Genomic DNA, 69,140 nt, shown 5'->3' on the forward strand with positions numbered 1-69,140 from the left:
CACTTCATTTTCTCCACAGGCAGCCAGAGTGGTTATCTTATTCCTTGGCTTCAACTCCCTGGGGACTTCCCATCACTCTTACAATAAAAGCTAAACTCATCCTAATGACATTCATGGCCACACATACCAGCATCTCCAGCCTCATTTCTTGCTGTTGCTGTCCTCCTTGCCTCATTCCCGCCATGCCGGCCTGGTTGTGCCACTCCTGGAATGTACAGAGCGCATGCCTGGATGTTGGCTTTGGCTGGTCTCTGACTGCCTGCTCATTCCTGCCTCCAGGTCTTTGGACTAGCTCTTCCCTCTGTCTGGGATATTCTTCCCTTGACTTTTCACTGGTTGGCTTCTCCTTATCATCCAGGTCTCAGTTCAGATATCACTGAGTTGGGGGGCGGGGCGGGATTTCTCATCACCTAGAACACTAGGTGTTCTAGTAGGGGGGGAGTTTCTTGACGCTGCCCCCCACGCATTCCCATCATCTATCTTATTTGTTCATGATACGTGTCACTAGTTGAATTGTCCAGTTTGTTTACATGTATATTGTAGAATTGTCATTTTCTTATGTAGCCCTCTAACCTCAGCACCTAGAGTAGTGCCTAGCAGGCATCCGGTGTTAGTAGTTATTACTGTCATGTATTGAGTGTAGCTGCCAGACATTGTGCTAAGTACTATGTGCTATTTCATTTTCACCACAGTCTTTTGAGATAGATACTATTACCCATTTATAATGAGGAGCTGAGGCTCAGAGAGGGTAAGTGACCTTCCTGTTATCAAAAAGATAAATTAGCCGGGCGCGGTGGCTCACGCCTGTAATCCCAGCACTTTGGGAGGCCGAGGTGGGCGAATCACGAGGTCAGGAGATCGAGACCACGGTGAAACCCCGTCTCTACTAAAAATACAAAAAATTAGCCGGGCACGGTGGCGGGCGCCTGTAGTCCCAGCTACTACGGAGGCTGAGACAGGAGAATGGCGTGAACCCGGGAGGCGGAGCTTGCAGTGAGCTGAGATCGCGCCACTGCACTCCAGCCTGGGCGACAGAGCGAGACTCCGTCCCAAAAAAAAAAAAAAAAAAAAAAAACTAAAAGATAAATGGAGTCCAGGCGCAGTGACTCGCGCCTATAATCCCAGCACTTTGGGAGGCAGGGAGGAGGGCCGCTTGAGCCTAGGAGTTCGAAACCAGCCTGGACAACATAGTGAGACCCTATCTCTACAAAAAATAGTTTTAAAATATTAGCCAGGCATGGTGGCATGTGTCTGGAGTCCCAGCCACTCCAGAGGCCAAGGTGGGAGGATTGCTTGAGCCCAGGAGGTCAAGGCTGCAATGAGCTGTGTTTGCACCACTGCACTTCAGCCTGGGCAACAGAGAGACTCTGTCTGGGGAAAAAGAAAAAAGATAAATGGAGAAGTAGGACTTGATCCCAGGTCTGCATTTTTTTTTAACTCCTCAGTATTTAATAGTTAGTAGATTGTGTCTTCTTTACTTTTCTAACCCCCCAGTTCAAAAAATATTGGCGGAATTGAGCTGCAAAACTTCAGAAGGGAAGAAGGTTGAAGGTCAAGGGGGTATTTGCCTGGAGAGAGAACAGTGACAAGCTGGCCTGCAAACTGGAGTCATGTGACACACACTCATTTATTCCACAAACATACGATCCCATTGAGTTCCCACCTCTTGCCAGGCTCTGTTCTAGGTGATGAGAATCCAACTCCTATGAGAATTATTTGCCCCCATTCCCCTTTGCCCAGCAAAGGGCTTAGGAGAACTATCTGTGGGAGGTCTGTGCTATTTCGTGGATGGGGCATCCACGTCTTCTCTTAGGGAGTCAGGGACGTGCCAAAGCCAACAGCCAGGGCTGTGCCTCTGAGGACCCACACAGACCCAGGTATGTTTGTTTTGGAGGGGGCTGGATAAAAGAGAGATCAGGATCTTCCTAAGACTGAAAAACAATCAACTCACTTCCAAAACCTCAACTACCTGAGGCAGACAGAGGTGGGTGGAGAAGTTCCTGTTATTGTTTCACTTGTAGCCCAAGGGGAAAGCACGGATTCCAGCCTTTTTTTAGAACACAGAGCACTTTCCTGAGTTCGTGGAAGCCCTGCGGTTGACCCATTAGAGGTGAGGCAGAGCTTGGTAATGAAAGGCCCGTCCACTGGAAAATACTGCCTCCCCTGGAGACACAGCCTCCCAGGAGCCACTTGGCTCTGCACCAAGCTTCTGTAAGGCTTACTGAGAAGGAATACCAACACCCACCTAATTATTATGGAATTAATTCTCTTTGATTCCAACTAGATCCAGTTCTGAAATTTAAATTCCAGTTGGATGCTGTGGATCAGAGGATGATTTGCAACTTTCCACAGAAGCAACAGAGGAATGAGAACAGCAGACGTGGCAATTTGGCCACACTCCCCTTCCATTATGGGATCATAAGGAGAGTACATTGACATCGTCTATTCCCATAAACTGCTCAGGACAGCCACAAAAAAGATCTAGTCCTTTGGGATCTCCAGCACCACAAAAAAAAAAAAAAAAAAAAAAAAAAAAAATCCGTGGCCGGGCACGGTGGCTCACGTCTATAATCCCAGCACTTTGGGAGGCCGAGGCAGGCGGCTCACCTGAGGTCAGGCGTTCAAGACCCGCCTAGCCAACATGGTGAAACTCTGTCTCTGCTAAATATACAAAAATTAGCTGGGCATGGTGGCTCGTGCCTGTAGTCCCAGCTACTCCGGAGGCTGAGGCAGGAGAATCACTTGAACCTGGGAGGTGGAGGTTGAGTGAGTCGAGATGGCACCACTGCACTCCAGCCTGAGTGACAGACTGAGACTCCATCTCCCGACCTCCAAAAAAAAAAAAAAAAAATCTAGTCTTGTAAAGGGGTTAACAGACCCCAGATGAAGAAAGAGTCTAATTAGATTCTGTTGAATTCAAGCGACAGAGGAAAATATTATGACAAAAAAGGAAGATTTAAATTCCAGAAGCATCAAAGTTTAGATTTTTCTCTGCAGAATAAATACACAGCAGCCTTTTCTCCATCTTACTGAGCAGAGGGTTTCTCGAATTAAGGACCCTCCAGCCCCACCCTTCACACTGCCATCAGCTAGCTCCCCACTCAGCAAACCTGACTCGACACACCTTTGTGAGAAACCCACCGGGGGCTTCCGACTGTCTCCCCTGCTCATGCTGCAAAATCCAATCACACTATGCTGTCTCCCGTCACTCAGCCTGCTGCACCCAGTCGTTTCTGGGCCTTGGCACATGCTGTTCCCTCTGCCTGAATCCATCTCTTCATCTAGACACGGTTAGGTTCCCCAGCTGTGCACTCTCCTGTACCTGGCACTGCCCTATCATCCCACTGTACTGTAGGTGCTTGTTTAACTGTCTGCTCTCCCTGTGGATGCTGTGGGGGCAGGGACCATGTCTGTGTAGTTTGCCTTGGGATCCCCAGAGCCTAGTACAGTCCCTGGGACAAAGTAGGAAGAGGAATGCACTCATCAAGTTAGACTTTTCCAATCTGAATGATCTGTGTGCTGCCTCGAAAGCCTGGAGTAGGTTAAGAAATGAAGACAGAAGGATAATGGGGTTGTAACGCGCAAAGGCTGCCTAGGAGGGATGGACACATGCCCCTCCTTGCTTTCTCTTCAGCTTACCCAGCTCCTGAACTGATAAGCAAGATCCATGGATTTTTTTGCTGACCACAGTAACAGAAGAGACTATAAAATTCAGCTTTCCATCTGGTTCTTCATGGTCCAAGAAAATACAGCAATTTCAAACTCCGGGGAGACATGCATTCAAATCATGAAAGCTTAAACCTAGCCTGTCGTAGAATCCCTTAAGAGTAGCATGAATTTGACTCAGGAAGAAAAGTGAAGAAGGCATCATTTGCTCTATAAGGATCGATTCCCTGGTGACCCTTAAAGGAGATGAGTTTGATGTTTCCTCAGCAGCTTTTCCCCTCTGGCCTTCAAAGCCAACCTGCTCAATTCCACAGCTGGTCCTTGCGTCTCTTTCTTTCTGCCGGCACCAACGTGCTTCTCATCACAAGGCCTATCATCAGCTGGTACTCGGCAGACTAGGCTGAAAGAGGAAGCTGGCCTTCCAATGGGAGTGCTTTAACATCTGTCCTCTTCCACTGTCCAAAACCTGGCCGCTACTTCAATGCAAAAATGATGCCTTTGCTTTTTAATGTTTTATGTTAGAACCAGGGTTAACTGAGAATAGCTGGGGAGGGATGAAAAAAGAATCAGCTCCTCCTTTATCTAAAAACATCACATGAGATACTCGGGCACGCTCAGGAGTCCGATTTCATTCTTCTGGCCACCAGCACACCTTTGCTCCTGGCAGGAAAAAAAAAATAGGGCAAAGGTTCTGAAAAGCCATCAATAGGCTGGTCTCCTGGTATTTGGGACCCAACTAGAGAAGGGAATTTTCAGAAATGTGCTAGAAATACCAGCTCTGCAGAGATTTGACAGCCAGTTTGAAGGCTTCAGGCAGTTTGGATAAGCATCTAGACTTTGGGTACATTTCTGAGCCTGCTCTGTGAGTCCTTTGAAGTGTATCCAACTTGAATAAACCTTCCAGATAGCTGGGGCCAGCCCATCAGGACAAGCGATCTAAAAAGTGGAGAAGGAAGAAGCTCAAGAGAGAATGTTTCTATAATATTCAATTCACTGTCTTTTTTCCCCTTCCTAGCCTTTTTTACATAGGGAGAAGGAGACAACAGATGGATCACCAAACTCCCAGTGGACTTTGAGGACCATGAGCTTAGATCTGCTCGTGGCTTGCCCACGACCCCTTTGTACTGATACAACCTGGCTGTTTCTAAAGGCCTAGGCTAAGATGTGCAGGAAAAGTACCACATATATTAGAATAACGAAGAATAACAGGAGATGTTATTTGCCCTCCAGAAAGTCATTGCTGGAAGCACTTATGGAGAGCTAGTGACGGGGCCATGCATTGGTACAGGCAGAAGGTTCCATCTCATTTCCCAGAGAAGCATTCCCTGGCTGCCTAGGACAGAGCTGGAGCCTGTCTTCTCTCCTGTTTGCACAGGTTTTCTAATCATAGAATTACTGGAGCATCGAGAAGCGCCTTCATGCTTGGAAGGGCTTCCAGGCAGATGAACACAACTCAGCACCAGGTGGCATTTTCCCAGGGTGCAACCCGGACAGGCTCTGGGTCACACTGACAAGGTGAAGTGGATGGGCAAAGAGTGGGTGGGGCACCGAACACGGGTTGCTTTAGGGAATCAAATAGGGAGGGACCTTTAAAGCCGGAAGTGGGGCCTTCCAACGTGCTTCGGTTCACTCGCCAGGAGGGGCTGAATGATGCTCCTTCTCTAACTCAAGAGACGTAGGCATGAAGAACAGGGCACAAGATCCCGGGGAGCAAAAGATCATCAGCTGCCCCCCATCCAGCAGAATCCCACAGCGCCACTGGCTGACCACAGGCAAAGAGGGAAATACCCTTCATTTTTTATTTTTTGGAGACTGAGTCTTATTATGTTGCCTAGACTGGTCTCAAACTCCTGGGCTCAGGCGATCCTCCTACCTCAGCCCCTTGAATAGCTAGGATCACAGGTATATGCCCCTGTACCCGAAATGCCCTTTCTTGATCCTGGGACTAAATGAGAAAAGGAGGACAACAGGGAGCTCTGGCTGCAGCGCCAGAGGAACCCACTGGAAGGGAAAGGGCAGATAGTTTTGTTTCTTTATTATTTAAAAAATATTAACAGCAATTAAAAACAACAACAACAACAACAAAAACATTCACAACCTGTCACAGAGTCCTATAAGCTTTGGCCATTTATTCCCAACGGAGTCCTTCATCCAAAGGCAGGTGGGGAATTTCAGCCAAAAGGCCCCTTCATGGTTTTCATGGGTGGGTACTGCTGCTCCATCGGCATGGCCCCAAAGCAGTCAGAGGGGTTACAGTGGCCAGCCTTGCCTGGCTGGCCCATGGGACCCGGGGGCCCAGGGATGCCAGGGATGCCTTGCTGGCCCATTGGTCCTGTTGCACCCATCTTGCCATAGCCTGGAGGACCTTGAGGACCTAGGGAGGGAAGGGCCACAGAGGGAAAATCAGAAGACCCAGATCATAAGGGAAAAAAAGCCATAATGGCATCAGATAATACCTTACATTTGATGACTGTTTCTCAAGTTACCACATGTTTTCATGAAGACCTAGTCTGATCCTCACGTTGATTTAACAGTAACAATACTGCTGGCAAGTTTTATTTAGAACTTCCATGTGCCAGGCACAGGGCTCAGCGCTTTTGATGCATTATTCATTGAATCTGCACAATTTCCTGAGAAAGAAGCTATTGTCTAATTTTGTAGATGAGGACACAGGCTCAGAGAGGTTGCACCTCTGGTAAGTTGTGATGCTGGGTCTCAGAGCCAGGTCATCAGGCTTTGGCCATTCTCTTTCAGGCTGTATAGCCAAGCATCCATCTTAGAGAGGACTTCCAAAGGGCCTCAGTGGCCTCTTCAAGGTGTACAGCCAGTGAGGTGCTGAGTAGAACCTGAACTCGAGTTCCTCGGCCCCACCTCCATGCAGCTCTCTCCTACTGCGTCATGCTAGCCCAGTTTAGGACTTAAGGACAGGCACTGAGTCTTCCGCCCCCACATCCCCACAGGCCCTGGCAGAGTGTCTTGCACACAGTGGCATTCCTATAAATGTGGTTGACTGGCCTGTCGTTATTTGGAGTTTGACACAGCTGTGTCATAGAAGAAACAGAAAGAAAAGGGGTCTCTGCTGCTCTGGATTCATGGTCTCAAATGGTGGTACTTCCTACCTGGGGGGCCGGGAAGACCATTTTCTCCTGCAATGCCAATACCAATGTCCCCCTTTTCACCTTTGGTACCAGGCAGTCCTGGAACAAAAGAAATAAAATAAGTCCTGTCCCTGAGCAGAAAAATGACACAGCTAGTCAGATTACTTGAAACACACACACACACACACACACACACACACATCCCATATTCACAACAGACCTCATAGAATACTTAGGCCTGCCCCAAAGAACGACATGTGTCCCTTGGGAACTGTAGGGCAGAGCTACCTCTCACTCCTGGCAAGCCCTGCCGTCCTTCTCTGCCAATCTGACCAGGGAGCCCAGGTGACCCTGGAGCGCCTGGCCTGCCCGGAGCACCGTCCTTCCCTGGAGGCCCTGGTCGTCCCGGAGCCGCCGCCATCTCCATGGGGAACTGCATCCTGGAGGTGTAGTAAGCCATTCTCTCTGTAAAAAAAGGACAGGGACAGGTCAGAGGGTACCCCAGGGACTCAGAATGACCGCAGATGCTGCATATAGGTCACCAGCATGGAGTCCACAGCAGCCTTCCTTCACAGGGATGCAGGGCAAGGAGGATGGGGGTGGATCTCGCAAGGGGGTTCCCACATCCTGGCCTCCACATCGCCCCCCATGGAGATCCTTCCAAAGCACAGATCTGACTATGGCATCTGCTCCAACGCCCCTCATTAGTTCACCGCTGGCTTCAGAATAAAGTCCGGATTCCCTGCTTGGCATTCAAGGTCTGCTTCCCAAGCAAGACGTCCAGCCCCTTCAGGACAGGGCCTGTGTTTTCCCCAGTCCCTGGCACATCAATGTTGGATGAACAAATGAACAGAAAAAAACACTTCAAATAAACCACCCCAGCCATCTTACAGTGCCGCTCGCCCCTGTATTTAGAGCTCACTTCAGGCAGACTCGTTTGATACCAATTTTCTTGTCTGTCTCCTTTGCTCAAGTGGGGGCTTGGGGAATGCGGGAGGGAATCATTTTATCTCTGAACAGAGCAGGTGACAAGGAAGGTCTGAAGGATAATTGAACATCTGCCTGTCAACCCCAGGCCTGTGAGTGTGTGGAGGGTGAGAGCAGGAGGACATTGAGCTTTAAGGAAAAAGAGGCCAAGGCAGGGCAGAGAAGTCACAAGGAAGGGCAGGCAGCACCCACTGCCACCCAGCTGGCTGCCAGTTACCATCAAACATTTTAATGATCTCTTGTCTGATGAACCTCTTGATTTCATCATAATTCACCATGTCTCCCTGAAGAAAGAGAAGAAAACCTGCCTCAGTTATACTTCCAAGCCTGGCATTTTCCCCTATGGAAATAAAAGATGGGGAGGAAGGCAAAGGTCCGAGGAGTCTGCCACAGATTCTTTTTTTTTTTTTTTTTTTTTGAGACAGAGTCTCACTTTGTCACCCAGACTGGAGTGCAGTGGCACGATCTCGGCTCACAGCAACCTCCGTAGATTCTTAATCCAAAGTCCTAACCACCCAGATATGGTACAAAAACATTTTGTGCTTAAGTGCATTTTTCTGGGGAGAGGGTCCTGTCATCCCCACCCTTCCACACACAGTTAAGAGCTGCCCTCTCTGGGAGCCAGGCTCTTTCCCGCAGAATGTCAGCAGGAGCTTGGAAGATGGTCCGAGCTCCACCCCACATGCCTGCTCTATGGGACAGTGCCCACGGCTGCCAGCCTGCCCCCTTACCATGGAGCCAGGCACACCAGGCAAGCCAGGGCTCCCCGAAGGCCCTGGAGCTCCAGGGTGGCCTCTCTCTCCTGCAGGGCCCGGTGGCCCAACAGGCCCCATGGAACCACTCTTGCCAGGTCCACCAGGCATGCCGGCTCTCCCCTTCTCTCCTGCCTGGCCCTTCTGTCCTGCAGCTCCTGGATCACCCTACAAAGATAGATACTTAGTGCTGTCAAATTTACATCATGATGTCTCACCAATCTGCTCTTTTCTTTCCATCCTCCCACCGGGCCCCCAGCGTCTCCCTCTAGACTGTGACCACAGCATCCTGACAGGTCACTCCACCTCACTGCCCCAAAGTGGTCCTTCTAGAAGACAGTTCTCCTGGTGTTACTCCCTGCTTAGAAATTCTGATGGCTCCCAAATGTCTTCAGGATAAAGCACTCATTCATTGGCCGGGCATGCAAGGCCATTCATTATGTGGTCCTGGTCGTTCCTTCCTCAGCCTCCTCTCCCCACCCTCTGCCGCCCACCAGACCTCACTGGTGATGATTCTCTGATTCTGCCGTGTTGTTTTGGTCCTCCTGGCCTGAAATGCCCTTCCCCTCATCTCTCTCTACCCAGTGCACCCCTCCTGAGCTGAAGTGTTCCCGTTCTCTCCGCAGCGTCTCCGACTCCCCAGACTGGGTTGGGTGCTCCTCGCTCTCATCCCACAGCGCTATGTCTCATGTCTTCTGGAAAACTTGCCAATCCCTAGTGTAAGTGTGACTGGTCTATCGTGAGCACCTATGGTTCAGGGACCTCTGTTTACCTGAGGCCAGGACAAGGGCCGAGAATGTGAGCGGGAGCAAGGGAGTGCTCGGGAAACGGAAACAATGAATGAATCAATCAGCCAATCAGTGAGTGAATGAACTGGAGATTTCCTTCCCCCCAACCACAGCTAATGACCCCATGTGAGAAATTTTCAGACACTTTCCTGCTCCAAGTTCTGCATTTTTTTCCCCTGCCCACTGGCCTTCCTGTGTCTCCTCTCTGTGGCTAAAGCCGTAACTTGCAGCCGGGCTTCATCCACTCATGAGCTTCTCCTCTCAAGCCCAGCCAGTGCCCACTCACCTTGGGACCAGGAGGCCCATAGAATCCCTGCTTTCCAGGGGGTCCCTAGAGGAAAGCAAAAGTCAGAGGTGAAGTCCGGGCAGCATCTGTGAGGCTCCCTGAGGAGAGAGGAGCAGTGAAGAGGCCCCTTCCACAGCCTGAGGCCCCTGGGTGTGTCCAGCCAGGCTCTGCGTGAGACAGGAGCGCAGCCTCCCTGCCCACAGAGGGGCTGACAGCTAGAAGGGAAAATGATGTCCTCTGGGGCATGGCCTTGTTTAAGCATGTTGTTGGCCGGGCCCCCATCACAGATGAAGAGAGGCGAGCAGTCAGAATGAGAGGGCCAGTCTGTGGCATACTGGGGGGCCTGGAAAGACCTGGTACCCAGGAGATGTTTGTTGGGAATTTATTGTCATCATCATTATTATTGTTGTTGTTTCCTTTTGACCAGGTACAGGGTTTAAAAAAAAAAAAAAAGGTAAAACAAGTCTCACTCCCATCCTTGGCCTCAAGTCTCTAATTCCTCTCCCCAGGACAACAAGGGTTAACAATTTCCAGAGACAGCCCGTACATAGAGGGAATGTCTACCGAAAAAAATGAAGAGGGGTCAGGGCAAGGCGAGGAGCGAGAAGCATCCCCAAGGAAACAGAAAAGACCAAGTACAACTGTACCTCTTTGCCAGCTGCACCATCCGTACCAGGTTCGCCCTGGGGAGTAGAGAGCAATGGAGACGTGAGGGGCTCCAACCCCGTTTGGTGTCAGATGCCTCACTTTGTACACGGGGCAAGCCCAGACCCCTGTTCCACCCAGAGGCCACGATCCTCCAGCCCTCACCCTCTGACAATCTGGGCACAGGCCGTGGAAACTTAGACCCCCACCCCATACTCCAGCCTGATCCCAGAGCCCCAACAGCTCCCAGCCCCCGTCTACAAGAGCTTTACGAGGGAAGAACAGACTGTGCCTGCCTTGCTGTGTGCTTGGATCCTGGCACCTTGCACACTCCCTGGCTCTGAATCTATGTTAAACGTTTGCTGAATGAACACATGAATGGCCTGAGCCGGCCCCCTCCCCGAGACCAGCAAGGCAGCCTCCCTTCTGGTGGCTGCTGGGGAAGAGGACTCTGATTGCTAGGTAAGTAGGAGATTCATCCAGGGGCCATGGAGCCTCCTGAGCCTGCAAGGAGAGAGGCAGGGTCCTTGGCAGGAATCAGAGCGAATAGGCGTGGTGAGACCGGGCCCGCCTGGCAGATGGGCTGACTGGAGTCAAACACCCCAGCCCAGGCCACCAGCCCCACGGTCACTGCTGCTGCCCCCCAGAAAAAGTCTGCGTTGATGGAACGCATCCTGATGGGTCCCAGGAGACCTGGGTCCCTGCCTCTGCTCTCCCAGGAGACTTTTCATCCCTGACCCTGGCAATCAGCTGCACCTGATGGGGTTCCCCTGTCTGGAACTTTTGAGAGAGGTAGATTTGCAGCGTGGCTAAGGACATGAGTTCTGGAATCAGGCAGGCTGGGATCAAGTCAGAGCTCTTCCACTCACTAGCTATGTGACTCCCAGCAACCTGCCTAAACTTGCAGAGCCCCCGTTTCCTCATCTGTAAAATGGGGACAATCAGATCCACTAAATGGGGCTGCGGCACAGATTAAGATGAAATGCACAGCAAGCACTTAGTCCACCGTTCGGCACGCGTCGGTGACCGATACATCAGCGCTCTTAGTGTTAAACGTGAGCTGAGACCAAGTCCTGGTTTCTGAGGACCTCAGGAAGTTACAGTAACAGCACTTCATTTCTGGTTCCTGACATTTAGCAAGATTTTCTGTGGTTACCGACAAGCTCCCCTGGGGAAGGGGAAGAGGCAGAACAGGGACACGTAGCCGAGGGGTCTGCAGAAGCTTGATGCTGAGGCACCGTCATGGGCAGGACCTCGTGTGCAGCCTGGCACAGCACTACCTTGCAGGGCCTGTCCTTCCAAATTCAGCATGATCCTCAGGCCCGAACGCCACGCTGCCATCCTGCCATGCTGCCAGCCTCTCCTTCCTTGGAGACCCCAGATATGTTGCGCTGTGCTCAGTGGGCTTTGAACCAACTGACTCTTTCCCCCTGGGCTATGCTGTAGGATGTGGGATCTTACCGGGGGACCAGGGTGTCCAGGGGGGCCGGGCTGGCCTGGGAGGCCTGCAAGGCCCCTTTCTCCGGTGGCTCCTCGGTCTCCTTTCAGACCCTAGAGAATAGGAAGGGGGACGGTGAGAGGGGAGGAAGGCAGGCAAAGTGGACTCCCATGTAGCCAGAGACAGACACCCCATCGTGTGCCAGGGACTACAGGGAGAGGTGGCACTGCCTGAACTTGCAGCAGGACTCTGAGATGACCTCCAGCCCTCTCCAAAGCCCTCTGCCACATCCTGGAAGGCGAGATCTTTGGAGGCAGGAGAGGCTGACGCCAGGGAAGGAGGGGATGAGACAAACTGTTCTGCATCCCCCCAGCTTGCTCTGAATGGAGCCCACAGCCAAGCAGGGCAAAACTCCTGGGAGGGAGGAAGGAGCGGAGCGTGTTACTCACCACTGCAGAGATCCCAGCTGGTCCTGGCTGGCCTGGAGGCCCTGGTGGCCCCTAAAGAGAGATGAGTCAGTGGGATAGAAACAGGTTCTAATAGTAAGACCCCTGGGAGGCACAGGGCCTGACAGCAGAAACAAGCTCTAAACTTCAGCAGCTCCATTTCCTCTGGAAACCTTCCTTCGCTCTGGTCTTGCACTTGAGCTTCCGACAAGATTTGCGCCCAGAGCTGAGGCCTGGGGCTCCTGGGCACACAGGACCCTTCCTCCAACCCAGGCTGAGTGGAGCATCTGGGGCTGTGCTAAGGGGGATGACCTGAAAGCCGTGGCCAGAGGCCAAGTGCAGAGGACAAAGGCCTGGGGAGTTACTCCCTGCCCTAGGTGGCTACTGAGACCCTTGCTTCCCTAAAGGCAGCCCACTTCCTGCTGTTCTGTGGAGGAGGGAAGACCAGAAGCTGGGGGTCTGTGTAGCACGGGGCGAGGGGCAGGGGCTTGGCACTGACCCGGACATCCACAGTGACAAGGAGCCAACACTCGCTGGCCAACACTGGAGCACACGGGACTCCAACACCCAGACAGTCCCTGCTGCTGCACCAGGGCTGCGTCTGAAATGCCCTTCCCTAGCTCTGATACCTACATCCATGCCTCTGCGGTGCAAAAGGTCACCTCCCTGATCAGAGTGACACCTTCTCGGAACCCCCGGGGCACTTGGGTCTCTCTCATAGTGCTTCCCACAACACCCCCAGGTGGCACGTTCCAGAGGCCACAGCCTCTGTTCTATTCATCTCCAGTCTCCTGGGGTGGAAGTGTCTAGCACAGAGACTGCCACGCTGCAAGACGACGGGGCTGGATGGACGGAAGTGAGAGGCGGAACCCTGCACCCCCTCGGCCTCAGCCCCACTGAGTCTCCAATGGGGCCACACTTCTGAGTGCACCTCCCCCTGTCATCTGTAATGTGAGGGGGAACCAGGCTTGATATAGCATTCCCAATCCAGGGCCTCTGGACCCCTTGAGATGCATAAAAATAGCGATGGGGGCCTGAGAGTTCTTTTTTTTTGGTCATGAACTATTTTTAACATTTCCAAAAGCCTCCTGGAAATTATTATGCAGCCAGCCACAACAGGGCTGCAACAAAATGCCAGTATCTTCACTTTTCTCTGGAGTCCCATCAGCTCAGTGCCGTCACACTGATCAAAGGCACCGCCTGGCAGTCTGTCTATGTTAGTGATGAGTAAAGTAGACAGGAAATTCATTATTGCTTGATAAATGTCCTCTCCAAGTCACCCCATCTTGGGAAACACACCATCTATCTACCCAGTTGCCCAAGTCAAATGCAGGAGTCACCCCTAGTTCCTCTCTTTCTGTCACTGTGTCTCCCCAACCCCAGTCCAGCTCATCAGCAAGTCCCCCAAGCCTGGCATGGCGTGGGGGCCCCAAGATTATTTGTTGACTGAATGACCTCCATCTGATAAGTGAACTTGAATGTGCCCAGAAAATAAGAAAATAACAAAAAGCCTGGAAACCACAGAAGGAGTGGCCCCAGTGCTCCCACGGCTGGGGCAGCCCCTATGGCAAGTTCTCTCAGGTCATGACAGCCTACATGCCACCAACCACCCCACCAAAATGCTAACTCTTACGGAGACAGAGACAAAAGTGGTTCAACTCACAACGTGGCCAGGGGGACCGGGTCTTCCCTGGGGTCCCATGGCACCAGGTTCACCCTGCAGGAGCCAGAAAAAGGAAAAAATGACACTGAAACTGACTCACTTGCACCATGTGGCTGTCGGGTGGGAGGGGGCTGGGCAGGATAGGTGGTAACGCCAATGGCCAAAGGAGCTGGGCCAGTTCCCAGCCTCCAGACCCAAGTTTCCCAGAGAGTTAGGTAGAGAAGGCAGATCCTCAGCCTAAGCAGGCCAGGCCCTGCCTTTTTAGGTTGGTGACCCAGCAACCTCCAGGGAGCAGAGCCAGTCACACCCCTTCAGAGGAGGGAGAAAGTTCAAGACGTGCAGTGTTGGGTGACACCCCTCCCAGAAGGCTTAGGACAGAAAGCAGCCAATCTGCCAGGGAGCAGGAAGAAGCGGCTGCATTCCAGACTCCGCAGAGTCTGAAGGCAAACTGAAGGCAGCCGTGTGGATCCCTGGCCCTCACCTCTGCGCCAGGCCGGCCAGTGCTACCAGGGGGACCTGGTTTGCCACAGTCACCCTAGAAGAGAGAGGAGCAGCTGGAGCTTACCAGACCTTCACTTGACATCCCTACCCCAAGTCAACCTCACATCAGAGGGACCCTGCCACCTGCCCCAGCTTTGGCCAGAGGCCCTCTGACGCCCTCCAGCTGGTAGACAGAGAAGCCCTGACCCAGTCTGCCAGGCACCAGTGGCCCCAGGAGGCTCTGATGCTGGGATGGCCTCTCTGCCCAGGATAGGCTGCCATGTATGCCTGGGGGCAGGCCTTCAGGAGAGCAGACATAACCTGCTTGGCAGAGGTCACCAGCCCTTACCTTAGGTCCTGGGAGGCCAGGATGTCCTGTTTTCCCCTTAAAGCCCTGAAAGAAAAAGCAGGGAGTTCTCATGTCCCTCCTGTCTGCTGGGGGCCTCTTCCCACTTCTCCTTCCTCAGTTCAAACAATTCAAACAAATCCAAAGTCATAACACGGTCCACAGAGGATCTGGATTTAAGCTGTTGCAGCCACCCAGGCAGAAGCTGCAACTTTGCAGCTTCCAACTCCTTCCTGCAGCTCAACTTACTGGTGGTCCCATGAGTCCAGGGGGGCCAGCAGGACCAGGGTCCCCCTAGGGAAAGAGACGAGGAGGATTGAGACGAGAGTTTTGCCCAGCTTGTATCCAACTCATACCACTGTCCTCCCCTCTCTCCAGCCCTCCCCAGCTATCCCAAGATGGAGGGAAGAATCCAGGCCTGGCTCAGCCTCTGACTGGCTGTGGATCCTCAGTGACTTCCAGCCCCTCTCCGGGCCTTAGCTTTCCTTCTTTGGGATATATAAGGGGGTTGGCTTTGATGTTCTACCCTGTCCTGTGGCCCCAGCCCTTTCAGATTCCCCAGCAAAACCCAAGGAGCCAGGGCTTGCTCAAGTCCTTCCGTGTCCACACCCTGATTCTTCCTGAAGCCCAGCCTGCTTTCCTCAGCTGTCTGGAGTTTCTGCATACATAGTGCCTTCACCATCCTGCCTGTGGTGAGACCTGGCTCGCCTAACCTGCTTAAGGCCATTAGAACTGGGAAGCCAAGGGGCTGTGGTGCCATCGGGGAGCTGCGGTAGAGAGAGACAGACCGAGGGAGGGCATGGGTGCCCCCTGACAAAGACGGGGACCCTTCGGTTCTTTCCATCAGCGTTCCCTTGACTTTGCCTCCTCCGGCAAAAAGGAGAGGAAGGGGTGCCTGCCCTCCCGGCCCATCATCTCACCCTCAAGCCAGGCTTGCCGTCCTTCCCATCCAAACCATCCAGACCGGCGGGGCCCTGGAAACAGGAAAGAGGCATTTCTACATGCTGGTGTGGGAGCCCTAGGAGGTGGGAGACCTGGCCCAGCCACTCAATTCTCTCCACCCCTCCCCTGACTCCCACCCCAGCACACACACACAGGTGCACACACACATGCACCACACACATGCGCACACACCCCACATGCCTGCCACGCTAAGAGGGCACACACTCACCTGAATCCCAGGAGGTCCCGGTGGCCCAGGGGAACCAGGCAGGCCTGATGGGCCTCGAATCCCTTCGCTGCCCTGGAAACCAGCCCCCCCCCCGCCCCCACAATAAAGTCAGCAGGGCTTTGCCCCACCCTCGGAGACCAGGCCCTGGGTCAAGGGTCCTGGTGACTGCTGGAAACAGGACAGCTGGCTTCTGGGCCCAGTCTTTCCCTGTCTAACTGCATATGTGCCACATGGTCGCCTCCCCAGGAGGATCTGTCTTCATCTGCAAAGCATCCCCTTTCCTTGCTGCCCCATGAGGAAGGGACAGGGCATCTTCTCCAGTGCCGACCCAGGGGCTGGCATGGCAGGGGCTCAGTAGCATGTGCTGAACTGAAAGCACAGCTTCAATCCACTGTGAAAGCTGCCTGTCACATTCTACTCCTCCATCAGACCCCCTGCCTCCTCCCCACCTACCTCCCTACCTTTCCCCCCATCCCAGCAGACATGGGCCCGGGCTGCACAGAGGCCTCAACAGCGCACCCAGCGCCATGTGGGCTCTGATTCCCCAAGATGAAAAAGTGGGTGCCCCTGTCCTCAAGGAGCTCACAGTCCACTGAGGGTCACGGGCCCAACACAACCGGGGGGCAATACAACAGTCCAAGTGTTGTGTGTGGAAAGGGGCTGGGGGAGCTCAGAAGAGGGAGCAGTTCCCTCTGGCTGGGGATCAGGGAAAGTGTCACAGAAGTGTCACCAGATGCTAGACTCTGAGGATGTCTGGGATTGGGCAGGTGGAGGAGAAAAGTGCATGCCAGAGGGAACCTAAGAGAAGGCAAGTGGGCACATGCCTGGCCTGGCCAGGGTGTCTGGGGGAGCCTGTGGGATGGGCCAGCAGGCAGAAGAGGCTGGAAGAGTCACCATGATGAGTGGGGGCCCTGAATGCTGTGCTAAACTTTATGGAACAGTCAGCGGTTTTTAAGCTGTACTTCTCAGAGCGCTGGGGCTCCTGGGGGAGCCTCGAAGCTGGGGGCATGAAGTGGAGACTGAAGAGGGGGACTCTAGGACCCCCACCGTTGTCTTAGCCAGGGAATCTCCACTTGTATTTGTTTTATAGATGGAGGTTTTTACATTTGCTTTTATGTGATAAAAAGACTCTGGAACTACAAAATAAAGTCTGAAAACCCCTGTTACAGGCACTGGGGAGCCACTGAAGTTTCAAAGCAGAAGAGTGATGAGAACTGATGCATGGATTGGAATGTTTACCAGAAAAGGCGGGGGGAGGCAAGCAGCATAGCGGGGAAGGCAGCTGCATTCTCCCAGTGTGGAGAGGGTGGCTGCCCTGGATCAGTGGCTGTAGGGTGGTCAGGGGAAGGGATCCCACTAGAGAGACCCAGCAAAAGGGGAAAAAGAACTCGGGGGCACTGTAATGCCACCAGCCACCAGGAGGGGTCAGCAGAGCCCCAACCAATGTTGGCCCCCACTGGCAGTTGGGATGAAGAACCACTGGCCAGAGATTTGGGATTCTCTGCAATGACCAGCCTAAGGAGAGCAGGGGCTGCCACTCAGGTCCTGGGGAGGGGAGGGGGGAGGGGAGGAGGGGGAGGGGAGGGGAGGGGGGGGGGAGGGGGAAGGGAGCTAGCAACCACCACTGTCCCAAGCATGGCTAATCAGCATGGGCTCTGGGGAGGTAGTGAGGGGCCCGGGTCCGCCTGGAGCTGGGAAGGAAGTCTCAGCTCTGCTGCTAACACCACTGTGTGCCTCTGGGCTGCCCCAAGCCTTGTGGCTGTCAGTTTCCTCACCTGCACAGTGAGACGTTCATGCGTGTGCTCTCAGGGCAAAGAGGCTCTCCACAAGGCTGTAGGCTCCTGCCTGTCCCCTGAACCCAGGTCCCCCGACCCCAAGCTCAGAAGTCAATCTTGGGGCTTCTTACACCACCCACTCAGCACATCTAGGGAGCCCAGAGGTTGGGCCGAGACAGGGATGTCAGCCCCAAACCAAGGCAGAGCCATGTCTCCAGCATTTATCAAGCCAAAGTCAAGAGCAGCCAGCATAGGAGCTGCCCCAACCCTTGTCACCAGGCAGGACACGGGCCACCCCTGCCCTCTCTGGGCCCTTGGGGACAACTGGAGCACGGCTACCCAGGAGGAGCCCATTCCCCTTCCACGTTGGTGTCCTCCTTCAGGACGTGCTTCCCCCGTCTCTCAGCTCCTCGCTCATCCTCCCACCCAGGAGACGAAGGTGGCCTGGGCTGCCTGTCACATTCTATTCCCCCATCAGACCCCCTGCCTCCTCCCCACCTACCTCCCTGCCTTTCCCCCCATCGCAGCAGACAAGGGTCTGGGCTGCACAGAGACCGCAGGCATCCTGGGCCAAGCAGACATCCCGAGGAGCCCACTGGTCCACTGCAAGCCCTGTCGGCCTCCAGCAGTCACTGGGCCCATCCTGGAGGCCTCTTTTCCCAGCCTCAATGCAACTGGGTCATTCTTGGAATTTCCTGAAAGCCTGATGTTAGGGGTGGGACAGGGGCATGGGAGCTGCATGGCTCAGATCTGTGACTTTGCCAGCCCGGGGTCCTGCTCACCTTCTCTGCTTGAGGGCCAGGTGGGCCAGGTGCTCCAACTTTGCCTGGGAATCCAGGGGGACCCTGTATCAACAAAGGGGCAGGCAGGAATGAAAGTGGGGCTGGAGGGGGAGCTCCCCTTCTTTATTCTTCCTGTGCGTGATGCACTGTTGTTAATGCAATTCATTTTGACTTCCTAGAAGCACCACTTGGGAGCATTACGTCTGCCTGGCCTGCTGGGCTGGGGCCCACACAAGAGGCTGGGCTCTCCAGGTCCTGGTTCCTGGAATCAGGCCTGGCCACCCAGGCCGTTCTCCCCTGCCTCTCCCCTCTTCTCCCCAGGACCATCCTCCCCCAGCCTGGCCTGGTCAGGCCTGCCCCTCCCGATGAGACCACATCAGACAGAGCTGGCTTTGTGTCTTCTTCACTCACCGGTGGGCCTGGAAAGCCTGGCTGGCCTTGAAATCCCTAGGGTGAGAAGCAAGGGACAGTGTGCTGTGCCACTGCCTCTCTCCTGCCTGGCTGCCCAGGTGGAAGGAGTGACAGGTGGGGCACCCTCAAACCCATGGGCTTTGCCCTCCCCTCTGCCCACCATGGCTGGCAGGTGAGGCTCTGGGCATGAGGTAGGTCACAACCCAAGGACAGGTAGGGTGGGGAGACTAGAGCTGGTGATCACCAGGGACCCAGCTCCTTCCCTGCCTCCCTGCAACCGGGTCCCAGTCGCCACTCACCTGGTCGCCCTTCTCACCAGAGTTACCTTGGGGTCCTCGCTCTCCTCTGGGACCCTGTCACCCACAGAGAACAATGCAGCCGAAACCTAATCTTCCTGCCCTCAGGCCCCAGGACAAGACCAGGACCACGTCTCCCCATGCCCTCCTTCACTCACCGCTGGGCCTGGGGGGCCTGGGAGGCCTTCAGATCCTGGGGGGCCCTAAGGACACAAAGGAACAGAATCAGTCACTCCTCCTGGGGAGGTGAAGGATGAGGTAGGGGGATGTGACAGGGGACTGCCCAGAACAGAGGTGGCATGTTCTGGGAGGCCCCCTCTGCCTGGACTGCTCAGGCTTCCCTGCTCTTGCCTGAGCTACTGAGCCAGCCTCCTAACTCGTCCTGCCACCTCCTGGCTCACTCCAAGCCAGCCAGCAAATGGCTGCCCTCTTCTCCTGGAGCACAGCTCTGATTATGTCACTCTCTCGCTCAAACACCGTGTGCAGCTCCCTCTGCCTCTGAGTGGGGCACACACTTTCCACCAACGCTGGTCTTTGAGGCAGCCTGTGATCTGGCACCAGCCACCCTTTCCCACTTCTCCTCCCTCTCTCCTTCTCATCTTCCGCTTTGCTCAGCCAGACTGCTGTTCTCTGACACACTCTATACCCTCACACCCCCAGGCCTTTGCACCCTTAGCACAGCTTTCTCTTCTACCTGGAATGCCCCCTTTCCCCCTTCCTAGGTCCCCTGAACCCTTGCCAAATCATTTGATGGCTGGAAGCTGTTCCTGCAGTGCCCCTCCCAGCCTCTCCCTCTGGAATTCCCCAGTACAGACAGCCACAGGGATCCCTCCCTCCTGCTAGTCAGCTCTCAGCTCAAATGCCACCTGCTCAGAGAGGCCTTCCTGTCCCTCCGCTTCGATGGTGCCCAAACACCTCTCCAGCCCCTTCCCCTGTCCCTCTTCCTCCATGAGTCCCAGCCCTCATCGTTCCTAGGCACTTGTTTATTCATCTGGCAGCTGCCTCCCCCACGGCAGGGCAAGAGGGCAACTGTTCACGGAGACATCCTCAGAGAGGAGCCCGGCACCCCGCAGGCCCCTGAGAAATATCTGTTACTGAGTGAATGCCTGATGGGGTTTGCTGATCCCACTGGGGCCTCACTGAAAGTGGTGAATCTGTAAGGCTGCAGTCCCAGTTTGGCTGATCCTAGATCTGAGGTTTGTGAGGTTTGTCACCAGATAGATGTGTGTTCAAGTCCAGGTTCCACCACTAACTCACTCACTAGCTTCGGGACCCTGGGTGAGTCTCAGCTTTGTCACTCTGGGGGCCCCAGTGTCCTCCTCTGGTCACAGCCCAACTCCTGTGCTCAACGTGGGGCCTGTCAGGCCGTGGCTCTGCGGGGGCTGGGGTCCACTGGGGGTCTATAGTGCCAGGTCCTCCTTTGCAGGAGGCGGAGGATTGCTTCTGCGGCTGCCTCCTGGCCCCCTCCCCTTGGCAGCCCTGCGGGGATTCTCCTCACAGCCTCCACCTCCGCAGAGCCCAGCCTGTGCTGCAGGCTTGGGTGGGGGCGGGGGGCGGGGGGCAGCAGGGCAGCAGGGGTCACGAGCCTCCCCTTCACAGGCTGCTGCCAAGTCTCCAGCCCGAGGCTGTGCAGCTCCACGTGCAGCCCTGCACCCACCCCCACGCCGCTGGGACTCACCGGCTCTCCTTTCTCTCCCGCTGACCCGGTGTAGCCACGCTCCCCCTTGATGCCCTGACAAGTGGCAAAGAGACAGTGGAATTAACCCCGCAGAATTACCCTGTCACGGCGCTAATGCGAGGAGTGGAGACTGCAGCTGGCACCCAGACCGGCTCTAGGGGGATGGCACTGGGAGGACCACTGGGTGCTCCAAAGCTGCCATGCCTCCCATCCGCCCCCCGTGCCCCCCAAGCCCCCAGGGAGGACACACCCACCCAGCAGTTTCTGTGGGGGGGGGCACCTCTAAGCTGTCTCTCCAATCTCCCAAACCCCCCACCCGCAGGAGGCACATCTCAGTTCTTGCCGTGTCTGGGCCTGGCAGAGTGCTCTGAGAGTCGGGCCTGAGCAGAGTGGTGCCACGCTGCCAAGGGGGCCTACAATGGGGAGAGGGGGCTGCTTGGACTTTAGGCAAAGGAAGAGGCTGAAATGCCCGGGAATGGGGAGCCCGCCGAGGGTTGCCCAGCCTGGCTGTGTCCTGACCACCAGCCTAAGCCTCTGGTACCTGGCACCCGCTCCCCAGCAAGGGTCCCCTTACTCACAGGCAGTCCTGGGGGGCCCATGGCACCTGGGTAACCTGGTTGCCCTGGAGGACCCTGCAAAGAAAGGCAGACATGATGGATAGCCCCCCAACATTTCTGTTCTCCCCTCACTGGGTAAGAGGGTAGCCGAAGCTAAAACCTCTGGGGCTGCCATCTAGCAGGTGCTAGCCTGCCCCAGCACTGCACACTGGGCCATCTCCCCAAGCCCCAGGTCCCTTCGGTCGTGACCACCACCACAGACCTGGGCTGGCGAGGCAAACCCCAGCCTGGCCAGACCCTGAGAGCTGAGCCAGAGCAGGGTACCCAGAGCAGGCGTGAGGACCAGGGAAGAGGGGGTGGGCGGGGATGCTGAGTGACAACAGCCAAGGGAGGGAGGGGAGCCCCCAGGGATGCTGCTGGAGGACAGGGGCTGTGCGTGCTTCTGGCACGGAGTCAGGGCACATGGAGATCGGCCTCCTTTGCTCCTGGGGGAGTGTGGAAACCTCACACTGAGGGAATCCCGGCAGAAGGGCAGACAGTCTCAAGGAGTCCACCTCCCAGCTTCCACTCAGCAGCCACCCCTCGGAGCCCAAGCTCTGCCTCCCCAGCTCTTCCTCCCTTTCCAGCCCTTTCCAGCCCCTGCCAGCTTCCTCTTACCGGCTCCCCCTTGTCTCCAGTCAGGCCCGTGAGGCCTCGCTCTCCTTGAAGGCCCTTGGAGAGAAAAATCATGAGAAACTGCAGGAGTGGGCGGTCCCCACCCAGCCCCTGACTCCTTCCCCCTGCCCCACTGCCTTCTGTTCCCACTCCAGGCAAATGTGGGGGCCACAGTGGTTCTCCTAGTGTCCCCAGCAAGGTGACCCACAATGGGTGTTCCAGCAGGATGACTGGTAGAGGTGTGAACCCCACATATGGGTGCCTTTCAGGAGGATACCCTTCAAGATAGGTAACTGTAGAGATATGCCCTCCGGCGGGGGTGACTCTGGGAGGGGACCTCTCAGGTGCCCGTCGCTGGTATGCCCTGCCATGGTAACTGACTGGGGTACACCTTTAGGAAGGTGATGGATCAGATGTGTGCTTATTCTGAGGGGCAACTGTCAGGAGAGGTACCCCAGATGGATGCTGCCACCAAAGTGTATCATATCATCAGATACCCAACACTTACCTGTCCAAGTCCCCCACCCCAAGCAAAAATCAACACTTTCTTGGAGGGAGACAGGGGAGAGACACAGGAAGGCTGCCTCCAGAGCAGTCCCTGTCACTTTGTAGGGTAAGAGGGCATGTCACTTTCCACGAGAGCTACAGCCCCCACCCCAATTCCTTACCCCAGCCTTTGCAGGTGCCGTGCCATTAAGGGCACCTTTCCTGCCCCCTTCTCCCTCATCCCCTCAAGAGATGGCGCCCAAACCTTTCCACGACACAAGACAGATGGCTAGACGGACAGATGGCCCCTTCACCCAAGCAAGCAGAAACAGACAAGGCCTGGCCACAGATGAGGAGGTGGGGACAGATGGAACTGTGACGAGGAGGGGCCCTGCTCCCTGAGCCTCCATCACCAGGCCTGGGAGGAGAGGAGCCAGGCCCCAGGAACACAAAACCTGACAAACAGGAGGTTAGTTTCCATGACCCAGGAGGGAGCAACAATGAGGCTGGGGGTGATGTAAACACACCTGTGACGATGACGAAGGCAGAGCAATTAACGACACCTGGCAGAAGGAGCCGGCCAAGGTGCCGGGCACAGAGGGGCAGGGCCGCACGACACCCAGAAACCCAAGTGGCTGGTATCACATGCCCCGCCTTGGAGCAGACTGGGACTGGAGCCAAGGAAGAGGAAGGGAAGAGGAGGCAGCTGAGAGTTTCCTCTAGGACGATGGAAAAGGTGCAGGAAGGGCTGCCTTTAAATCCCTGGGTGCCTCTGGACAGCCCTGCCAAGCAGCAGGGCAGCAAACCTGTGCCAGCCTGCAATGTGAAGCCCTAAAGCTTTGGCATCTCTGCTGGGCTCTGAGCCAGGTGCCTGGCAGGGCCCCAAGAACTACTTTCAGCAAATCTTCAGGCAACACCGAAGGTGGTGAGAAGCAGGAGGCAGAGTGAGAAGGCAGGGATGGAGGGGCCCCCTGGAGGCACCAGCTTAAGAGGAAGGTTCACGAGCTCAGGAGGACTTGGGGGAGTGCTGCAGGATGGTGGGAGAAATGGAGAAGGAAGACAGAACGGGGTAAGAGAGAGAAGAGGAGAGAAAGAACGCAGGAGAGGAGGGAGAGGAGAAAACGGAAAGCAGTCAGAGACTGGGAGGATGTCCAAGCTGCCAGGACCTCAGAGAACCCGTGTCGTTAGCTACCGTGCCTGAAGGGGGACAACAAACACGGAGGACGGAGGTGAAGGCACGACAGGAGGGAGACAAGCAAAAGCCACAGAGACCTGGCTGACGGGGGGAGGGAGGTGGAGCAGTGCTAGGTTCTTACAGGCAATCCGGGGGAGCCAACAGCACCAGGAAAACCTGGGGGGCCCTGGTGGGAGAAACAGGCAGGTCATATCTCGCAGGCACGGTGACCCTGGGACAGCCTGGAGGGCACAGTCTGGGGCTTGGGGGTCATGGGGAGAGGAGGTCATGGGAGTATTTTCAAGGCAGCTGGAAAAGAGCCTCCTTGAAAGTCTTGGCTCAAAAGGCAACTGTTCCTCCCCTTGGCTCCGGGAAGAATGGCTCCTCCGTTGACGGAGATGCGGAACGGCTCCAGAGTCAAGTGCTTCCTGAGTCTTCCGGAGTCTCACTGAAGACCCGGTTGCAGTGGAAGCCCGTTTCTTTCGGCCTTGCCCACCATGCCTGCCACCCGACCTCCACCTGTCCCCCGAGTGGGGGGCTCCCTGGCTCTAAGACAGCTCCCACCAGCCATTTTCTTCTCCAAAGAAAGCATTTTCAGTTCTTTCAATCTTTCCCAGTCACTTCTATTTTCCTGCCATGTCAGCATCACAGAGGACTCCAGAGTAGATGCCCTGGTCTGGTTTTTGTAGATTTACCCTAGAGATGGCCCTACAGAGCAATGGAGGACAGCTACGCCTTAGCCCCAAGCCCTTGTGGGGACTGGAGTCACAGGCATTTGGAGAGGTCTGGCCAGCATGCCGCAGGCTTCCCTGGTTGGGAAGCTGTGAGCCTGAAGCCTAGGCCCCCCTGCCGAGGGCAGCCTGGGGCCACTGTGGAAAGCGCAGGAGGGGGTGGGGACAGGGAAGCAAAGATGTGCCTCTGAGGACCTCCCCTAAGCAGGACCATAGGCAGTGGGCAGAGCAGGGCGGTTCCAGGGCATTCAGTGGTGGGAGAGCACAGTCCCTGCAGATGCTCTGCGGAGGGACGGGGAGGGCAGTGGAAGTTCCCTCCTCCTGCCTTGCCCAGCCTTTTGGGGACAAGGCCGCGGGATGGTGTCTGAGTGTAATGACCCCTTTGAGAGCCTCTCAGGCAGGCCGGGGCACCACCGATACTTACGATAGGGCCTGGAGGACCCGGGGAGCCCCTCATGCCAGGCGGACCCTGCAAAGGAAGCCAAGGGAAATGGATGAAGAGGCCCAGGCCCCATAGAGCCCCCGGGGTTCTGGCAGCCCTCCTCCCAGCTTGCCAGGGCCAAGGTCAACAGAGGGCGGCTGCTGTCCAAGCAGGACCACTGAGCAACATTAGAACAATCTTTCATTTGGCTCATTCGGTCATCCTACAAACATTTATTGAGCAACTATTACGTACCAGGCATTAGTCCAGGGGCTAGGATCACAGCATAAACAAAATAAATAAAAACCCCTGCCCCAAAGCAGTTACATTCTAGTGGAGAGACGGACACTAACAAATAGAACAGGAGCTGGTACACAGTTGATGTTGAGTTGACACCTGTGGAATGTTCCTGAATGAAGTAAATAGGCAGGATGTTGGATGGTGATGAGTATGATGCAGGCCAAGGGGACTGGAGGCTCTGGGGTTGGTGTGGATTCAATTTTAAAGAGGGTGGTCGGGGAGGTCTCTCTGAGAAGGGCACATTAGAGCAAAGCTGAAGGAGTGCAGGAATGAGCCCCGGAGAAGAGCGTTGCGGGTAGAGGACGCAGCTGGGCACTGGGGAGGAAGAGTATGTCCCACCCTGGGTCCCGTGTATCCCAGAGGAGCCCAGAGTGGTAAAGGGCATCAGTCACGTGAGGCCTCGGAGGCCCCCAAAAGGCCTCAAAGGCAGACAGGGCCCCAGCTCCCTTGAGGATGAATCCTCATCCCTGGTCTTACCTCTTCTCCTCTCTGGCCTGGCAATCCCGGAGGACCAGGTAGGCCTGGGCTCCCAACACAGCCGGGATCTCCCTCACTGTTGTCGCCCTGGAGAAGGATGGAGACAGTGACAGTGAGCAGTCAGGGCCTGTCCCTGTGGGGCATGAGGCATGGTCGGGGGAGATAAGGTGAGGCACTCACCCGGGCCTCCTCGGCTCTTGGGCGCTCCAGTGACAAAAAGCACTGCAAGGGACAATGAGAGGCACGCTGTCTGACGAGGCAGCCAGGGAGCTCTCCTTCACGGGGCGGCCCCAGGCCCAGTCCCTACCTGGGCGCAGTTATCGAGGCCTGGCACACCGGGGATGCCCTGGTCTCCCTTCTCTCCCTTCTCCACGAGGTAGCCTGGGTGGGCCCTCTGCCCCTGGACACAGTCCCCGCAGATACTCTGAGCAGGGAGTGGGGAGAGGAGTGGGGTCTGGGTCAGAGACGGGCAGGATGGGCCCACTGGGGAGCCCCACTGAGAACCCAGAGCCGGGGTTCCCTGGCCCGCAGTCTTTCCTCCTCCCACACCCCCTCCCTCCCCAGCCGCATCCCTGCGGCAGCTTTGCTCCATCCTCGGGGGACCCACTCCCAACAATTGGCTTTGAGTTTCCTCCAGGAAGAAGCTCTGGTACAGCCAAGCCAAAGCCACTTTCCAGACAGGCGTGTGGGCGGAGGCGAGGGGCCCGCAGAGGGACCATCTGTCCCGGCTGTTCCTGCAACCTGCACCCACCGTGAGGACAAGCCACGAGGAGCGAGGCTGGAAAGGCTGGCTCCGAACGCCAGCTTCTCTGCCCAAGGGAGCAAAGGAACAGCTGCGGGAGGAGCCAGGCCCTTCCCAGGAGCCCCTGGGACAGATCTCGGATTGCTCACGGGCTCCTGGCTCGGATCGCGCCACCAGAATTGTCTTCCCCACAGGAAGGGGTTTAACCTTCTCTGGGTCACAGACCCCTCTGAGAGTTTGATGGAAGCTATGGGTCCTTTTCTCAGAACAATCAAACCCATTAGTGAAAAGCAGCCTGCAACTTCTGAGGACTCAGGAGTCCGGAGCCTGTCTGCGGCCAGTGTGGTGTCCACAGACGCCCAAGACAGGAGCCCCTGCTCGCCTTCACGGCTCACCACCAAGCCCAGTGCTAACGGCTGGCATTCACTCAGCACCCATGACGCTGGGCATTGTACCTAACAGGCCCTGCACATTATCACATGCCATCTTGACGGCGCAGTGAGGCAGGGAGTCTTATAAGCATTGTGGAGATGGAAAAGCCCACTCAAGAGAGGCAGTGTGACTTGTCTAAGGAAAGTGGGAGCCTGGATTGGCGTGGGCCTGTCCTAGGCCACAGCCAGCGCTCTCTCCCCAGGCTTCCTGGACTGTGGGTGCAGGTGGTGGCTGGGGCTCTGGGTCAGCATGCCCCTGGGTGCCATCTGACCCCTTCTCCACACTACGTGCAGTTTCTATTTGGGATCCTCTGAAGAGCACTTGATGAAGAAGCCAGCAGATGAAATGTTACAGGAGAAATGTCAAATTCTGGATTTGGAGTCACACGATCACTGCCCAGTCACTGACAGAAGCAGAGGGGAGAAGAGCTGGGGGTTTCGTTGCCACAACCCCACTGTGATCCAACATGTAACTGATGCCAAGAGGTTACCCCGACCTCCTCTGGCTGCTTCTGGAGAAATCTGCCGTTCAGAACGGGGAAGGGGTAGACAGCCCCCATGCGCTGCCCTGACCAAGGCCCATCGGGGTCACGGGATGTCCAGGGCACTAACTAGCCAGTGTCAGAAGAGAGTGGCCAGGATGAGGGGGAGCTCTGGAGGCCAACACATGGGAAGGACCCGAGGATGCTGAGCTAGAGGAGAGAAAGTCCAGGAACATAAGGGCCTCCTTCAAAAACCTGAAGGCAACCTGGGGAATTACTGTGCTCTCGTTTCTAGAGGTGACTAAGCAAAGATGGGCTATGTGACCCTTGATTCCAATAGGAACTTCTGCTCAGTTCGGGAAGCCGGACCAGGCCATAGCCCTCTGGTAGGGTATTAAGGCTGTATACGGGCCCTGGCACAGGCTGACCCTCTGACCAGGTCCGAAGTCCCCTTTCTTGGATTACCAGAAGTGCTTCTCAAATCCTTCTCCTCCCTGGATTCTTTCTGGATTGACTAGAGAATGGCTGAAGCTTTCTTCCAGGCCACACCCAATCTCACAGCCCCCCACCACTGCACTTTCACCCCCTCTGCTTTGCTTTGGAAGCTGCTGGGCTCTGCTGCAGTGTGACCCGGGTGCTACGGGGTCTCATTGCCAGCTGCCGCGAGCAGGCTTCAGGGCTGGGTTCTGCTGACAGCATCTGCCATGTGGGCACCTTCACAGGATTCCTTTAAGCACTCATTCAGCAAATGTTGCCTGGGGGCCTGTTACAAGCCAGGCATCAGCTAGGCCCTCTTAGACAGATGCTTGGAACGCGTATTCCCTGCAAACTGCTGCTCTCTCTGCGAGGTGCCACACAGCTGAGCACTTACTAGGAGAATCCCCTTAGGAGACACCCCCGCCAGCTCACACTTCCCTCCTGGGTACCCTCTTACCTTAAGGAGGTGCTGTTCAATTGGTAAGGATCCCTGCAAGAGACAGATGTGTGGGCTCAAGCAGGTGAGGGGAAGGAACATGGAGACTTATGGGATCAGGTAGAGTCTTGGGACATGTCATGCACCTTCCAGCCTCAGAAGTGGGAGAGAAGAGAGACCCCCACTGCAGCTACCGGGCCAGCTTCACAGCCTGAGCAGCCCTGGGAAGGGCAGGGAAGGGGCATGGACAGGGAGTCCTGGCCAGTACCCACCAGTTCCGCAGTGAGCCCGGGCTGTCCTGGCAAACCGTTGTTTCCAGGCACTCCCTGTAGCCAAGAAGAGACACGAGTGAGTGGGCTCCATCTCTCTAGCCTGCTGGTCAGCCTGTTTCCTTCTCATCATCCCCGCCTCCTCTTCCCCTTGTCCTGCAGAGCTGAGAGCCCTGGCTGGCACAAGGCTGACATCTATTCTTAGCTCAAAAGCCTCTCGACCCTTTATAGGGAAAGCCAAGGAGGCCCAGAAGAGCGACCCCACAAACCAGTCCAACAGCGAGGGTTTTCCCCACACATCAGAGGAAGGTCAGAAATTGAGCAGAGGGTCTTCCATGGAACTACTGTTTATTTCTGTGCTAAGTCGTTTTTCTATATTTTCTCTTTCTCTTTCTTTTTCCTTATCTTTTTTCTTTTTCTTTTTTTCTTTTTAGAGACAGGGTCTCACTCTGTCACCCAGGCTGGGGTGCAATGGCATAATTATAGCTCACTGTAGCCTCGAACTCAGCTCTAGCGATTCTCCCACCTCAGCCTCCTGAGTCGCTGGGACTAGAGGTACTCACCACCACGCCCGGCTAATTCTTTTGTATTTATTATAGAGACCAGGTCTCACTGGTAGGCTGGTCTCAAACTTCTGGGTTTAAATGATCCTCCCACCTCGGCCTCTCAAAATGTTGGAATTATAGGCATGAACCACCACACCCAGCCTACTTTCTCATTTAATCATCACAGTTATCTTGTTGAACTACGTGCTGTTATCTCCATCTTAAAAATAGCACAAAGAACCCAGAGGAGGCTGGGCACAGTGGCTCACGCCTGCAATCCTAGCACTTTGGGAGGCCGAGGTGGGTGGATCACCTGAGGCCGGGAGTTCGAGACCAGCCTGGCCAACATGGCGAAACCCCGTCTCTACTAAAAATACAAAAGTTAGCAGGGCGTGGTGGTGTGTGCTTGTGGTCCCAGATACATGGGAGGCTGAGGCAGGAGAATCACTTGAACCTGGGAGACGGAGGTTGCAGTGAGCCAAGATCACGCTACTACACTTTAATCTGGGCAACAGAGGGAGACTCCGTCTCAAAAAAAAAAAAAAAAAAAAAGAACTCAGAGGAGTAAGTAACTTGCCAAAGGTCACAAGTTGAGCAAGGCACAGAGCCGAGGTCCAGAGCGAGGATCCTGGCTTCTAACCCCTCTCTTAACCACAATTCCAGCATCATTCCTCAACAGACATCCCCAGAACATTCATGTACAAAGCAAGGGTGGGTGCTTGCCAGTCAGATTCATCTAGATACAAAATTCTGACTACCTGTATAACTTTTGGCAATTTATTTGGGGGGAAAAAAATTCTATGCCTCAGTTTCCTTATCTGTAAAACAGGGATAATTTATGGTGAGGCTTCAAGGAGACAATGGCTGCAAGGATGTTTATGTTAAATCCACGCCACCCGGACACTGTTCCCCTTGCAGAATCCTGAGGCACATTTGCATATTAAATACTCCATGGAGGCACGGAGTATGTTCCATTTCGAATCCCCAGTGCCTGACATGGAGGAGGCGTGCATTAAGTACGTGTTGAGTGAATGCACCGCTGCTCGGCCTGCTCCTCCCTGCACAGGACCTCCTTGGCGCGCTCTGAGATCTGGCCTGCCTTCAAGTCCCAGCTCCCAGCAATGGAACGTATCACCAGCCCCTGAGCAATTTCCAGGCAGGCTCTACCAGGCCTGGGTCAGACCTGGAGCCAGCCACCATCCAGCCCCCCCGGCACCTCCGTGCACCATCAGGGCTTAGAGCAGTGCCTGGCACAGGGAAAATACCTTGAACATGTCAATTATTACTATTTATTTATTTATTATTGTTATTATTTTTGAGATGTATCACTCTGTCGCCCAGGCTGGAGGGCAGCGGTGCAATCTCAGCTCATCGAAACCTCCGCTTCCTGGGTTCAAGAGATTCTCCTGCCTCAGCCTCCTGAGTAGCTGGGATTACAGGCGTGCACCACAAGACCCGGTTAATTCTTTTTGTATTTTTAGTAGAGATGGGGTTTCGCCATGCTGGCCAGGCTGGTCTGGAACTCCTGACCTCCAGTGATCCGCCGACCTCGGCCTCCGAAAGTGCTGGGATTACAGGCGTGAGCCACCACGCCTGGCCGGAACATGTTAATTATTATGCCTTAAATCATTATTCATCCCCTGCTCCCCTCTCCAGGGCCAGTGTGTTAGTTCAAGCCTAATACTTTGTAATTGTTTTCCTGACCTCTCAGAACTACACGTTCTACGTATTGTCCTACTGTGGAAGCGAAGTGCAGCCAGAGTTGAAACCTAGAGGCTCAATGACCTACCAGTTGCCTCAGGCGTCTTTCTTAACCTCGGTGCCTCAGCTTCCTCCTCTGTGAAATGGACTGAGATGAAATGAGATAACTAAGCACTGGGACAATACAGCCTTGGATGAGTAAGTGCCGTACATCCCTGAGCCTGTTTCTATACCTGAATAAAGGGGCCGCTCGGCCCTCCTGCATCCCACCTGGCGTGGGGCACGTACCTGTGAGCAGCAGCCTCAGCTTGGTCTCAAGCACTGGCACTAGGTGAGGACTCTGGTGCCTGGGACCAGACTCAGCAGTCACTCCTTTCTGCCTCATTCCCCAGCATGTCTTGGCAGGGTGTACATTACATCAGCTCTCGCTTATTAATGGGTCACTTTGAAACGACTCTTACGCTTCCCCAAGCAAACTGCAAGCCCTCTGCAGACAGATTCCTGTTTCCTGGCAGTGTGGCAGGAAGCCCCAGACACTCGGCAAATGTGCGGCTGCAAATATGTGGCGTGGGCTCTAGTTCAGCACTTCCAATGGGGTAGAGAGAATTGGGAACCTGGCAGAGACTCCCATCAGCAACAGTGGCTCACTAGAGCAGACTCCCAGCCCACGGTGGCAGGGGAGGCGTGCCAGGGTGGCGGGGGCAGGGAGGGAAGATACGAAATGTATCAAATAATTGGGGCAAGGAGGAGTAGCTTGTAAAAAGCTTCCATGTGATGCCGCCCTGTTTCTTCAGGTGAGAATCACTCCCTTAGGAGCTGGGAGCCAGACACACGGACAGTGGTGTCTATGCCACCCAGAACCTCTGGAAAACGTGGCTTGCTATACAAACCACTGGGAACTGAAAGGCATCAGAAGAAGGCAAAAAGTGCTTTGCATGGGGAAGCCCCAGTCTAGCATCATCAATTCCTAGTCGGGTGGCCTTACACAAGATACTCCATCTCTCAGAGCCTCAGCTTGTCCAGCTGTGACTTAGGAATAACAATACTGCCTTCCTTTTGGGGCTTTTATGTAAGGCTCAAATGAATAAAAGAAAGGATATAAAATAATAATAGTACTCATCATCACAATAATGATACCTAATGCCTTCTAAGCATTTGTCATATAAATAATATATAATAGTCATGGGTACAATTCTATACCCTTCACACGCATTAACTTGTTTAATACTCACAAAAGCCCTATGAGTTAGGTGCACTTAGCAGAAGAGGGCAGTGAGACACAGAGAGGTTAAGGAACTTGCCTACCGTCACACAGCTAGCACATGGCAGAGCCGGGATTCAAGTTCAGGCTGCCTGGCTCTGGAATGTACCCTTTATTCACAGTGTCACACAGATCTTGGCTCCTGATGCTCTCCCCTCAGTATCTCTGGCTTCCTCGCGATTCCCCAAACACATCCCACCTCTGGACCTTTGCACCGGCTGCTTTCTCCGCCACAAAGGCTCTCCCTCACAGCTTCTCATCTCTCTTAAGTTTTGATTCAAACATCACCTTCTTTTCAGTACATTTTGCAAATACTTCTCCTGCCCTCATCCCATTTTCTATCCTCACTCTCTGCTTTACCATTCTCCTTAGTACGTATCACTTTCTAACACACTATATTTTATTTATTTATCTTGCTTATTGTCTGTCTCTCCTGCCAGAATATAAGCTCCAAGAGGGCAGGGACTTTTATTTTTAGCCACTACTGTATTCACAGCACTTAAAGCAGTGCCGGAAAATAGCAAACGTGCAAAAACACCTGTTGCGTGAATGAGTGTTGAATGCTGCTCCGAAACAGTGGGCCGGGCTCTGTACCAGGGTAATGGATTTTTATCTGACCCAGATTGTGGGTTCCTGACAGCTGATGCAACAGTGCGTTCCTTGAAACAGTGCTGGGAGCACAGAGCCTGGCCTAGAGGCTCAGTGGGCCCTCCTTGCCACCCTGGGAGGCAGGTAAACAGAGGAGTGAGAAATGGCATGTCTGTGTTTTTGGGGTGGGGGAGCAGCGTCCTTGGGGTCCAGCCTGCAGCAGCCACCCTGACCGCATGAGCTCTGCCACCCACGCTCCTCATTCTCTTCTCCCCCTTTACCTGCAGCCCAGGTACTCCAGGGGGGCCTGGTGGTCCGGGAATACCTGGTGGACCCTGAGGGAGAGAAGAAAGAGTCAGAGCCAGCAGAGAGCTCTGCCCCATGGCCGAGAGCAGCTGTTTAGGGTGGACAAGCCGCGGGGCGCTGGCGGACAAGAGGAGACAAGCGACACACCTGCGGGCCCGGCTGCCAGGAACTGCCCATCCAAAGTCCTGGAGCACCCTGGGTGGGAGTGGGGGTCGCAAAAGGGGAGAGGTTATAGGCAACATCTACACCAAGCGCGGGGCTGCGTGGGGAGGCGGCTGGCTGGGGTGCGTGGGCACCCAGACGAGGCTGAAGCTGGTCCTCTCCCCCGGGCTGGGGGAGGCTCTCACAGCGCCACTTACCGGCAGGCCAGAGAAGACGAGGTCTCCTCGAGACGGGCAGGAGCACTCCCCTGGCTCACCCTGAAAAGACAAGAGCCTTTGTGAGACACGGACGAAGACGAAGGGCTCTCTTGAGATGGACATCTGAGAGGCACGGGGGCTCTAGAGATGGAGAGGCCAGGGTTTCAGTCCAGGATCTGCCCCTTCTCATGTGCCCTTAGGCAACCTGTTCAACCTCTCGGCACCTCAGCCTCCTCGCCTGTAAAATGGGAACGATAATTCCAAGCACATGGAGTCTCAGGAGGACAAAATGGATTCGTGTATACAGGGGTCCTGTCGCATGGGATTATGCAGCAAACGATGGTCCTGCTGTTACAGTCGTCAGTTATAAACTTGTCTGCTGCCACGCAGGTAATCTTGCCTTCAGTACAACTGCAGCCCCACGCCTCTGGGCCCAGCCTGGCTTCCATGCCCTTCGCTCAGGGGCCCCTCACCCCTCTGCCCTCTCACCACTAGTCCTTCCCAGCTCACTTCCTGCCCCATCCTCTGACTCAGGCCCCATTTGAAAATGCAGCTGCCCTCCTAAGGGGGCCTTGGAGTTTTCCAGTCTCCCGTAATCCTGGTTGAGTCCCAGACCAGCAACCAGGTGAAGTCAGGCATATGTGGAGCCCCTGAAACGGGGGTAGCAAGGAGCCCAGGATGTCTCCTCCACCCCCATCCTCCAGTCCAAGGCAGCTTCAGGTGCACAGGCTCCCCTGGTTCATGGTGGGAAGGCTGGAGGGGCTGCTAATCCCCCAGAGTATGGGTCACAGGTGGGAAGGCTGGAGGGGCTGCTAATCGCCCAGAGTATGGGTCACAGGTGGGAAGGCTGGAGGGGCTGCTAATCCGCTAGAATATGGTTCACAGGTGGGAAGGCTGGAGGGGCTGCTAATCCCCAGAGTATGGGTCACAGTGGAGGTGGAGGGCTGCTAATCCCCCAGAGTATGGGTCACAGGTGGGAAGGCTGGAGGGGCTGCTAATCCCCTAGAATATGGTTCACAGGCCCTTGGAACTCACCTTCTCTCCTCGTGGTCCTTTTTCACCCTGCAGGGAAGAAACACAGGAAGGTGAGCAGATAGGGGTGCCGAGGCAGGGCCGGCCATCGCTTCCTGCTGCCCCAAGACACTGTACTCACTGGCGTCCCTCTGGGTCCCGTCTGTCCTTGCTGCCCATCACGGCCCTGAAGGGAGAGAGCCCAGAGTCAGAGGGTGAGACTGGGCAGCGGCCAGCCATCTGGCCTGCTGCAGAAAAGGGCTGTAGGACAAACAGAAGCAGCGCCAGGCTCCGCTGGAGCCCAGGGCCCAGGGCCCATGTTCCAGAGGAGGAGACTGAGGTGCCGGACAAGGAAGAAGCCTGGCATTGCCTGAGCATGTCTGGGTGCCAGCCACTGGGCCAAGTACCCATCAGGGAACACTGAATGGAATCCCCTCTCCCAGCCCGGCAGGACGGTACTGTTCTGGTTTCCAGGTGAGGAAACTGAGCCTTGAAGAAACTTCGTGATAGACCCAACAGCCAGCTGCAGCCAGGCGTGTGTAGCCTGAAGTCTCTGCTCTCTCCTCTCTCCCTTTAGTGCTTGATACACTTTCTTCCTATCACAAAAGTTACATCTGTTGACCTAACTGGGAGAAGGGGATTTCGGCCCCTATTTTATCCACAAGAAATTGGAGACTTTGAGAAGCTGTCACTTGCCTAAGGTCACACCCCTAGCGAGTGTGGGGCTGAGGAAGGGAAGGCTGCTGGATGGAATTCAGCATGAGGAGAGGTCTGGAATGTTCTCCTGAAAAGGAAAGCAGCTTGGGCAACGGCATGGAGTCTGCTCAAGCCAGGAGAAGCCAGCCTGGCCACACAGAGGCTCATAGCTCTGTGCTCATGGCTCCTTCATGTGGGCTCCGCCACCTTCACACCTGGGACTTGAAGCTCCCTGAGGACCAGGCCCACGTCTCCTTTTGCCTGGGGCTCCCTTTTGCTCCTCCTCCCTGGGACAGGCAGGAACGCTGGCTGTCCAGCTCTAAGGGGCAATAGAGACTGGCTGTGTGGGCTTGGGTGAGTCCCTGCCCGCTTTGGATGTTGGTGCACCCTCCTATCAGTGAATCCCAAACTGGAACTAGAATTTCTCCAGGGATCCGCAAAGATAGAAGAGGATACAGTTCACTGGGCTATTTTTAACATTACCGAAAGCCCAAGACAAATTACACATTTGCCCACCGCCTGGCATGGAACAGACTGGCTGAAAGGTAGCATGCCTTTGATTTTGGCTGCAATTAGATTATCTGGTAAAATTCTCGCGGGTTCATGTGGAGTAGAAGCTGACGACTATACAGGTCTTTGATGACTAAAAATGAGAGAATGCACTTATGATTACTTAATCCATGCAATTTGTTCAATAGACATGTCTTTTAAAACCTGGGAGCCACTGGGTGAATAGTACAAAGGGAAGGTCTTTCCAATTACACTGGAAGTCGTTGCTGGTCTGGATCTGTGCTGTCTGATACAGTAGTCCATGGCCACGTGGGGCTATTTAAATTTAAATTAATTAAACTTAAATGTCACTTAAAACTGATTTCCTCGGTCCCACTAGCCACATTTCAGGTGCACTCAACAGCCACCTGTGGTTGTGCAGAACGCAGCTTCCATCCTCAAAGACAGTTGTACCGGGCAGCACCGGTTCACATGTCCCTAATGACTGGGGATGGGCTTTGAGTCAGGCAGGCCTAGGTTGAAGTCCCTGGCTCTGCCTCCTCACCCTCTGGCCTTCAACTTCCTGATCTATGAAGTGAGTTCCCTTACAGGGCTGATGTGAGGATGACATGAATTTCTGTGTTTACAACTTAGGACAGGGCCTCAGCATGATCACTGCTCAAAAAATGGTGGGGATCATTCTTGTATTATTCAAGCATTTCCCTAAAAGAGTGAGGTCTTCCTTGTCTGAGGCCGGGCTGAGGCCTCTCTCCTCCCATCCCCGGTGCCGCTGGGATGGGCAGGGTCAGCCCCGTGCCCTCTTCCCAGCAGAAACATCCTTGGTTCCAGCAACACCACCAGCACGGAGCACAGAGAAGACTTACTGGAGGCCCAGAGACACTGGCCCCAGGAGGTCCCACGGGTCCGGTGGCTCCTTTCACCCCTGGAGATCCCTGTGTAAGACGGGGTACAAAGGTCACAGGGGCAGAATTGGAAGCCAGCTACAACCCAGCAGGTAAGACACATCCCAACAGGTCTTGGGCAGCCCTCTGATAGGCATCATTTGGCCCCCATGTCCCCTGTGCCTGCTGCTGGGACACTCTGGAATACTGCAGGCCCAATACCCATGGAGGCAGAGGCTCACCTGGGCACCCTTCTCTCCGGTGGGGCCAGGTGGTCCCCGAGGTCCTGGAAGTCCCTGCAGATGGAAGCACAGTTAGTTAACCCATATCCTAGAATGGCCCCCTCCTCTGCTATCCTCCTTGAGGACTCAGGCAGACGTACCTGAATGCCAGGCAAACCAGGGGCTCCAGGCTCCCCCTGCAAGTCAGAGAGGGCAGACTAGGGCACAGCAGCCACAGCCAACCTGCCCCACTGGCCCTGCTGCACCAGCAGACCTGGTCTGGGTGGGGCATCTGCCCGCCCAAATTCAGAAGAGCTCCCCAAGGAGACCCTGAGGGTCAGAGAGGCTGGGGTCAAAGGCAAGTCCCCGACAGAAGCAACAGCAGGCCAGGGCTGCGACCTGATCCCTGGTCCCAGAAGTAAGTCCTACGCATCGGGGGGCAGGCAGAGCCCTGCGGTTTGGGAGTAGATGGAAGTAGGTAGTTGGCTAATGGAAGTGTTGAGGGGACAGGCAAAAGCAAGGCTAGAGACTCACCTGGGGTCCCTGGACTCCCCTTCCTGGAGGCCCTGGCTCTCCCTGAAGAGGCAGAAGGACAGTCCCTGGCTCAAGGTTCCCCAGTCACCCTTTGCCCTTCTCCCCAGCCCCTTCTCCTCCAGCTTCTCCCTGCCCTACACCCTGCCTCCATTTCCCACTCCAGGCTCACGGCTCCATGGATCTCCCTATCCCACCTCTGCCCTCACATAGCTACAGCCCAGGGCCCCAAGACTCACACATACCTGCACGCCCTTCAGTCCTGGGGGCCCTTGAACTCCTGGTAGGCCGGGTTGGCCCTAAAAGGCACAAGGTGGCCCATGGAGTCCCCACAAGAGAAAGGGGGACAGGAGGGAGAGGAGGCAAAGCCCAGGCAGGGAAGGGCTGGAGGGCAGGCAACTCACGGGTTTACCGGGTCGGCCCACGCCTTCAGGGCCCTGCTCTCCTTTGGGGCCAGGCTGCCCAGGCCGTCCTGCCATGTCGGTCACTGTCCCCTGCAGACTGGGGCAGGCAGTGCAGCCATCACCCTGGTCAGAGATGGGTATAGCTGGGAGCCCATGAGCCGGGGCTGGCACCCAGGCCAGGACGCCCTGCACCCCTCTGAACACTCTGCCCCTTGAATGCTCCTACCTCAGCCTGGGAAATCAAAACAGGCCCCTGACACTCCTAGCGGAGGAGAGGCCCCAAGGAGCCTCCACTCAGTGACTCTGACAGCCATGAAGGCCCCAGCTGACCCTGCAGTCCTTCCCTCACTGGTGCAACACCTGATTTTTTTATGCAACAAACTCTCCCGACCCCAACCACCCCGCCTGACTAACCTTTTCTCCTTTTGGCCCCACGGGGCCCCGAACTCCAGGCTCTCCTGACAGTCCTGGCCGCCCTGTGGTGCCCGGCATTCCAGGGTCTCCAGGATTCCCAGCATCACCCTGTAAGGAGTGGGGTTCAAGGAAGGCAAGGATGGCCCAGCCGGGGGCAGGTTGCCCCCTGGGACTCGCAGGCACTCACAGTCCTTTGCTGGGGCTGAGGGTTGGGGGCTAGGGAGGGATGAAAAGGAGGCAAGGAGGGGATCTGAGAGGATGCCCTGCCCACCCCCATGCCCACGGAGGCCCTCTCACCTTCTGCCCCTTCAGTCCACGCTCTCCAGCCCTGCCCTGAGGAGAAAGCATTTCCAGCACCCGCTCACTCATACCGGCCACCCTGAAGTGCCCGGCACCACATCAGGCCGGGGCATACAATAGTACACAAACAAAATTTCTGCTTTCATGCTAGTGAAGCAATCTTGCCCGGGTTCAGAGGAGAGATTTGTGCCAGACTCCTTGCCTGGCTGACATGGGCAAATTAGCTCATCTATCTCTGTACCTCAGTTTCTTCAGCTGTCAAATGGGGATGATAAAAATAGTATAGGCTTCTGCCCTGTAGGGATCCTGTGAGGTTAGACAAGCTAATATGTCGTGTGCAGCAGTGCCTGGCACATAACGTCCACTGTGGCAGTGCTGGCCATTACTACGAAAGCAGTAACAGTGATAATAACCACAGTGGTGACTGCCATTTCCCCAGTGCCCATAGTGTGCCACTAAAGCACTTCACACGCACCATTACTAGGCTTTACTCTGTGCAGGAAACAGAGGTGGAGGGAAGGTGACTTGCTCAAGTCAAAGACTAGTAAGAGGCAAAGCTAAGATTGGAACCCAGGTCTCTCTGGTCCTAGGATGGCGCTCTTTCTGCCCACTCTGCCATACTCTGTCCCAGGATAAAGGGCAGAGACCTGTGAGGGCAGCTCCTGCTGGAGACAGAGGCTCTGACCCCGCCACACCCTCCCCACTACCCCCAATTGCCCAGGGAGTCAAGAGACCCAGGAAGGACCCCTCCCCTCTCCTTAGCCCCACCTGCATCCCCCCTCCAGAGGCCCCTGCCTATATCCCACCTCACCTGTTTTCCTGGCAAGCCAAAGCCTGGAGGCCCAGGTTCCCCCTTCTCTCCGGATGGGCCAGGCAAGGCCAACACACGGACATCCCCATCCTGAAGGTTGGACAGGGCCGGGCATGGCTCACAGGGCTCCCCCTGCCAAGCAAGGACATTGAGTTAGGGGGTCCCCCAGGCCCTAGTGCACTTGAGCCAGGTTTGGAATCTAGGGCTGGGGAATGTCACTGGGTCTGACACTGCACCTCTGCTGGGTGAGGGGTTATCTTGGGAAAGATGAAGGGAGAACAGGAAACAAAGGTGGAGCTGAGTCATCAGGGGTCTCCGTGCCTTGCTAAGGGGTCAGACTCTGCCCGACGGACAGCAAGGAGCCCCGGAGTGTTTGAAGTCGAGCAAGACGAGTGTCTATCTAGGAAGCTCACCCAGGCTGCAGCACGGAGAATGTCCCCAGACTCACCTTTGCCCCTTTGATGCCTGCTGGCCCCACTGGTCCTGGTGGCCCCTGCATGTTAAGACGCTACAGGTAATGCCCAGCATCTGCCAGGGCCATGCCTATCAGCGCCCCCACCTTGTCCTCTCCCAAGCTGATGCCATCCACAGCATACTTACTGGACTGCCAGCTGGCCCTGCCTCCCCGAAGTTACCCTGAGAGAAAGCACAGAAGTCATGATGAAAGAGGGGATGGACTCCAGGTGCTAGAGCAATCCCAAACCCAAAACCATAAAAGCAGCCCCTTCAGATGTCCAGACTACCCTCTCATGTCCACAGAGGAAGAGGGCTTTCTCCAAGGTCCCCAAGGGAGTCTGTGACCAGCCAGGGGCTAGAAGCCCTATTTCTGCCCCCAGCCTCACCTCATGGAATCCAGCCCACCCTCAGCCCTGGCTCAGCACACAAAAATCATGAAGGCATTTTTCCAACAGCCTTTCATTGGACACCTTTACACGCGGAGCACTGGGCTGAGGCACTGGGTAGACAGCAGTGAGCAGCACAAACAGCAGTGCCTGTTGAGCTTGCACAAGCAGAACTTTCTAAATCATCATTTTAAACAGTGGTGAGTACTATGAAGGAAATCAACAAGGTGATGAGACAGAGTAAGTGGAGGTGGTCAGAGAGGTGTTAACCCTGATTATTACCAGAAGAATGAGAATAAGGTCATCCAATGAAAGAATAGGGGGAGGGTAGAGAAGAAAAACATTCTGGATGCTTCTAGTGGGAACCACAAGTACAAAATCTGACAGGTGGGAGTAGTCCGGACATATTCCATAATGGAAAGAAGATCTGCATGGCTAAAGCACAGTAAACCAGAAGAGAAGGGGAAGAAGCGGATGAATTTGGGAAGGATGGGGGCTGGGGCATCCGGGGTCCTGTGAGATACAGCGGAGCTGTGTTAGAAAGTAAGTCACAGAGGGACTCTAAGGAGGGAAATACTGATTCTTCTACAAAGCCACATTAAACTACCAGGTGAAGGCCAGGCACGATGACTCACGCCTGTAATCCCAGCACTTTGGGAGGCTGAGGCAGGTGGATCACCTGAGGTCAGGAGTTTGAGACCAGCCTGGCCAACATGGCAAAACCCCGTCTCTATTAAAACTACAAAAATTAGCTGAGTGTGGTGGTGCATGCCTGTAATCCCAGCTAAGTGGGGGGCTGAGGCAGGAGAATCACTTGAACCTGGGAGGTGGAGGTTGCAGTGAGCAGAGATCATGCCACTGCACTCCAGCCTGGGCAACAGAGGGAGACTCAGTCTCAAAAAAAAAAAAAAAAAAAAAAAAAAACCACACACGAAAAACTAGCGGGTGAAAACTGGACTGCTGCAGGGCTACAGGGGCCACGGGCAGACCAGAGGAGGTTCCACCACGCAGGAGAGAGGCCACGGGGACACAGATTACCATGGCAGTGGCGGGTGTGGAGAGAAGTGGAGGGGGTGAGAGAGCCGTCATGGGCAGAACTGTCAGGACTCGCTGGGGGCTAGAGGGAGGGGGCAGTGTCAAGAGTGAAGGACCTGAGGACGACTGCAAGGCTGGGCTTTGAGGGGCTGGCTGTGAGCTGATGACTGAGATGGGGAAGCTGAGAAGAGGTGGCAGGCGGCGTGGGGGTGCAAAGGCCCCACATGTGATGTGACATGTGGGCTTCCCCTGTTAGGGTTGAGTCTGCACACATACTTCAGTGTTTCTCACACTTGAGCACTCGTACACCCACAGAATTTGGGTAACATTTGGGTAACACTGCATTAGAAGTTCAAACCTGTCATTTGTCTCCAGTGCAATCATAAATAGATACGTTAACACAGGCACTGAAATTGAGTGACCCACAGGCGTAGTGAAGATTACAGTCTCTGGAGCCAGGCTTCCTGGGCTCAGTCCCAGCTCTGCATCCAATCACCTGTGTGACTTTGGGCAATTTACTTGGCCTTTCTGTGCCTCCATTTCCTCATCTGTGAAATGGGAATAATGGAGCACATACCCCATAAACTCTGGGAGGACAAAACAAGTGAATACACTTACAAGATTTGGAATAGTGCCCGGCACATAATAAGCAATAAAGAAGTGTTACATATTATAAATATTATAAGGTAATCTTGAATGCGCTTAATAGTTTTAGAATATCATCACACCTACACTAAGGAATTCTCTTGCAGAACATGAGGGCTCTCAGAAATAAACTCTTTGACTCAAGTCTGCAAAACACTAGTAAATTAATTTCACCGTGAATTTACCATCTGAATCTCTTGTTTATATTACCCTCATTCCCCGCCCGCACCGCTCCTCCCCTGCCTGCCTGCCAAGAAACTCCAGTGTCCCTAACATCTAACCCAGGTCTCACCTTCTCTCCTTTCAGCCCTGGCACCCCAGCTCTCCCCTGAAAAACAACCAAGACAGAGTCTCAGCATCTCCCCATTCCCACCTCTCCAAGGCTCCCCAGGTCCCAGTGTCCAACTAGAAACAGAAAGGTAAGATAGGAATTATGTCCTTCAGGTAGCTGGACAGTTTCATCAGTTAGACAACTGAAGCTAGAGGTGCTAAGAGGAAGTTCCAGGGCAAGGAGCCTGGGGCAGCACAGGGACGGAGGGAGGGACCAGGAGACAGGCCTGGGACACCTGCCTCTTCCCCTCCCTCCTGATCCCTGCCCTGAGACTTGGGATCTGAAAAGCCAGGGAGATCACCAGTATGGCAAGGATGGGCTGAACTGGGCTGGGCTGGGAGAAAGCAGTCACTCACCGGAAGGCCAGGCAGACCAAAGCCAGGGGAGCCCACATCTCCACTGGCCCCTGTGGAGGACACAAGATGCTGGACCCCTGCAACCGAGCTGCAGGACAAGCAGGGCTCTCCCTGGGGAAAGAAGAGGAAGGATCAGAAGTGCTCCCAGGTAGGCAGAGGAGGGCAGCCAGGAGAGCAGGGTTCCCTCACCTTCTCTCCTTTGATGCCTTGGATGCCAGGGTCTCCCTGCAGGGTAAAAAGGTTTGTGGGCTGAGGCAGGGCACGATGGAGCACCCCCAAACTCCCTGGCAATATGCGAGGACAGCAATATCACACACGCAAACCATCCAAACATCTAGGGGTCCCATGGGGTCCAAGGCCAGCACCCCAGAGGCAGGGTTCATCAACCCACATAGCAAGCAGGAGCGTGGCAGGGGGGATGAGGCTGGGTTAAGCTACCCCAGTGGAAAGTTCCTGCACGTACCCGATTGCCTTTTTGTCTGACAGCTCCCAGGTGCTCCTGAAAGAGGGGGTCTGTGAGAGGGGACTGACCCAGTCCTGCTCACTCCTTTCCTCCAGCCCCAAAACATACCCAATCCTAGGACACAGCCTCACTCACAGTAAGGGTGGGCTCCAGCCCAGCTTGCCCAAAAGGCATCCTAGAGTCTCCTGGAAAGCCCTGGGAGGTTGCCATGGAGACCGGAGGTGGCACTCTAGCCCAGCCCTGAGTTCTATGGTTCAGACCCCTTACCACCGTAAGAGCCCAGACTCTCTGCCCATAATCTCTCTGTGGACACGAGAAGTACCCAGCCCCTCTGCCCAATTCCTCTCTATGATCATGCCCCCAGGTTTCTTTGTGTGTTGGGGGAGGTGTCTCTATGGTCACCCTGGGCACTCACCCTGGCTGGTACAGGATCACCAGGCTCCCCTTTGGGCCCTGGTTTTCCAGGGAGTCCAACAAAGTTCTGGAACCCTTCAGGCAGTGTTGGGCACACTTCACAGGGGTCACCCTAGCAGAAGGGAGAGGCAATATGTGGACAGGGTGGGGCTGAGACCCCGGGGAAGGCAACGGGCCTCTTGCACATACCAGCCCTAGATGTTGGGTCCGCCAGAGCCCCACCCCCAACAGCAAAGTGGACAGCAGGAATGCCTCTGGGGCTTCCTGTTCAACTGACTCATTCATTCACCACAAGATTCCAGGGCGGCACAAAACTACATCCTCACCGTAAGCCTTAAAACATGACTGTCCCACTGACAGACATGGAAACTTGGGCTAAGAGAGAAGCTAATTGATTCGGCACATTCATAACCATGTGTGTGGTGGAGGGAGGGTTTGAACCCAGCTCACCCCCAAGCCAGGTTCTTTATGTACTCATTGCACATGGACATCAGAGGAAGAACGGGTGGGGGTCCCCTGAGGAAGGTCCGGCACCCCTAGGCCTAGGGCCCTTGATGCTCACTGTCATTTGCAGAGAGGGGGTCCCATTCCCACCCCGATCTGGGCAGCCAGGCCTGGGACTCACCTTCTCTCCCTTCACACCTGGCTTCCCCTGTTAGAAAAGAGGCAGTGGGCATCAGTGCCAGGGCAGAGGGCTGGTGTGCCAGCTGAGGGCCCGAGGACCTAGCCCCTCCCTCCAGAGGCCTTGGAAGAGCAGACCCTCCCCTGCTGGACTGGGGTCACTCACAGGTTTCCCACCAGGGCCTTCCTTTCCTGGGATCCCGGAGCTGCCCTGTGGTCAGAAGAAAGGATAAGGGGGGAGCCTCCTGGCCAACGTGACCTCGGCACGTTCCCCTTCCCCACCCGTGCCCCTCTGTGATGGCAGAACAATCTTTGCCAAATCTCTTGTTGCCATTTGTTCCATTCGGTAGGTTCCTGTTGCCTACCCTCCATGTCTAACCCAAGCCATTCTAGGTTTCAAAGGAAGGGAGAAAATGAAGCCTCTGTGTGCCCCTTCACTGGTGCACAGGACCCCAGCAGTCACAGACAGAAATTTCCAGAGCTTTCTCCACATCCAGGCACAAAGCTCTAAAATGAGCTTGGACCCTCCAGCAAAGCCCACTTTGGTCTTTACAACACTTAGGCCTGCCCATCCCTATACCTGGCACGCAGGCCAAGGTTCCCACCTCGGTGAGCACTGGGATGGGGACAGGACACTCCCCGCCAAGGGGCCTGGCCAAGCCGAGCCCAGCCTCCTCCTCCAAAGGCCCAGCCTCCTCCCTGGGACTTGCTTCCCCTGTGGGAAGCGGCCCCGGCCCCTTCTCTTCTCTCCTCCTGTCAAGCTTGGAGCTCCCCATGTGACCACACTCCCACCTATGCTTACCTTGTCTCCCTTAGGGCCTGGTGGGCCACCTGGATCCCCCTGAGGGCAGAAACAGTCAGGTTGAAGTTTCCAGGGACCTCTCACTACAGTGAGATCTTCTACCTTCACCCTCTCCTCCAGCCAGGGCCCCTGGGACAGAGCCTTATCTTCCCCCCTTCATTCCCTGGCCAGGGTGGGAGAGGGGTCTCTGAGAAAAGCACAGCAGGAGAAGCAAGGGGGTACTCACCGGGGTCCCAGGCAGTCCTATCCCAGGGGGTCCAGGGAGGCCGGGGGGCCCAGGCTCTCCTGCCAGCCCCTCAGGCCCAACAAAGCCAGGGTCTCCCTGGCACAGACATAAGGTGGGCATCAGACAGCTGCTACCCCAGCCCTGCCACCCCATCTCCACCCCACAAACATCCACAACTCACCTTCTGCCCTTTGGGCCCAATGACACAGATCTCTCCTGGCCGGCCCTGTGGGGAGATAAGGGGGAGGGTGTACAAACAGCCCTGAGGCCTGGCACCTCCCCACTGGGAGAGGTGAATGCCAACCTGTCCCACCCTCCCTGCCCCTCCCCCAAACCAGAGCCCACCCTGGCGTCCCAAGGTCAGCACGTGTCAACCTTATGGTGTTAGAGGTTCGGGGTTCTGAGGCTGGGAGTGAGGAGGCCTGGGCTGAGGTCCTTTTCTGTCCCCTTCTTGCTGTGCTTCCTGGGGCACAGCCCCTCCCCACCCTGTCTGAGCAAGGGGAGGGGGCTGGATTCTGAAGGTTAAATCCCAGCATTCTCAGACCCCGTGCTGCGGGTTGTGGTGGGGAAGGGTCCCAGGCACCTACGTCCCGGCCTGGCTTTCCCGGCACGCCCTTGATGCCTCCGTCGCCCTTCTCGCCTTTCTGGCCCTGGGGAAGGAAGAAGCAGAGTGACCAGGATGAGGAAAGGGCCTGGGACAGCTGCGCAGCTCCATCTGGGGCAGGGACAACTGCCTTCTAGACCCCTGGTCTCTGTCTCCCCTGAGGGTGAATGGCTTCAATCACCATGGGAGGGTAGACAACAGGGAGAACTTCCAGACCAGCCAAGCCACTCACTGGGGGAATCTGTGGCATTTCCCTCTAGGTCAGCTGTGTATTTGGATGAGGCAGGATGACTGGGTGGGGAGGGAGGGTCCTGCCAGCTCTGTGCCCACTGACACCCTCTCCTCAGAGAACCCTGACTCCTCCTTCCTCACAGCTCTACAGCCTGCAGACCTCCCTGGAACCCGCCCCTCCAAATCCAGGCTTGTTACCTTCTCGCCTGTTGAGCCTGGGAGTCCTGAGGATCCCTGAGATGAGAAGGGGAGACAAAGGAAGGGAGGGGAGGAAAGGGGGGTAAGGCTGGGCCCTGGACCCACCACCCCTGCCCTATCCCTGGTCCCACACTCACCAGAGCTCCTGACTCCCCCTTCTCTCCCTTCGGGCCTTCTGCACACTGAACAGGGGAACACGGTGTTGAGGGGGGCAGAGGGTCACCTGATGGGCTGCCAAGCACACAGCCTTTCCCCAGGGGCCGGCCCCATATTGACCCTGAAGCAGGCGTCACCTCCACGTCTTACCTGAAGCGGGGCATCCGGGGAGATTCTAACACAGTCATTGCCCTGGGGGTAGGGAACAAGGGATCAGGGGTGGGAACTCCTGGGGAAGTCTCCGAGATGTGTTGTGAGGAGGATCAGCCCGGGAACCCCACAGTCCTAAGTATCCCTAGAAAAGAGGGGCTTCCACACCCGAACCCCTAGAAAGACCCCGGCCCTCACCCCCCTCCCGTGATCTGGGCCAAGCTGCAGGCTTTCTGCTGGGATAACGGGATGATGGCTCACATCCCACCTCACCCCAGGGCACAGCTGGCAAAGGTTCTGCCACGGGCAGGGCTGGGACACTTACCCGTGCTCCCTTCTCTCCCTTGGAGCCTGGTGGACCAGGCAGGCCCCGCTCACCTTTCCCTCCCTGAGAGTGAAACCAGAATGGAAGCTAGGACCGGAGAGGGCACATGGGAGCCTCGAGGAAGCTCTCCCCACCTCTGGCCCCCTCCACCCATCCCCCAACACATGGGTAGGCAAATACGCACACACGTGAGCAGTGTCCCGCCCCGCGCCTCCCCCCACCACACACAAGCATATGGACTCCACACCCATTCATCCACATGCCCTCCCACCCCAAGATGCTATATTTGGCAAATCCACGGTCTCAAGCAGGGGGGTATCCCATCCCCCATACCTGTACCCAAGCACATCAGCTCACACACAGCACAGCTGGAGGCATGTGGACACACACATGCACGGTGACAGAAACCCATGCTGGCTGAGTGTCAGGCTGCCTGACTTCAAATCCTGTACTTGCTAGCATGTCACTCAGAGCAGGTCATGTTGCCTTTCTGAGCCACAGTTTCTTCATCAATAAAACGGTATTGACGAGCACACACAAGCACAACTCACAGTTGCATAGCTTCCCTCCCCATCACTCGCAAGCTCTGCAGCCTCGTTAGCCCCACAGGTATGTGGGTTCAACTCCAGCCTTCGTGTGCCACACATATGCAAACATGTGTCCCCGAGATGCATGTAGCCACACCCACACGTAATCATTCTAACACACCCAGTCAGACATATGTGGGCACAGCTGGGCCTCAGTTTCCCCTGAAGTAAAATGATAGCACCCACCCTGCAGGCTGACTATTAAGAGGGTTCAAAAGGGTAACAAGTGTGCACAGGTGTGGCCTAGGGCCTGGTTGCACAGAAGGGCCTCAGAAAAGGGCAGCTCTTAGCATCTTTGTACACACACAACCCCCTGCTTTCTCTAGCACGCATACACCTAATCACCCTACACACATACAGGCTCAGGTGGCCCTGATATAAACACACAGCCACAGGGCCACATGCTGTGGGAATGGCTGGGGCTGCCAAAGAGGACGGGAATGTCCTGTTCTCCATTAGGACTCACCTTGGGGCCAGAGGGAGCAAGTGTGACCTGAGGGGACAGAGGAGAGGGCATCACACTTCCGGTAGAGAGAGAAAACCAGGGACCCAGAGAAGTCAAGCAATTTAGACAGGGTCACACAGCGTGGTAGCAGGACCAGCAGCCTATATCCCAGCCGCTGCTCTGCCTCCCAGGCAAACTAGCGAGCTGACTCCATTTCCTCAGCCTGTAGCATTTGCAGAGGGTCTAACCTACCTCCTCTAAACTGCCTGGCTTTGGTTAGCTCCGCCTCCCAGTTGCTGGGATAACATGGCTGCTTGGTTTCCATGGTAACCTCTGCACATCTGGGGACCATCAGTCTTACCAGATTTGGTGGGGGACTGGATTGAAAGAGGGAGCAGGGAGCAGAGGAGGTACTCCTGATATCCCCCGAAGTCAGGGGGCCTGGAGCAGAGGGGAGCTGGGGTTGTGCCCTTGGTGGACCAATGTGGCAGGTCAACTCAGAACGTTAGGCCGCAGAAAAATGGTGACACGCTGCCTATGGAAGAGGCACAGTTGGATGCCAGCTGGGCTCACACTGAGCCCCTCTCCTTGCCCTTCCGGACCCCCGGAGGAAGGCTGGACCAGGGCCAGCTAGCAAGGGATAGCAGACCCCGAACCAACGCTGTGGGAGCCCTTGCGGCGCTGAGCCAGCTCTTCCCCTTCTCTAGGCCTCCAGGAGAACGAAGGAAGCCTCCACCAGAGCAGGGGGAGAACTTGCGGGGAGTGCAAAGCTGCCATCAGCAACCAAGGCCCTGGTCCTGCCGGCCACAACCCCATGCCCATGCCCTGAACCCGAAAACACTGCAGATGACAAGGCAGGTCACAGGCTTTCTTCCACACAGCCCTGGCTTGGTGGGGATGGCAGTGGGGGGTCAAGCCCGGCTCTGGGAGATGGGCAGGGAGCGAGTGTGAAAGTGTACAAAGACCCCCTTGTCCTCACCCAGGAGGCTGCCAAGCCAGCTCTAGGCAACGTCCACTCCCGGCTCTTGCCCGCTCCACCCTGCACACCCTCCATTCACTCACATTGCTGTCCCGGGCACCATGGACACAGGGCGGACACTGAAAGGGAAGCGCAGGCGAAGAGGTCAATTCTGAGCCCCTGGGTGAGCCCTCCCCACCTCCATCACCACCAGGCCCGCAGAACATCACACATGTCTTGAGTGGAATCTGAGGGGAGCCTGAAGATAGGAATTCTATAAAACAAGCCTCACCCCTCATTTCCCACCCACCCAGCCCCACAGCCATTTTTCAGATGGGGAAACTGAAGCCCAGAGAGGAATAGCAATACGCCCCAGGTCACACAGCATGCTGGGGCAGAGTACGGCCCAGAATCCAAGGGCACCATGGCTGAAGGCTGGACTCTCCCCATGATGCCCGTGGCCGTTTGCTGCCAATTCAGCAGGAGTGTCCTCCAGGGCTACCTACCCCCCAACCCAAGGAGAGGCAGTGGGCAGACAGGGCCCAGCATCAGGCCCTCAAGGAATGCCAGGAGCTGTGTAGTCAGCCAGCACCCCTATGCTGAGGATCCGTGCCCAAAGCCTGGTCCAAAGGGTTCATGCTGGCACCTCCCCTGCTGCCAGTCCACTGGGAGGCTTACCTCATCGGCTGCTGTCTCCCGATGGACCTGAGGAAAGGGCGGGGGGTGTGGGAATGGGCAGGGAGCTCAGGGGGCCGAGGACTGTTTCCAACACCCCTACCCCCAAACCAACAGGAGTGGGCACTCCAGAGAGTGCCAGGCACTGCGTCTGTCTCACCCCCATCCGTCCTTCTTGATCAGAGCTGGCACCTACATGTCCTAAGCTCTGTCCAGGAGGTGGGAAAGGTGGAGGAGAGTGGGAGTGGAGCACCTTATCCCTGGGGTTTACAGGGGCACAGAGGGCAGACTGAGGGCAGGTGGGCTCCTCCCCCCACCCCCACATCTACCTTTGCTCCCCTTTCTGCCTTCTGGCTGATTCTTCCCGTCAGCTGGGCATCCACCTGGGCAAACAGAGCAAAGAGAAACCCTTGGGGAGGGGGAAGTTCTGGGGCCCAGGCTGGAAAGGGGCACCCGGGCAGGGGGCATGGGCCCCAGGTATCCCCTCAGCCTGGCATCTGGCACCTCCTGGGGCATCAAGGGCCTGCTCAGGCCCCTGTGGCTGCCCCAACAGGTCCCCCCCCTTCCCCCCCACCCACCCATGTGATGTCAGAGCAAACAAGACCATGCATCAATGGGATCCTGTGTTCCTGCAGCCCAGGGCTGGGCAGGATGCCCGGGCAGGCAGGGAGAGTGCCCAGCCAGGGGGTGGGGCTAGGGGAGGAACCAGGCTTCCGTGCCACCTCTGAAGAACCTGAGAGTGGGCAGGGCAGCTGGCCATGGTGCTGGGTGTAAAACCAGGCTGGCACTGGCTGGCGCTGGGCCCAGGAGAGTGAGCCATCCCTGGGGGGAAGCAGTATGACCTGACCTCTGATCCCAGGTATCTCTGTCCTGGAGAAACTGCCTTTGAGGGACAAGCCTGGTCCTGCCCTCATCAGAAGAGTCTGGATGGCATCCGCAAGGGTCTAGGCAGTGCCAGAGCTAGATGGTACCACTCTCAACACCCATAGGTAGGTGGGCACAGGGCCACCCAGTGGTGGCCAGTGGGCTGTCTCTGCCTCCCTGAATCATTTAGGGGTGGTGTACAAATAGGGAGGGCTTCCAGTGCCCCTCCTGCCCTGGGCCCATGGCCAACTGACCCTGGTGGCAGACGTCAGTCAGCTCAGGGGAGGGGTATCTCACTTGTGCCTGCCTGTGCTGGCATCCACCTGTCCTGCCCACCCACCTGGCTGTTTTGAGGCTCCTCCAGGCAGAAGCAGCGGGTGTAGACCTTGCCTTCAGACTGTGGATTGATCTCAACGAGCTCATTGCTCTGGGTGTCCCGGCGGGCCTTGGAGGTCTCTGGGGGGCACTGTTTGGTGGAAGAGCGGGGCTGGGGTCAGTACAGGAGCAGACTCCTCCTAAGACCTCCAGGCATCACCTTCTAGACCTTCATCTCCAGCACAGTGTGGCCCTGGGCAGCCCAAGGGCCGGGCCACTCACCCCTGCCGGTAAAATCTCACAGCAGCCCTCCTCCAGCACGAGCTCCGGGTCACAGTAGATGTGCACCTGCTGGAGGTCAAACTGCAGGGGACACACACATCAATTTCACTTCATTTTATCAAATAGCTCTGTGTCCTGGCCCCCCAGGAGGCACAGAGATGTCTCTGCCCCAGGATGTGACCTCAGGGTGTTTCCAGTCTGGCCTGGGAGACATCAAAAATAGAGCTGTCACCAAAGGCAGAACGAAACCGCGCACACAGGAGCGAGGGAGAGGAGGCCCAGAGGAACAAAAGAGGAGGAGGTTCCATTCATGCTGGGCTTTGAAGGGCTGGTAGCTACTCAGCGGATGAGTGTGCAAGGAAAGGCATTCCAGGTGGAGGTAACAGTGCAGGCAAAGGCACGACAGTGTGAAAGCACGAGGTGAGCTGGATGGCTAGGATGGAATGGATCAGAGCAGAGCTGCACGGAGAGATGTAAAGGAAGATGGTGCTGCAGACACTTATAAGGACCAGATCATGAAGGGCCTTGAATGCCGGGTGAATATGTTTAGGCTGCATTTGGAGGGCAGCAGGAAAGCAGGGGAAGATTCTAAGCAGAAGGACTTGTTCCGATACAGATTCCAGGAAGCCCACCGAGGTTCCCAGAAGGCAAGAACAGAGGTCAGGGCCTGACCTAGCACTCACCAAGACGGGCTTGCCCTGCTCAGCATCCAAGCCTAGAAATACATGGCCCACAGGCCTCGTGGGTCGCCGGGGCCCCAGAGGCTGGGAGGAGGCTGAGCTGCAGTCCACGTGCACAGAGGCCACACGTCCAGCCACAGTCAGCATCAGCTTGTGCCAACGCAAGTCGAAGAGCTGGGGCACGGGGAAGATGCAGGACACAAAGTCGCCATCCTGGCCCTGGGCCCTGAGCTCCAGGCTCCGCTCTTGGCTGTTGATTTCCAGGGATACCTGGGTAGAATTTGGGAAGGGAAAGGACAGAGATTCAGAGCTCCAGAGTCACAGCACGGGCACATTCAGGGACCTCAAACTCATTTCGCAGGAGGGGAACTGAGGCCCAGAAAGAGAAGAAAGCTGGCTGGGGTCAAGGAGATATACATTCCAAAAGAATGAGGTAGGTACTGGTGGGCTGGGGAAGGCTTGAGGGTAGGCACAGGATGGAGCAGGGAGACCCCAGAAGTCCCGGGATGAAAGTTGGGCGGGACTGGTACTACCCAATGCCCTAAGAGGCAATCAGGGCACAGGGGAGGTTCACCTGTGGATACCCATTTGCATCGGTCACTTGAAACAGATACCACGTCTTCTGGTGGGTGTTTTTCTTCAGCAGTAGTGTCAGCACCAGGGCAAACTCCTCCGGGAGGCCCCGAGGGAATACTCGTCTGGAGATGCAGCAGGGAGGGTGCCCTGAGACTCCAGTGAGGACACAGTTGCTGCCCACCCTGGGCCCTCAGGACTGCTGAGCCTACCCAAGACATCCACAGGCACACATCTTCCATCATACACATTCATTCACTCTCCACACCTTTACTGAGTGCCTTCCGCGAGCTAGGTGTGGGTCTGGCTGCTGGGAATAACAGTGGTGAAGGCCGGGTGCGGTGGCTCATGCCTGTAATCCCAGCACTTTGGGAGGCCGAGGTGGGCGGATCACCTGAGGCCAGGAGTTGGAGACCAGCCTGGGCAACATGGTGAAACACTGTCTCTACTAAAAATACAAAAATTCGCCAGGTGTGGTGGCAGGCACCTGTAATCCCAGCTACTTGGGAGGCTGAGGCAGGAGAACTGCTTGAACCCAGGAGGTGGAGGTTGCAGTGAGCCAAGATCACGCCACTGCACTCCAGCCTGGGCAACAGAGCAAGACTTGGTCTCAAAAAACAAAAAACAAAAAACAAAAAACAAAAAAAAACCAACTAACCAACCAACCAAAAAACCCACATACACAGTGGTGAAAATACAGAGGCAGTGCCTGCGTTCATGGAGCCTTCAAGTCTCATGGGGGCATGGAGGCCATGAGCAAAGAAAACCCAGAATGACTATTTCGCTATCGCATTGCAATTTGAATAAGTGCTTCCAATGAACCCAGAATACCCTGGGTGAATAACTGGACCTGGGGTGGAAGGAGAGATGCTGGAAAAAAAAGATGGAAAGGGTTCAGCATGACTAGAGCAGCAAGAGATAAAAAAGAGCCTTTTGAGAGCTGAGGTTGAAGAGGCAAGCAGGAGCCAGACCAGGGCTTGTGGGAATTTGGACTTCACACACGTGGGTGCACACACTCATACGCGTGTGCGCGCACACACACACATACACACACGCACATGACTCTTGTCAGGTTCCCGCCCACATCCTGTGTTCTCACAGTGCTCATAGGATGCAGACCTGTTCCCACCCACTGCTGGCCAGGGACAGGGGAAAGACAGAAGGTAGGTCTGCCAGGTGCCACCTCTCAGCCCACCCTGCAAGCCCAGGGTTGGAGACCAGGTTGACTCCTGGCAGTGGATGGGATGAAATGACCCACAGAGAGGCCCCTGGGCTTAAGCCCCACGTCTGGAGTTGCTGAGGAGTGTGGCTGAGGTCAGTGTGGATTCTCAGTGGTCACATGGATGCGTTTACCGCGTGGGCTGGCTCACGGGGGCCGCCCCCAGGCGCAGGATGAGAGGCCCCTTGGTGTTGCGGATCTTCTTGATGGCAGACATCTTCATGAGGCTGAGTCGGCGGATGAGGTTGAAGCCTTTGGGGGAGACATCAGGTGAAGAGCTCAGCTGAGCAGGTGGAGAGGGGTACAGATCGCTCCCAGAGGAAGGTCGCGGGGACGGCGCGATGAGATGGTTGGGTGCTCACCAGTCACGTTGGCTGGCAGGCTACTACTGTGTTCCAATTTGAGTCCTTCCTGCTGTGAAGGTGGGCATTGTGTACCTAGAAGAGAAGGGGCAGGGGGGCATTAGGTGCACTCAGGCCAAGGTTGCTGCACGGCTGGAAGCTTGGAGAACCTGGGAGGGGGCAAGTTTATGGTCCTCACTCTGGACCATCAGCTAGATCCTGCCTTCTGACCCTGGCTCCCCAGGAAGCCTGGAGGCCCCCAAACCCAGCATACAGCTGGGAGGACTGAGGTCCAGAGACTGAGGCCCAGGCCAAGGTCACTAAGTGAGCCAACAGAGCAGGCCCAGAACCCAGGAACCCAAATCTCCCAACACTCCAGTCAGGAGCTAGGCCGGCAAGGGAGAGCACACACGAAGCTCTGGGTGGCTCTCAAGCACAGATGGAGTGCGGAGCTGTGTATTTACACATGTGCCCCCTCCATGACATACACCCAGGTGGGGGGCAGACGAGCTCTTCAGGGGTAAGGAAATGTCAGAATCATGCACACCGTGTGTCATGTACGATTATATGTACATGTCTGTACATGTGGGAGTTGCAGCTGCCCGTGCCACGAGGGATGACATGTGCAGCTGGCACATGTGTTCTCAGCAATAGGAACTTCCTACATCCAAATCAGACAAGCAGGCCAGACACAAGTAGGAGCCAACAGAATGAATATTTACCTGAATAACCACCTTGTGAAACAGTGAGAAGAGACTGAGGGTCTGAGGGGACCACAAGCTCAAGGGTACCACCAGGGCCTTGGAGCTCCAGGAAGGGCATATTAATGGGTGAGGGCTCCCAGAGAAGGAGATAGCTTAATTCAGGTTTCCAAAGCCCTGAAAGAACAGGTGGGCAGCCATGGGCCTCCCTCACCCTGGGGCTGACCGAGCAGAAGTGTTGGGGGAGGTGCTACAGCAGGCAAGACAGAGGCCAGAATCAAAAAGGCCTTCTCATCAATGCAGAGGGATAGGTGGGAGAAGACAGTGAAGACAGCTCCTGGAAGCTGGCCTTGCACTCCCTGGCTAGACTGGCTGGCAGAAGGAATCCTGGGGCCCTGGGGCCCGGTCCCAATGACCCCACTGGACTCTCCCTCCCCCAGGTCTGGTCAGAAAGACCATCACTGTCTTCAGCATCACAGCAGCAATGGGTGACTCACCCCTTGGCAATGGGCCCAGATTCCTTACAGATGTTGAAATTCTCTGCCCCATTCCCCTCAGGGGACCCAGTGAGGGAGAGGAGAGCAAACCTCACGCACACACAAGCAGAAACACATATGTGCACATACAAGGGGCAGGCGGCCACACTCAGCCCGGGTCCACAATCCCTTTCACCTCAGCTTCTTGGTTTTTCTGCTTTTCCTTGCTGGATTTGGGTCCTAGGAGTTCTGTTCCTGCTTGGTGAGGCAGCTGAGCTACTGAGCCCAGAGGGCACCCAGCAAGATCAGGCAAGTTGCCCGGTCAACTTCCCCTGGCTTTGGGCCCTGGAAAGCTGCACCCTCTGTCTCATCCAGAGTCTGGGCCTCGGGGAGGGCCTTTTATCAGAGATTCAGGGCCAGCCATGGAGGAGGAGAAGCACGTGGGCTAGAGGGATGCAGTCTCCACCATGAAAAGGATCAGCAGGACTTGGGGTTCTCTGGGGAGGTGGCATCCTTCAGCAGGGAGAGCTCACTGCCTGTTCCTCCCCACCCCACTGGTCCTACCAGCAATGTGTCCACAGGATTGGCTTACGTATTGGGGTGGGGGTTGTTCTCTTACTCACAGAGACACAGGAGTACATACGAATGCACAGAGCCAGTCTGAGAGACAAACACAGAGATGCTCAGGGACGTAAACACACGAAGACACGTGCACACACACTCTCCAGCTCACCGCACGCAGGTTCAAGGGTGCCAACACCTCAGACCACCCTGAGCCCAGCCCCTAGACTCTGCTATAACTGCCCACATGACCACACATACATGGTCACATATGTGCGAGGACCCCAGCACCCCAGGAAACCAGTTGCAGGCCTGTGATACTCTGACTGTCCTGTGTCATCTCACCTGTATTTGCCCCATGGCTGAAGGTAGCCCAAAGACTGAGCAGCCACAGGCCAGGAGCCCAGGATACCCACATCCTGGTCCAAAGAGGTCGGCTACAGCCACAGCACCTGAAAACCACAGAGACCGGGAAGGCGGATTTCTGAGTTCACACAGCACAACTCCACACGTGGGCAAGTCATGGCCAGCCCGTGGGGCCCAGGCACTGGTACTGGGGTGGCAGGAGGTCTGGCCAGGCATCAGTCTCTCTCAGAGGCCCAACCACAGGCCTTGGGCTAGGATTTGAGCAGAGGCGATATTCAAAATATTTAACCACCGGTATGGCACGGATACCAGCTTTCAGGCAAAGCAGAAAGCTGCCTACTGCACTGAAATAGTGTCCAGGCAGCATCTGGCTGCGCCAGTGGATACTTGCTGGATTGAGGAGAGGTCTAGAAGGTCTTAAAAGGCCAGAGAAGTTGGATTAGTGATGAGGGCTTAAAGAAGAGGCTATTCTTCAAGACACATGGAAGTATTTCAATAGTCTTAACACCTTGTGTACTGTCCCGGTATATACACCAGCCTGATACCTTACTAGCTGCACCCAGCTCAGCCCAGGAAGCCCTGCCAGGCACCCACAGGGTCAGGGGCTGGTGACTGGGCTAAGATTGTGGGCCACAGGCTTCCACAGGGCTGTGTGGGGGCCAAGGAAGCTTTCCCCACAGGTACAGTGGGCAGGAGAGCAGGTCTCTAGGGCTCAGGACTTCATTGCCGGCCCCCGCCCCCCAGCTGATGGATGCTCGTCTTTTAGTTTTATTAAACCCTGACGGATGGGCCCGGATAAATCGATGCAGGCTCAGCAAGTGGCCAGCAGAGCCATACATCATCTGGCCTCCCCCAGGACAGGCAGCTCACATGCACAAACACGGAGACATGCATGTGTCAGCACAGCACATGCAGACGCACAGGTGCATGTACATAAGGACACATATGTGGTACCAGTGTGCATGCAAAGCTATCTGCACACAGGCATGCTCACAGAAACATAGGCTCGCTGATACACCCAGACACACCAGCTTGCATATACCTACATGCACACAGCCAGCCTATGACCACCCCTCCTGTAGGTCTTCCTGTTGGGAAGTTCTAATGCAAGTCTGACTGCATTCCTTCCAACTCTAATGGAATCCAATTTTCCTTCCCTCAATCATGGATAGGAAATGAAAACAGAAAGGACCCTTACCCCAATACATTTGGAGATAGGACTCCAGCCCCCTTCTCCCTGGGACAGAACTGTGCCCCCAGCCTATTCATCCCCCATCCTAGTGATATACACATCCCAGCTCTCAAACCCTATCTTGGTCTTCCTCCTGCCAGCCGATAGAAGGGCTGCCAGCTGCGGCGCCATGTGGGTGCGTGTGGAGGCGTGGGGATGGAGGTGATCCTGTCCCCTTCTGGCTCCTAGTCTCTGGTCGCCACTCCTCAGGCTCCAGCCAGAGTGGAGGGCTACAAGGACAGAGCCAGAGAAGCTTCCAAAGAGACGGCTCACCCCAACACAGAGCCATAGATCTGGGCGCAGGGAGTCAGAACCGGGATGGAGTTTAGAGCTCATCTCGCTCTAGAGAAGACGACCAAGGCCCAGAGAGGGAATGCCACTTCCCCCAGGTCACACAGCAAGTCCGGCGGAAAGGCCTCTCAGCCCAGAGCCCTGAGGCCACCCACTGTATCCCCACTTACCGGTGGCCGGGGATCCCCCCACCTCACTGAGCAGTCCAGGCAGCAGCTGGAGGAAGCAGAGCCCAGGTTCCTCAGGTCCGCTGGGGGTTCTCCATCTCTCCCTGACGGTCACGGGTCCCCAGCTTCCTGGCGCTCGAGCTCTCCCGGCTGTCTGCTGCCCGGTGCACGCCTGCCGGGGACTGCCGGCCGCTCCGAGTGGGGGAAGAGAGGCGGTTCCAGGGGGCTGGGGGCCTGCCAGGGACACTAATGGAACACAGCTGGACCGGCCCGCCAGGGAGGAGGAGGAGGAGGAGGAGGAGGAGGGCCTAGAGGGGGCTCCAGCGGCAGCAGAGGCGGCTGGACTGCGGGGCGCACAGCCCCGCCCCAGGTCTGGCCGAGCTCCCAGGCCCGCCCCTCCTGCCTCACCGCCAGGTGAGCGAGCCTCGAGCTAGGCGGGACCCTGCGTGCCCAGAGCTGCCCTGGAAGGGGGCTCCTACGGGCCCTTTAAGAGCCAGGCCTGGAGTTTGAAGTGCCCCCCCCTTTCCATGTCCCTGGCTGGGCCCCCAGAAGGCTGCGGCGGGGGGGGCGGTGGCGGGGAGGGGACGGGGTGGAGGGAGAAGGGTAGAGACCCTCCTTCCAAGTGCGTGGCACCCGTGACGTGGCTGCCGCCCAAGCCAGCTTTTTCCAGCTCCTCTGCCTGACATTCCCAGTCAGTCTGTCCCTAGGTCTGTCTGTCCTGGGAGGAGGAGGGTGGGAGCCCCCTCCCTCCCCCGTGCTAAATTAACCCCCTCTGCTCTGGCCTGACTCCCAGGGAAATGAGACTGAGGGAGTCCCCCTTATTCCTCCTTACTCCATGAGACTGGAAGGGCTCAAATCCCTGGCCCCTGCTCTGGCTTTGCGGTTCCAAATGTGCTGTGTAACCACACTCCGTTTTCTCATCTGGAGGATGGGATCGTGACGCCTCATAGACCTTTGCTGTAAGCAGGAAATGGGCCAAAGGCTGGAAGCGCTTAGCACACGGTCTGGCACATAAGAGGAGCTCAGTAAATATTTGCTGCTATTATCGTTATTACTGTGATCCCTGGCAGGCGACGGGACTGGATTTCAAGCCTTTACACCAGCACTGGGGAGGGACCTGCTTTATATTCACGGTCCAAGGACGCAAGAGGAATTGAGCTGGGCTGGAAGATTGGAGCTCTCAGGAGGGAGGAGCTGGTCATGTTTCCAGTTCCGTCCAGAGGCAGGGCCGTTGACCAAGGTGAATCCCCCACCAAGGGTCTCCTTCCCCTGTAGACCGAAAGCAAATTTATTGGCACCAAGGCTGAGGATCCACAAAGTAGGTTCAAGAGGCCATGAGATGCTGGGCTGAAGAGGGGGAAACTGAGGGTCCCCAGCTGAGGCGGGCTCTGTGGAAGCAACGCGCCCAGTCCTGTGGCCCCGGCTAACCCAGGGTAGGGGGAGGTTGTCGGGGCAGGTCTGGGATTCCCGCCTCCAGACCCAGAGGCGCTGAGTAAGCGGAAACCCCAACCACGCCACAGAGGCGCCCCGCTGTGGTCCCAGTGAGGAGCTGGCCCCAGATGTGGCGGTGGCAGTGGTAGGGCCTGGGAAGTGCTGAGCTCAGCAGGCGGGAAGCGGAGCGGGTGGAGCCTTCTGAGCACTCTGGCCTGCGGGTTGGGTGGGCACAGGCCCCGCCTGCCCTGCCGGAGGGTGCTGCCCCAGCAGTGGGCACTCGGGAGAGGCGGGAAACACATATAGGTCAGGCTCTGTGCTGAGAACTTCACATATGCTAACTCCTTCGATCTTTACAACAACGCCTTACGGCAGAATTCCATTTTTGTTCTCAAACCTGCAGCACAGGAAAAACACAACTTGCCTGGGATCCCACAGCTAGTCAGTGGTGGGGCGGGACTCGTGTCCAGCCAGCCTAGACGCAGCATGTGCTCTTAACCGCCGTGCCATCCTGACAGCTCCCACCCGTGCCCCAGACAGGGCAGGTGGCTGGGCCAGGGATGGAGGGACCTGAGAAGGGAGAGCCAGATACCTTCCCGCAGCACCCCAAGGGTGCTCACAGGAACAGCCAAGCCTGGGACACACCTTACGCCTAGAAACGCTATCATAGACAGTCTAGCAATGTGCCCGTTCCCCTTCCTCCCTTCCACACATACATGCACACATCCAGAAACACGCATGCAGGTAAAGTTCTAGCCCAGCACTTGAGTACGCAGACTCCATATGCATGTATAGGCACTCATGTTCACACAGACACACTTGGCACTAGAAACAGTTACACACAGATGTGCAGAGACACAAGATAAGCCTCCACATAAAACATACACAGAAACACACGTAAGAGCCCAGATTACCCCACGGAAATATATCCCTGGACATATGCAAACACAGGTGCATAATTCTCAGAATGCATGCATACAGCACTGTATATCCTTGAATGTGCACACACAGACGCATGCGTGTACACACAGACATGTGTGCACACAAACGTGTGCCCACAGGCATAATTACTCAGATATGCAAGCAGAGAAGCCTGCAGACCTGCAGCACATACATAGATGGCCACACAGACTCGGCTCCCAGAGAAACAGCCACTGGGACATGTGCACACTGACACATGTACACATATGCATACATGCAGCTATGCTGACACTTTTACATGCAGTCAGCGCCAGAAAGCCCTGCACGCCAGCAACCCGGGTATCCCATGGGGCTGGGCTCAGCGCCCTCACCCCAGATGGCATCACCACGAGGTAATCAATGCTGCTAATCACCACCAGCTGCCCTGGAGCCTGCGTGCTGCTGCCATGTGGGGCTACCAAGGCCTTCCAGACCTGGGGTAGTATGCCCAGATGTTGGCAGTGCCCAAGGGCCCTCCGCCCCCCACTGGGAAATCCCCGTCTGGCAGGGGCAGCCCCTGGGGCTGGGGCAGGGTGAAGAGCCAACCCAGGGCCTGGTCCCAGGACAGGCCTGGGAGCCCCCATGCGTTCAAGAAGAGATGGTGTAAAGTTCTGAGGCTTGAACAGTGGACCAGAACCCCCACATGTACATGTGCACACCTGGGCCCTGGCATATGTGCATATGGGCTCACACGCAGACATATCACACATGATTGATTACTCTTCACAGATATGCCCTTCCTGACTTCCTCATCCTTTTAAATGCCACCATAATTCATTCTGATGCTCAGGTAAAAACCTGAAAACCTTGGCTCCTTCCTTTTCCCTACCACCCCCATCCAATCCTGTCAGTTCTACCCCACAAATACAGCCCACGTCCATCCACTCCTCCCCACCTCCACAGCTGCAACCCTCACCCAGACCATGATCAGCTTCTGCTGGGCTGTTGCAAGAGCCCCCCACCTGATCTGCCTGCTGCCTTGGGGCCCCACCACCCACTTACTTCCCACCTGGCAGCCAGTAAGACCTTTTCTTTTTCTTTCTTTCTTTTTTCTTTCTTTCTTTCTTTCTTTCTTTCTTTCTTTCTTTCTTTCTTTCTTTCTTTCTTTTTCTTTCTTTTGTTCTTTCTTTCTTTCTTTTTCTTTCTTTCTTTCGTTCTTTCTCTTTCTTTCTTTTCCTTTCTTCCTTTCCTTTCTTCTTTCCTTCCTTTCTTTCCTTCTTTTCCTTTCTTTCTTTCTTTTCCTTTCTTCCCTTCCTTCCTTCCTTTCTTTCTCTTTTCTTTCTTTCTTTCTTTCCTTCCTTCCTTCTTTTCTTTTTCTTTCTTTCTTTATTTCTTTCCTTTCTTTCTTTCCTTTCTTTCTTTCTTTTCCTTTCTTCCTTCCTGCCTTCCTGCCTTTCTTTCTTTTCCTTTCTTTCTTTTTCTTTCTTTCTTTCTTTTCCTCTTTCTTTTTTCTTTCTTTCTTTTCCTTTCTTCCCTTCCTTCCTTTCTTTCTCTTTTCTTTCTTGCTTTCTTCCCTTCCTTCCTTCCTTCTTCTTTCTCTTTCTTTCTTTCTTGACAGAGTTTCGCTCTTGTCACCCAGGCTGGAGTGCAATGGCACAGTCTCTGCTCACTGAAACCTCTGCCTCCTGGGTTCAAGCAATTCTCCTGTCGGCTTCCCAAGTAGCTGGGATTACAGGTCCCCACCACTATGCCCGGCTAATTTTTGTATTTTTTAGTAGAGACGGGTTTCACCATGTTGGCCAGGCTGGTCCTGAACTCCTGACCTCAGGTAATCCACCCTCCTCGGCCTCCCAAAGAGCTGGGATTACAGGCATGAGCCACTGCACCTGGCCAGTAAGACCTTTTCAAACCCATATCAGCTGGCTTCACTCTGTTGCATCAATCTTCCCAGAATAAAGCCCCAAATCTTTCCCTTGGCCTTGCCAAGTCCTTCATGATCTCGCCTCTGCCTTCCTGTCCAGCCACCTCACCCCAAAAGCTGTAGCCGCCCACTCACTTCCTTTCTCAGCCCTGAATTCACTAAGTTCACTTTCCCCTCAGCCCTTGTGCACCAACTCTTCCCTCTGCTGGCAAGGATTTGCCCCTCGTCTTTGCCAGGCTGGCGTTTTGATATCCAGGTCTCACCTCCTAAGTCAGCTCCTCAGAGTGGCCTTCCCTGACCACTAGATATGGGGAGCCCCTAGTGGCTCCCCATCACATGATCCTGGTTTGGGGTTTATTTGGTTGGTTGGTTGGTTTGGTTTTTATGAGACAGGGTCTCATTCTGTCACCCAGACTGGAGTGCAGTGGTGTGATCATAGCTCACTGCAGCCTTGAACTCCTGGGTTCAAGTGATCCTCCCTCCTCAGCCTCCTGAGTAGCCAGGACTACAGGCTGGCGCCCCCACTCCTGGCTATTTTAAAAATGCTTTTGTAGAGGCAGGGTCTTGCTATGTTGCCTAGGCTGGTCTTGAATTCCTGGCCTCAAGTGATCCTTCTGCCTCCGTCTCCCAAAGTGCTGGGATTACAGGCGTGAGTCACTGCACCCAGCCCGACCCTGTTTTAAATCTCTACATAGCTCTGGTATTTGTTTGTTTGTTGTCTTTCTCCACTAATAAGCACGAAAGCTCCATGAGTGTCCCTATCCACCATTATTACCGTCCTTCAGCTGAGCCTGGCATCCTGCAGGCACCCACTATTGAATGAGTGGCTAAATGCATGCAAGCAGTGTCCAAGCACACAGACACAGCCTGGCACCGCAGGAGGTATGGCAGAAGCACACGTGAGTATGCACTTGCGCTGTCATATGCAGACACACAGGTGCAGCTTCGGGGTCGCAGAGGAGAGACTGAGACCAGAGGACCAGGTCTCCCTCTGGCTGCTTTGGTTTCTCTGAGTGTGTCTCTCACTGTCTCTGTCCTCTGTCTGTGTGAAATCTCTGTGGCTCTTTCCTCCTTCTCAGCAAGTCTGTCCCCGTCTCCAGCTCTCTCTCTTGTAGGTCCCTCTGTTTTCCTCTGTGTTTGGGATCCTGTGTATCGAACTTGGCATCTCTATGTCTCTCTTTGTCTCTGCTCTCTTTTTCTCACGCTTTCTGCATCTTGACGTTCCTGTCTTCTGTCTCTCTTTGTCTCTGTCTTCCCCGTCACGATCTCTCTGCGCGTTTGTATCTCTCTTCACCCTGTCTCTGTCTCTCCATGTGCGTCTCATTCATTCTCCATCTGCCTGTCTCTCTTTCTGGGTCTGGTCTCCATCTTGCTGGCTCTATATCTCTGCCTCTCTGTCTTTCATTCTTCCTCCCTCTTGTCCTAAATCAGCTCGGCCACCACGTCTTCATGGCTGTCTGCGTCCCTGTGGCAGGGAGATCCATCTTTCTCATCTGACTGGCAGCTTTATGGTCATAGTGGGAAGGCCAGTGCTCCTCTCCGATAATGCCCCATCTCACCTAGGGGGCCATGGCGAACTCCTCACTGCGACCTGGGTCCTGGCAACCTTCCCCAGCCACCAGGCCCAGCCAGGGCATCTTACTTCAAGCAGCTCATGTTACCAGACACCTGCTTGGTTTGACCACCCCGGAGCTGCAAGAGAGGTGAGCCCAGAGCCTGATGGGCACTGCTGTGGATGTGGCAATGGCCAGGGAAGGTGGACACGGGAGGAGGGAGACACTCCAGGTATCCCGGGCCCCAGCTTGGCTGCCCCTGGACTCTGCCCACCTGTTTTGAGTGACTCACAGAGTTGTGGCAGGCACAAAAGCCCTGGATTACAGTCTTACCTCTAGCCACTGTGTGGCCCTGGGCCCTGGGCCCTGGTCCCCATGTGTCATACAATCCCAGTTTAACCTACCTAGCCTGGTGTGTTACAGCATCTAAAAGAAACAGGCCTAGGCCGGGCGTGGTGGCTCACGCCTGTAATCTCAGCACTTTGAGAGGCCGAGGCAGGTGGATCATGAGGTCAGGAGTTCGAGACCAGCCTGGCCAAGGTGGTGAAACCCCGTCTCTACTAAAAATACAAAAATTAGCTGGGTGTGGTGGTGCACCCCTGTAGTCCCAGCTGCTCGGGAGGCTGAGGCAGGAGAATTGTTTGAACCCAGGAGGTGGAGGTTGCAGTGAGCTGAGATTGCACCACTGCACTCCAGCCTGGGCAACAAGAGTGAAATTCTGTCTCAAAAAAAGAAAGAAAGAAAGAAAGAAACTGGCCTAATTATTCTACCCCAGTGGTTCTCCACAGGGGGCAACTTTGCTCCCAGGGGACATTTAGCAATGTTTGGAGACATTTCTGATTGTCATAATGGGGGAGGGGTTGCCACTGGCATCTAGAGGACAGAGGCCAATGATGGGCCTACCATCCTACAGTGCCCAGGACAGCCCCTCACAATCCGAATTATCTGGCCCCAAATGTCAGTAGTGCTGAAGGGGAGAAATCCTGTTCTGGGCCGGGTGTGGTGGCTCACGCCTGTAATCCCAGCACTCCGGGAGGTGGAGGCAGGTGGATCACGAGGTCAGGAGTTGGAGACCAGCCTGGCTAACATGGTGAAACCCCATCTCTACTAAAAATACAAAAATTAGCCCGGCATGGTGGCGTGCACCTGTGATCCCAGCTACTTGGGAGGCTGAGGCAGGAGAATCACTTGAACCCGGGAGGCGGAGGTTGCAGTGAGCTGAGATCACGCCACTGTACTCCTGCCTGGGCAACAGAGTGAGACTCCGTCTCAAAAAAAAAAAGCGGGGGGGCGGTTTAAGGCTAGAAAGTCAGGTGGGCCAGAGATTGGAACTTGACTCTGCGTAACACCAGGGCCCATAAGTTTACTCAGGTTACCTGCAGTCCCCCGAGTTCTGTAAAGCAGGAGGGTAGGCATTCTCAAGCTTGGAGGACTTGTTAAACACAGGTCGGCAGGCCCCACTCTCAGAGTTTCTGATTCAGTAGTTTGCATTCCTAACAAGTTTCCAGGTGATGCTGATGTTGTGGACCCAGGGACCGCATTTGAGAACCCCTGCAGGAGAGTATGATGTTTGATTAGCTGCATGTGGGTTCAAATCCTGACTCCAGCCCTAACTGAGTCTATGACTTGGGGATATCACTTAACCTCTTCCTCTGCAGGCAGAGATAACAGCAGTGCCTATCACTTGGGGTTGCTGGAAGGATTAAGGGAGATAGTGACAAAGAGAAAGCCCCTCACAGGATGCTGGCACCTAGTGAACTCTCAGAAGCGCTCACCAGCATTGGGATCCCCAACCCAGGCAATGCTCCCCCTTTCCAAACAGAAGAAGCTCCCAGAGGGCAGAGAACTAAAACAGCCTCTTCTCCTGCCTATCAGATACCTCTCCAGGCCTAATCAGAGCAAGGCACGAGATGCCATGTGACATAAGCCCAGGCGGGGCAGTGGGATGTTACTGACGTCTGCCTAGGTATTCCCAGGGGCTCCTGCCCCATAGCACAGGTTCTCCTGGAGCAGAGGTGAGGGTGGCACATAGTCAGCAGTGAGAACCCCCAGACTGGCCTTGCCCCCAGACTTCCTCCAGACCCAATCCCACACCTAATGACCCTAGCCTTTGGGGTAAGAATGGCATAGCTTGCCACCACCACACCCTTATCCGAACATCCCTTTGACCACTGACCAACACAAGTCAGTCCTGCTCTGCTGTGTGACCTTGAGCTAAACCCTAAGCTCCTCTGAGCCTTACTTTCTTCACCTGTAATAATCAAATAAGGGCCAGGTACGGTTGTTCATGCCCTATAATCCCAGCACTTTGGGGGGCCCAAGCAGGAGGATCACTTGAACATAGGCGTTTGAGACCAGCTTGGGCAGCAGAGTGAGACCCTTGTCTCTACAAAAAATGTTTAAAAATTAGCTGGGTGTGGTGGTGCACGCCTGTAGTCTCAGCTACTCAGGAGGCTGAGGCAGGAGGATCTCTTGAGCCCAGGAGGTCAAAACTGCAGTGAGCTGTGACTATGCCACTGCATTCCAGCCTGGGCAGCAAAGCGAGATCCTGTTGCAAAAAAAAAAAAATGCAAATAAGACCTCAGCATAGTGGCTAAAGGAAGGGGTGAGGGGACTCTAGTTCCAGGGTAACTGGGTTCAAATCCTGCCTGTACCACTTACTAGCTGTGTGACTTTTGACAAACTACCCCATCTTCCTGGAGTAAGCCTCAGTTTTCTCGTTGGTGAAACAGAATTGTCCCTCCCTCACAAGGATGCTGTGAGGGTTACCTGTGACAGGTCATTTAAAGTGCTGAGCTTGGTTCCTGGAACTCAATGAACACCAGCTATTCTAGACGTACAATGAGAGTGTGTAACCCTCATTGCCACCACAAAGAGAGTATGTAATCTTCACCACCACAACACACAGAGTCCCTTGGCGGGCTTCCCTCCCCTCAATGTTTAGCTTTGAGGCTATGTTCACTTTCCTTCCCACTTGGAGGTGGGGGAGGAAATCGGGAACATGCCCCCAGAGGGGGTAGATCTGGGCAGAAGCTTGGAGGAGGGAGGAGGATCATCAATTATTGGCCATTGATTTGCTCGAGCGTCTTTGTGTCCTGCTAAACCAGAAGCCACAGAAGGAGCTGCTTTTGTTACCATTTCTCCCCAGAGCCTGTGACAGAGACTAGGCGTTTTAAAAATAGTTGCTGCATGAATGAAAGAGGGGGTCGAGCTCCTTCTGAGGACAAACTCCCCTCCATGAAGTACAAACCAAGGAGTCTCCTGGGGGGTGCTTGGCGATGAGGGGAGTATTCAAGGACTCCCAGATTCTTTCTTTGCCTGCAAGAAACTCAGACAGTTGGTCTCATAAATTCTTCGAATCCTGGAATCTCTGGGTGGAGAGAAGCTCTGGCAGCTGCCCAGCTCCTCCTCCTCCCAGCAGTGCCTGGGCTGGGGCTGGGCAGGAGAGGCCTGATGACCTGGCTAGAAAGGAGGCTAAGGGAGTGCGCAGGGGAAGGGAAAGTTCAGGGAGAAACCCCAACTGTTTCACCAAAGCAGAAAATAAATCAGAGATCAAGAAAGGGTGTGATCCTGGCTCTGCTACTTCCTGGCTTTGTTATCTTAGGCAAATTCCTTCACCTCTGTGAGGCATAGTTTCCATATCTGTAAAAGGGGGTGATAGTAATAACACTAACCACATGAAATTGTGAGGATTCAATGAGATAATGCATGAAACTGTGCCAAGCCCATAGTGAACATTCAACAATGCTCGTTCTTAGGGAACATTCGACAATGCTCGTTCTTAGGGAACATTCGACAATGCTCGTTCTTAGGGAACATTCGACAATGCTCGTTCTTAGGGAACATTCGACAATGCTCGTTCTTGACATGCTGTTCTTAGGGAACATTCGACAATGCTCGTTCTTAGGACATTCGCAATGCTCTTTTAGGACATTCACATGCTCTTTTAGGAACATTCGACAATGCTCGTTCTTAGGTACCTTATTTTTATTTGAGCAGACTCTTGTCCTGCACCTTACACCCATGTTCGTCTCTGACATTTCCTCCTGATCCCCCATTTTATTATTTACATAGCTGGTTTCATGTAGCTTTAAGAGCTCAGTGACATTTCTGACAGACATAAGACCTTTTTCCATGAAGTGGCCTAAAGGATAATATGTAAAGAAAGAAAACCAACTGGAGTATTTGTTTGTCAGCCTCGACCATTCAGAAAAGGCCTGACACTGGTGTGTTTGAACAAAAGAGGACAGGTGCGAGATTGGGACAAAGAGCCTGGGACTGGGGGACTGGGGGCCTAGGTTCAAGGCCGAGGTCTGCCTCAATGCATTGTTTGGCTTTAGGAGGCTTCTCGCCCTTGGGAAACAAGGGAAGGCTGAACTTGGAGATTCTCGAGCCCACTCCATTCTTCCCAAGTCTGAGGGTCTTAAGCCTGTAATGATCCAAACATGTCCCCTCCTTGAGATGGGGAAGGGGAATGGGAGTGGGGTGAAGTGAGCCAGATCTGTGTGAGGGCCAGGGTACCACCCTCCCCCTCACCCCCAATTCAGGCCTCTTACATGCCTCAGTTTACCAGGTGTTCCAGATCCATCCGAGTGCCCTGTGACCATTCCCTGTACCACCTTAGCTAAGTCCTTCCAGGAAGAGGAGCTCACCACACCACATCCATTAATCCTCCTCTGGAAGGGGAGAAAAATAGGTGTTGGAGATGGTAACTTGCTGAGCGGGACTGAAGCCAGGTGTATGTGACTCCCAATATGCCACGACTGCTTTTTAAAAAATTATTTCGGCCAGGTGTGGTGGCTCATGTCTGTAATCCCAACACTTTGAGGAGGCGGATGGATCACCTGGGGTCAAGAGTTCGAGACCAGCCTGACCAACATGGTGAAACCCCGTCTCTACTAAATACGAAAAAGAATTAGCTGGGCTTGTTGGTGTGCACCTGTAATCCCAGCTATTTGGGAGGCTGAGGCAGGAGAATCGCTTGAACCCAGGAGGTGGAGGTTGCAGTGAGCTGAGATTGCGCCGTTGCACTCCAGCCTGGGCGACCGAGCAAGACTCTGTTTCAAAAAAAAAAAAAATTATTTCAATCATTAGAACAATCCCAAGTATGTCTCATTCCCAATTGACAGGGGAATGGGCCATAAACCTGAGTGCCATCCTCGGGTGGGGCACTTACAGTAGGAAACAGACCCTAGGAAGTGGAGTGAAATCCAGAGCTGTCACAGGGCACTCTACTGTGCCATGGGCCTCTTCCTGTCTTTGGAACTCGGTTTTCTCATCTATAGAATAGCAGTGTTTGCTCCAGAACCGCTAATATCCAGGTCGGGACTCTGTGTTGCTGTGAGCCCAGGTCCCCACCCCGAAGTCTAGGACAGACCCATGAGCTTGGGTGGGAGAGAAGGGCAATGCAGACGTGACTGTCCTGCCAGGCGGGGGCGCCGCCGCCAGACGCACGAAAACAACCAAATAAATCAGGCCCAGGAACTCCTAATCCTTCCCGGCTGTGGCTGCTACCGCTTGCCCGGCCTGGGAGGGGAGGCACCGCCCTGCCAAGGGCGCAGAGTCGGGCCAGCAGAGCCGGAGTGATGCCCGGCCATGGAGGCGTCCTCAGCCCCCGAGGTGGGAGGTGGAGAAGAAGGAGGCTCTCCCGACACGGTGACTCAGGCCTCCTTGACCCGCTCCTGGGTGGGCACGTTCCTGCGCCCCGGTCTATTTTTAGAGCCGGCTCTGGGCCTGAGCGCAGACTGGGGGGAAGGGGGGGCCTCGTGGGGGGCGCAGGCGCCTGACCAGCGCCTCCAGCTCGGGGCTCAAGCCCCAGGCCCTCCAGCCGTCTACTTGGAAAAGGGTGGAAGCGCATGGAGGGTGGGCGTCAGGGTGTGCGGCGCAGGCCCGGAGAATGCGCCCCCCTTCCCCACAAGGCCTGGCAGTTCCAGAGAACTGGGCGCGGCCTCCCAAATAGCCACCTCCGTTAAGCGGGACCAGGAGCCTCCCGAGGGTCGCTCTGTCTGCCTATTGGACCAGGGGCCAGGGCGGGCGGGGCTTTGGGCGGCAGAACTGGCTTAGGGTGGGAGAGGAGAGGAAGCTGCCAGGTTCTGGGGATCCCGACCCCACCCCGCCGGCGGCCACGCCTCCAGCCCACTCTGGCCACGCCACTGGTCTGCCTTTGGACCACACTCGTGGCCGGGGCGCCTTCCCTGACTCCGCCCTAGGCCCTGCCTCCTGTCCGGCTCCGCCCAGCCCTGGCCAACCTTAGATCCTGTCCCAGGGTCCAGAGAGGCCTAGATGAGGGGTAGCCTGCCACTGAGAGGCATGGATCCCTC

General features: G+C 55.4%; 1 protein-coding gene across 4 annotated transcripts; it reads right to left on the reverse strand.

Moving 5' to 3' along the window:
• Positions 1 to 5,686: 5,686 nt before the first annotated feature.
• Positions 5,687 to 57,361, reverse strand: COL16A1 (collagen type XVI alpha 1 chain). Of its 4 annotated transcripts, XM_030823284.1 has the most exons (72): positions 57,019 to 57,361; positions 55,306 to 55,412; positions 53,244 to 53,318; positions 53,016 to 53,133; positions 51,664 to 51,787; positions 51,093 to 51,359; positions 50,410 to 50,490; positions 50,153 to 50,278; positions 49,278 to 49,331; positions 48,952 to 48,978; positions 48,378 to 48,413; positions 47,337 to 47,363; positions 46,284 to 46,346; positions 45,959 to 46,000; positions 45,790 to 45,834; positions 45,653 to 45,688; positions 45,207 to 45,269; positions 44,801 to 44,845; positions 44,620 to 44,715; positions 44,394 to 44,432; positions 43,758 to 43,802; positions 43,596 to 43,622; positions 42,972 to 43,082; positions 42,557 to 42,592; positions 42,283 to 42,318; positions 42,094 to 42,204; positions 41,699 to 41,734; positions 39,485 to 39,520; positions 39,333 to 39,377; positions 38,885 to 39,016; positions 38,071 to 38,106; positions 37,774 to 37,881; positions 37,360 to 37,482; positions 37,201 to 37,254; positions 36,959 to 37,000; positions 36,586 to 36,621; positions 36,446 to 36,499; positions 36,186 to 36,254; positions 34,259 to 34,303; positions 34,141 to 34,167; positions 33,106 to 33,165; positions 32,894 to 32,941; positions 32,722 to 32,775; positions 28,349 to 28,402; positions 28,098 to 28,130; positions 25,816 to 25,932; positions 25,689 to 25,730; positions 25,509 to 25,595; positions 24,735 to 24,779; positions 23,722 to 23,766; positions 21,923 to 21,976; positions 21,287 to 21,340; positions 20,709 to 20,762; positions 19,189 to 19,233; positions 19,034 to 19,087; positions 18,735 to 18,770; positions 18,324 to 18,386; positions 15,767 to 15,838; positions 15,516 to 15,569; positions 14,845 to 14,889; positions 14,599 to 14,643; positions 14,251 to 14,304; positions 13,770 to 13,823; positions 12,110 to 12,160; positions 11,684 to 11,773; positions 10,225 to 10,260; positions 9,578 to 9,622; positions 8,483 to 8,671; positions 7,969 to 8,035; positions 7,053 to 7,229; positions 6,786 to 6,863; positions 5,687 to 6,040 (listed from the first exon to the last, which is right to left on the reverse strand). In XM_030823284.1, the coding sequence occupies exons 2-72, from the start codon at positions 55,376 to 55,378 to the stop codon at positions 5,838 to 5,840; spliced, it is 4,851 nt and encodes a 1,616-aa protein (XP_030679144.1). In that variant the 5' UTR covers positions 55,379 to 55,412; positions 57,019 to 57,361; the 3' UTR covers positions 5,687 to 5,837. The 4 variants fall into 4 exon arrangements, with proteins under 4 accessions (XP_030679144.1, XP_030679145.1, XP_030679146.1 ...); XM_030823285.1 differs by lacking the exon at positions 32,894 to 32,941; XM_030823286.1 differs by lacking the exons at positions 50,153 to 50,278; positions 50,410 to 50,490; positions 51,093 to 51,359; ... (3 more) ...; positions 55,306 to 55,412; positions 57,019 to 57,361 and having other exon boundaries at positions 48,295 to 48,413; positions 49,278 to 49,312.
• Between the last annotated feature and the right edge of the window lie 11,779 nt (positions 57,362 to 69,140).

The sequence above is a fragment of the Nomascus leucogenys genome, chromosome 12 (assembly GCF_006542625.1).
Source record: "Nomascus leucogenys isolate Asia chromosome 12, Asia_NLE_v1, whole genome shotgun sequence".
Lineage (NCBI taxonomy): Eukaryota > Metazoa > Chordata > Mammalia > Primates > Hylobatidae > Nomascus > Nomascus leucogenys.

What these genes read in the sequence shown, in the direction of transcription:
- COL16A1 (XM_030823284.1), bottom strand. Translation starts at nt 55,378, where the DNA reads ATGTGGGTATCCTGGGCTCCTGGCCTGTGGCTGCTCAGTCTTTGGGCT. An exon ending in TTGGCTTGCCAGGAAAACAG is followed by an intron (nt 38,107 to 38,884) that starts GTGAGGTGGGAT and finishes CTTTCTCCTCAG; the next exon opens with GGCAGGGCTGGAGAGCGTGG. An exon ending in CTGGTGAGAAGGGCGACCAG is followed by an intron (nt 18,771 to 19,033) that starts GTGAGTGGCGAC and finishes TTCTCACCCTAG; the next exon opens with GGATTTCAAGGCCAGCCAGG.